Genomic DNA, 72,089 nt, shown 5'->3' on the forward strand with positions numbered 1-72,089 from the left:
CAAATACATCCAAAAATAATATTCAAACGATATTATTTCTAGCAGACTATCTCTATATATATAAAATTCTCGTGTCACAATGTTCGCTCCCATACTCCTCCGAAACGGCTCCACCGATTCTTATGAATTTTTTTATGCATATTCATTAAGTCTGAGAATCGGCTACTATCTATTTTTCAAACCCCTAAGTGATAAGGGGTGTCCACCCCAATTTTTTGTTTTAATTATCAGATTTCTTTTTGTTTTAATTTTTTTATGATACAGCACACAGAAATACATACAACCGCTAATTTTCACCACTCTACGATCAACCCCTATTTTTTATTGTTGTAAATAGTTATTTTTATTGAATTATAAAAATGTTTCCTAGCAATATTATACATGGCAAAACAATGTTTTCCGGGTCAGCTAGTAATTCTGTAAAATTTAGAAATGTCAAACTTAAGGTATATTTCGAATTCAATCAGTGTCCGTAGTGACGTTAGTATCAGCCAGTAATATTTCAGTCGTGAACGCAATACCAGAGCAGCGGGCCGCTTCTGAAGCTCGCTACGCTCATTTGCCAAACTCTGACAAAGTGCTAATGTATTTGCTATTTTAAGTTTAGTGACTTGTGATCAACTTTTAGTGAAAAGGTATGTGGTGTGTTGTTATGTTTTGTAAACTTATAATATCATTAAACTGTATAGTAAAAGCATAACTATATAATTTAATACACAATTATTATATTTATGTTCAGGCTTTACACATGCACTTTGAATATTTTTAAATCTAAATATTTAGTTACCAATACAGTTAGACGAATTTTCGTCGCTTATTGTACGTATTTCATATGTTCTTAGAAATAAATGTCGATTTAGACGTATTTGTTAAGATTTTTTTTATTCAATAAAAATTGATCTAACGCTAGTGTCCACACTAGCGACCCTGTGTTGTGTATGTGTGTATTATTCCGTGGTACATGGTGCAAGTTTAAAACAATTTTTATGGGTAAAAGTAGTTAGTGTTCGTTACTGAATAATGAAGTTATTCCATAATAGCCGTTATATTATAAATAAGAAATACGAGAGTTATAAATGTACACCTTTTATATTGTGAATACAGACCCCTCCCTGAGTTTTATGAAAGACTATTATTACACAAATAGCTTAATGCTTTGAACGATTTAAAGGAGCAGATTCTTTGAATTATATTGTTAGTTTTATTTTAACTGCTTATACGTACACTACTATGTATAATGTGCGCTATATACGTTCATTATACATAGTATGACTCGTATTTCAAACTTATACATAACGAATTACTACTTAATTTTAACTTTGTGTATCTTCCCACAATTTGCCCTTCTCAATCTATAAATATTTATTATTTCACCGGGAATCGAATACAGAATCACCTGGTAATACACAAGCAACTAAGCTACAAGGGCAGCATATTGATCGACAGTCTTATTCATCAAACTTCCTCGCTTGTAACTTTTTATTTCTTTGTACCATGTTTCATTGGTTGGAAATTCAACTTTCGCGGCTGTACTTAAAATATATTCAGCATCTTTAAAAAAATATTTGTCTATGGGGTAGCATATACATATATCTATGTGTAAGTAATAATAATAAAAAGTTCATGCTCCACTACACATTAATAGTATCTTGTTTACCAAGGAAGAGCTCCGCTATGAATTGTAGGTGGAGTGAGGGGTACAAAATTCATCGCAAGAGTAAAATAGTGTCAGTCCCGAGTTGGTCACTTTAGTTTTCACGATCTCTATGAAATATAAGTGTAACTCATGCAGTAGAATTACGTTTTCTTTTTTAATTATCACTGCTTGAGGCAAACATTTTTATGATTCAAAATCCGAATTTGTTCAAATTTTTTTTTAATGGCTCTGGCACATTTTGTGCATTAGCCAGCGTCAAGTATAGGATTTTTTATAATTCGTGCTTGTCTTTAGAAATTCGACCGTGTCCTCCATGTACGGTTTAAGTCACTCGCCCGGTACCGCACAACCCTCCCAAAGGCTGAGAACAAATTTAAATTAAATTAAAACTTGCCCTATAACCGGGAATCGAACCCGGTACCCCTCACCTAGCTGCCACTTAATAAGACCGCTAGGCTATGAGGCCCCCTCAAATAATGTTACCCTTTTTCAAAGATTTACTTTTACAGAACTTCTTTGTTTTAAATATAGCCTGTGTGTTTTGACGGCCAGTAACGTGTTCACGATGTCCTTGACGGATCTTTTTGGTGATTGAACTATTTACAAACAATATCCAAATTCTAAATTCAAATATCTTTTAATCTCAAAGGATAAAATATATGTATAGTCCTTGTTTGCAGAAAGCCAACTAGGTCTATTTGAATAATAGTGATTAAAAAGTTAATTAGTAGAATATGATGTCGGATGGTTGATTCTGTCCCCATGATCGCCTTACTAGTATATAAAATGTTAACCCAAATCATAATAATACAGGAGGGATACTCTTTTTGAGTCCTAGAGTTCAGCATTTATTTCTTTATAAGCAATGTATATAAAGCTTTTTGTGTTTGATAACATTTCAAAGTCAGAGGTCGTCACAACCTTAGACTAGAGTTCATCCGCTTAACCACTAAGCTAGCACTACTTTTATGAGTAAATACTTCTCATAATAGTTACAAAGATATTCTAAGATCTCATATAAACTCTGCAGTTCCAGTAAACAATTTCATCTTATATAAACTCGGTGTAATTTATGTTGTTTCTTCACCGCATCAAGATCCGTTTCATTGAAAATCAAAAGTGTATTTATTTTGTGAAGTAATTATTTACCAATGATCTCACTAAAACAATTAATACAAATGATTGAGTTTATATACTGTCTTTATATAAATGCTTAATGTTTATTAAATAGATCTTACTCATTTGTTTTTGTCTCCTTTTCACGGTTACAAGAGCAGCCCTGCGATTCTGTAACTCACCGCTGTGTGAGTTCGAAAAGTGAGTTACAGAATCGCAGGGCAGTGTTGGCCTAGTGACTAGTATATGCGCCTCTCAATTTCTCTGATTGAATCAAATCAAATCAAAAATCATCTTTTCATGTAGATAACACAATGTACACTTATGAACGTCAAAAAAAAAAATACATTAAATGCTTCTAATATTACATTTACTGCCAATACTTAAATCAAGGGCGTAGAACGGAAAAGAAGAACTGGAAATAAACTCTCCGCCACTCTTTTTAATCGCCAAGTTTTTGTTTTACACAACGTTTGTAAGGAGCTGCAACCATTACACCATGTTCCACATGACATCTTAAGTAATAAAGAATAATAAAATAAATTAAAAACAAAGTGTTGTCCTCTATCAGCAGGAGGCATGGTGAAATAGCAGCACGCACTTACATTCTCGTTACAGTCTAAACAACTAACATCACCGCATACACGAATCCAAGTACGACCAGTCACCACAAGTAGCACTCGTTCACGAGTATGACGCATGGCCAGCCATCTTCCCCCTCGCCATATTTTAGGAAGAGAGACAACCCGACGCATGGACGCCGCCACGCTTACTTGATTTGAGAACTGGCAGTAAATGCAAAATTTAAAGTTTTAATGTATATTTCTTTTTTGACGTTCATAAATGTACATTGTGTTACCTTTATGAATTAATGAATTTCAGTGAGTGATTGATTGAATGGATTTATCTTTCCGTGTGCGCGTTTAACACTACCTTGGGGGCTTCATAGCCTAGCAGTCTTATTAAGTGGCAGCTAGGTGAGGGGTACCAGGTTCGATTCCCGGTTCGAGGGCAAGTTTTAATTTAATTTAAAATTTGTTCTCGGCCTTTGGGAAGGTTGTGCGATACCGGGCGAGTACTTAAACCGTACATGGAGGACACGGTCGAATTTCTAAAGGCAAGCACGAATTATAAAAAAAACTTATACTTGACGCTGGCTAATGCACAAACCGTGCCAGAGCCATAAAAAAAATACACTACCTTGTACGGTGAAGGAGACATCTTGGGGAAACTTGTTACATGCCTTTTACCTAAATATCAACTGCGTATTGGGCACAGAAGGCTGATCATCTTACCAATTAAGAAAGATAAGTTGCGAGACAAATACAGAAATCTGAGGCCTAGGTGTTGTAGCGCCACTGTGTCTAATCTCGGTTAGAAGGGAAGTTATTTATTTCTCTTTTATTCTCCATTCTTATAAACATTAAAACATAATTAATACATACTTTTATATTAAACTGGATTGCATTTAGACAAACATAAAACTGTTACGTAATATCAAAGTGAAATGTGATATTGTGCAATATAGCATTTCTTTCAAGATGAGGTTGGCTCACGTTCAATGCTATTTCATATAAAAATCAATTCACGGTTATTAACAAGGGTTTAAATGTTGACGAAGTTATTAAATTGGTGTTAATAATACATTTATAAGAAGAACTTTACACGGCCCTAGTAGTCTTTGAATTATCTGTAATGATGTAATGTAGCAAACAACTAACAATGTAACGAAAATCTCAAAAACTATTGGACTGATTTCAAAGTATTTATATAAAATATAATTTTCAAAAAAAAAAACCAGACGTATGACGCTGGACATAGAAAGTTTCTTAGTCACCCTCTGATCAGCTATCCTCTTCTGTCAATTTGACTTAATAAAAAGAAAACCAAAATATCATTTATTCATATAGGTAACACTATGTACACTTATGAACAACATTGTAATTAACTTAATTATTTTAATTCAATATGTATGAGGTATATAATTTATGAGTAAACTGTATTGTTGAGGATAATTTTAAAAAAAATCCTTCCTATGGTTTGTCGATCGAATGTTTATGGCATTGGTATAAACCACAGAAGAGTACCAGTAAATCATACCTATTGTCACTAACACTTTGGAGAGGTTGTAAGGCTATATATAGGATGTAATAATAAATTATCCGCTGGGGTTGTCGTCTTCGGCCGTTTTTTTCTTTTTTAGATCACTATTTTAATAGAATACACTTTCATAGAATTGTTAGAATCTGCGTTTATGTCTTGTGAACAAAGTCTTCCAAAGAGTTAATGGTTACTTATGTTTTTAGTATAGAGTTCAATTTATTTATTTATACGTACTATACTAACGTGTGTGCATAAAATTTAAAAGAAAATATGACATCACAAATTTTACACACATACACATCAATTATATTAGAACATAAGTAGGCTAACCAAGGGATAATTAAACAAGAAAAAGCAAAAAAAAAATTAAAAACTAAAGAGAAACTTAAACCTCATTAATAGCATGATAAAAAAAGTTACGGTAAGTAGGAAGATCGTTGGAAAATATATTAATATTATCGTCAATGTTAGTAATTAAATTGTAAGAGCGAGCCTATTCACTGGATATTAAAAGTAGCAAATAAGCGAGTCGTAGGTACGTATAGAATACTTTTAGTTCTAGTAACTCTAGGATTACAAAAAAACTAACATTTAGCAAGATGGTAGGTAATTTAGCAGTATAAGAATTATAGTTAAATTTTTTATACCAATAAATAAGGTTAATGACGTCATGTCGGAGTTTTATTGTTTCCATCTTGAATAGTCCAAACGAGCTTCGTACTTTAGCAATAGACCACGAACGTGTATACGATTGCAAAAATAAGTTAATGAAGATCGAAAAAATATTCTTTGGCGATTTTTAAGTCGGTTAAAAGCTGCTTCCATCAATAATATCAAATTATAATTAAATCTTGACTGTAGGACATTTACTAATAAAAGCTTCCAAATATTTTAGGCGTTTAGATTATTCTTAAAACAAATTTCACCGCGTGAATTATGATGTAGGGGGTATAATGAAGACGTGTTTATGTATAAATACCCATTTGCCCGGAAAAATTCGAGGGAAGTTCTCGTCGGGAATAAATATTTTGTGACATATTTACACCTACAACAGCTTTGGCAAGGAATAAGGTAAAGTAATTTCGGAATTACATTCAAATTATAGATTGCAAATAAAATAATGAAATATTTTGTATTACGAGTATATTGGAGTCAGTGCTAGATAAGTTATTGTTATGTTTTCCTTTAACCACACATATAGCGTAATATGTTATACAATAAAATAATGTATTATTTAATAAGAAAATTTTAAATGGTGAAAACTATGAATTTATTGTTACTGATGTCTAAAAAGTCAAAATCATTCAGTTAGGTAAACAATATACACTTATGAACGTCAATAAACAAATACATATTAAATGCTAAAAGGTCGATTCACACATATCAGTGAACCCACAGTTCCGGCACAGTACCGCATCAGTTCAGTATCAGTGATACAGTATTGCGTCAGTCATTCAATTCACACATATCAGTATTCAGTTTACGGAGCTTCAGTGAAAACGTGTCTGTCGTCAAGTAACGTGATTATGGCTCTGTTCAATACTACGGAGCTAGCAATGATAGCTGTTGCTTTAGACGAAGAAGAAGAGCAGCATCAAGGAAAAAAAAAGAAAATGGATGCATAAAGCATGGCAATTAAGAAATACGGAAGGAGAATTCATCACATTATACAAAGAATTAGTTAAAGATGAAAGAAAATATTTTAAAATGTCAAAGAGCTGCTTCAATATGCATCTGCAATAAACAAAATGTAACAAATAATAACGCGGCATCAGTGATCTGACAAAAATATCGTTGTCAACGAATTCGTCCGTGATTGCCGGTGTCGGCACTGACACTGAGAGCACTGTGTCGTCACTGACACTGACAAGTGGGGATGTATGAAAGAATATTTCGCACTGTACCGGTACTGTGCCGGAACTGTGGGCTCACTGATATACGTGTGAATCGACCTTAATGCTTCTAATTTTACATTTACTGCCAGTTCTCAATTCAAGGGCGTAGAACGGACGAGAACAATTATCAATAAACTCTTTGCCTCTCTTTTTAATCGTTAAGTTTTTTGTTTTACAAATGTTTGTAAGGAGCTGCAACCATTACAATATGTTCCACATGACATCTTTAATAGTTAATTAATAAAAAAAACAAAGATTTGTCCTTTATCATCAGTAGGCATGGTGAAATAGGAGCACGCACTTACATTCTCGTGGGAACAACACGCAATGTTTGTGTCTGTTCTTTCCTTTCCCCTTATTTTATTTATACATATATAACATTATATAATGTATAATGTTTAATGCGTGTATTTTTTCTAATGTGACTTGACTTAGATTAATGAGCCCCAAATGGGGCACTGGGTAGTTCAGAAAGCCTCCATTGCGTACAGTCTTGTGCATTTTACCTCGTTCCAAGTCTTTCCGCCTCATCTACAACGTCGTCTGTTTGCAAAGGTCTTATGACGCTTTCCACTTTGTCCAAAAAAAATTCAATAAATCAATTATATTAAAGCTCTTATAATTCAGATGTGTCTGACACGCTTTTTGTTGCTCGTAATATTTGTCAATTGTCAAGTGAGTTTCCTATTCATATATCGTATCGGTAAAAGGGTCGTTTAGAGAGATATTTGTATATAATATTTTGTTACACGTTTATTTCTGAACGAGACATGAAAGTACAAAACATTCCTTGCTATTGGAAACTAAGCGTGTTATAATACGACGATCAAACAAAATTCTAGTATCAAGAGATGTCGAATGTTTGTCGATATTAAATTTGTCAGTACGATATTTCTATTTGAATTCTATTTTTAGGCATATTAAAATTATCGTAAAAGGTTTTGTTCTTGCAAAGTAAATGTAACATTTACAAATGTATAAAATATACTATTATTAAAAATCGACTTCAAAAGGAGCAGCTGAGTTTTGTGTCAATTGAATACGATGAGAATTAGCAATTAACTATACGAATAAAAAATAGCGGCCCTACAACCCTTGACTAAGGACTAATTCACATTTGTGTAATTTTTATGTATATACACAACTAGCTGTTTCCCGCCCGCTTTGCTGGGCGAATTAAAAAAGGAAATAAATAAAATTTTATGTTTCATTATTTTTATTTTTTTTTCATATTTTTATTATTCTTCTTTGTAACTTCCCGCTAAGAAAATTGAAAATTTTCGAAAATCGAGTTTTTAACAGATGTTGACGGTTCGAGGTTCTAGGAAGCCTCCCCGAATGTTTCCGCGATGAAGTCCGTATGTATAAATTTTCATAAAAGTAAAACAGCAATAAAAAAATGGAATTTAAAAAATGAATAGCCATAAACCATCTAGGAAAAATTTCGCATCGAATGGCAGTAGTTTAATGTCGATACAATCAGTGGTTTAGGCGTGAAGGAGCCTCAAACGAAGACCATCTTTCTTAAAAAAAATGCGCAGTTCATACCGTTTACAAAATGGTATAATACATCATTTTATCTAATACCACTACGAAGTTATTGCTATTGAAATGCAAAAAGAGTAAATACGATTTAAGACAGAAAATTGTAAAATGATATTTTATCTTGTCTTAAACGGTAACATTGACAATAGCGTTCCAAAAAAGGGTCCCTTTTAAATAGCTGGCCACTTACGTTTTCATACTTTTTTTTTACATGAAACACTCTCAAACTATGCCAAAATTATTTTTTTATCAAATTTCATGTCAAAAACTCAAGTTCTTATTTTGTTTTTGAAAAAAGTATCATAGATACTTATATTATTTAATGTATTTCTAGTAGTATAGTTTATCAGGTATAAGATGACACCAAAAACGCCACAAATTTCATTACTTTGTGGCCGTTGTGCACATGAATGTGAAGTAAAGTAAAAATAACGTATGTTTTTCTAAAAAAAAACATATTTTGGGTATCACTTGGAAATTTTTTTTTTGATATTTTTTTCTGAGCGCTGGAGAGCTGTTCCGTGCGGGGTTCAAGGATTATCCATTCTTTCTGGGACACCCTGTATATATAGACTAGCCGTTTCGCGCCCGCTTTGCTGGACGAATTAAAATAAATTTTATGTTTCATTATTTTATTTTTTTTCATATTTTTATTATTCTTCTTTTTAACTTCCCGCTAAGAAAATTGAAATATTTCGAAAATCGAGTTTTTAACAGATGTTGACGTTTTGCGGTTCTAGGAAGCCTCTTTTGTTTTTATTAGCGGGAAAAATTTTCATAAAAGTAAAACAGAAATAAAAAAATGAAGGAACGTTGGAATTTAAACCATCTAGGAAAAATTTCGCATCGAATGGTGGTAGTTTCATGTCGATACGATCAGTGGTTTAGGCGTGATTGAGCCTCAAACGAAGACCATTTTCATTATATATATATAGATTATACATTTAAGTAGCCGTGTGTATTTGAAGCTTGCCATCGTTTTCAGAGTGTAAAACGTGCTGGGACTCGACACCATATTATATTAAAGTTAATATATATGCTGTCTGTATGTGATCATAATAAGATCAAGTAAGTAACGTCCACAGCCCGGGTGTGAGCCCAGAACCTCAGGTTTGAGAGTCGCGCTCTAGGCTTTGGGCTAACACTGCTATTCTGCTGTCTCGTAGTACAATATTCAAAATTCTTAAAAAAGAAACAAAAATATTGTTTAATAAAAAAATAAAATAAATTTCAAACCAACACCTTGCCTTTTTAATAGCAAAAATCTAAAAATTACATTGTCGAGCCACGTAACAAAATAATGTGAAGCTATAAGAATGATATTCAAATAAACTCTTTGAAGCGAATAAACTCAATAGAATATTTTCCAAGCCAATTCTTCGTAAACAAGTGTACGAGACAGTTTACCGAGGATTCTGTTTCAAGGATTATTAATTTATTATATTCCTTTAATGATGGCCTGCCATTGATTTACTGACAATTGCTGAAAGTATTATTTAAAAATGGTAGATGTGACAGTGTGACGGATGAATTTAAATTTTGTGTGATTAAATCTGAAATTATAATTTTACCAAATTTTCTGGTAGTTTTGAGAATTAGTACTTTGAATTATTATATATATATAATATTGTCGCTTGTTCGATTGGATATATGTTGCATGATGCAATGCATCGTCCCAGTTTCTTGACAATATGTTTCTTTCGTTTAACCTACCCTTTCTCGTTAAACCCCATAAAAGGCACATCAAAATTTAAAAACAAAAATATCCATAAAAATACCAAGTGTCTTTAATGCTCTGCGAATCAATAAACATCTATCTATCTAATGATTCTTTCTATTCTTTTTTATAGACAACAAATTATGTTTATAATTATTACCCAAAATTCACTCACCTGGTTACTTTAGTAGTATTAGTAATAATAACTGCAAAATAAGTTCGGTTCGCCGGATTAAAATGTGAAAATAATCCTGTTGTTACATCCCATAATGTCACCCAAGTTTAATAAAGTTGATGAAAATGTTAATCAGTTATCATATTCTTTATTCACTATTGATATATCGCGTCATTGCGGCCAGAAGCGTGACAATAAAAATTCGTGTTGCGCTTAACGACATTGCAACTCAATAGTACTCGAGTCGTTTTCAATTAATAAAATGCAAATTTATATTTTTAATGATTTGTTATAAAATAATTCTTAAGAGATTTTAACTACATTATATAGGTTGTATATATATAGCAACAGCGTTACTTTCAGATGCCATTTTTTTTAATTGAGGGCGGGCTCATCTGATGTTATGTGATACCCGCCGCCCGTGGACGCTCACATTTCCAAGCTCGCAAGTGCACGGCCTTTTAATTGGTACGCTCCTTTCTTGAAAAACCCAAGTTGAATTGGTTCGGAAATACTTCAGCGGTCAGCTGGTTCCTCAGTGCTACGTGACAAAAACTGCTTTAAAAAAAGGCTCAGAAATGGTTTTAATCCAGCTCGTCTGAACACTCATGAGAGTAAATGCGGTAGAAGGTGCAAAGAGGCCCCACGTCTCTACGCAACGCCAAGGTTGATAGCCGCTCGGAATAACTTTAAAATTAATAATAAATCCTTTATTTGCCATGATAGTGGTACATAATACAAAAATCGAACAACAAGAAAACTGTTACAAGTCAAGTCACAAATCAAATTAAATATGGATTCCGATGGAATTAATTACCAATTGAAAGAAAAGGTAAAAAAAATGAGAAGAATGGTAAAATGAGAAAGAGGGTTTCCCTTCTTTACTGTTTTTTTTTAATTTTTGTTCTAGATAATATTTTTTTATAGAAAAGAGATTTTCTCCCTAAATGGGTCTGAGGCTTACCTGTTGTTTAGTGATACCTCTGCGCTTGGACACTTTCAATACCAGAGGATTCGCAAGTTCGTTGCCGGCCTTTTAAGAATGGAATGTATACGTAGTATATGTGAAAACAGTGCGAAAGTTTACAATTTCTCTGAACCAAGACTTGAAATGTAGATGTAACATCTTTATGAATGTTTTTGAAAAGATTTTCAGTCGCAATAATAAAATTGTAGTATGTGAGCTCCAAGGCCAAAATCTTTTACACAATATGAAATATTTGCTCGTATTTGTGTACACATTTTTGAACAAGTGATTTGTCTGGTCTAAGTTTAGACGGCCACCAAGTTTAGAAATTACAGTGGCGATAAATATCGGATCCTAAATTGAAAATGTGCACCATCGAAAAGAGCTTTTCAATGTTCAGACTGGACGTGACCCTGTACCTGCTCATAAGTATTTGAAAGCGCTTTTGCCGAATATTAGCTTAGACGAGGTTTGAAAAGGGTAGAAAGACCTTATTTTACCTACCTCTTTCCTATTAAGGCAAAAATAAGTGAATACTCATTTTTTTATTTCGTTCTCATTTTCGTTTATATGCAACTGCATATATTGTTTTTCAATTCGATTAGTTATTCTATCCTAAGGGTATTTTTTGTTAAAATACTAATAGGTATGAGGGGATGGGTAAAGAAAAATAGGAAAGTATAAAAACGCATTTTTATGGAAAATCTCAATGTAAATCTCAACTTATGTTAGAAGATGTTCTAGACGTGTAACATAAACATGTTTTGAATTACTTTTTTATAACCTGAATCAATTTGGATTACACAAAAATATTCATCTTTTTTAAATATGTTTGAAACCCAAATGAAGTAAGTATATTCTTGCGTGCGTCTGTTTCAGTATATTTTTTCAGACAAGCTCATATTCTTTGTATAGTTAATATTAACAATAACAACCTGGCCTTTATTCTGCCAAGTATAAACGAAAAATATTATATATATTCATAAATACTACAGCCATCTAAATATTTTAACTTATGTCAACTTTCTTCTCTTTCAATCAAATTTCTGCAAATAGAAATAGATTACTTTAGTTTAAAATATAGTAATGGTGACCCCAGAGCTGGTGTTTTCCTCGCTCAACGAATAAGTATCGCTATACTGCGAGGAAACTCTGCCAGCTTTAAAGGTACACTGCCACAGGAATCAAATTTTTAAATTTTCTTATTATGTTTTATTGTTATGTTTAGGTTTTAATAAACGATTACCAGTCAATCGAGAAAACAAACTATTATACGTTTAAATAGTATATACGTATATGTATCCATAAACACACGATATGTTGAGGGTTGCTCGTATCAGATAATATCAGCTAGTACTTCTGCGATTGGGTCGTAATATCCGTTTCAATCATTACTTATTTGTACACAACCGTACCAAAACGTTTTCTTGTCCACAAAGAGTATATTGTTTATTGGATTTTTTATTTCAATGAACAATGTTTTGTTTAAAGCATTTTCTGGAAACCCGAATGACATTTAAAATTAATTTATAATTGTAAATTAGAATTCAGTATATTTCCCGATAGTGATTCTTAGCCTCTTTTTTTAACATTATATTTCTTAATAGGCAGGTCTGGTCTTCTGTGCCTGACAGTTGCCATCGATTTAAAGTCTAAGCTTAGGTTTCCTAGAAAAGCGGTGCCGTTAACTAACGGCCGTCATTTTACGGTTAAAAAGCTTAGGTTTAATAGAAAAGCGCATCTTTACTTATTAACAAAATGCAAAAAATCATCTTAAGCTCGTCCAAGTCTCGTTTCCACTCATTGTATTAATTAAATATGCCCAACGCTACACGCGAAAAACGTTGAACTACTGTCTACCGCAATGACGGCCGTCATGCAAGTGACAGCACCACTATTTGACATTACGGTGACACTCAACGTTCTCTAGAAAACCTACTCCGATGTTATTTATAGACAACGTTACGGCCGTTGCATAACGGCACCGCTTTTCTAGGAAACCTAAGCTTAAGGCGTGACGGCGTGTGTCTTCCTTCACTGCACTCTTCTTCTTTGTAGTCTTCATTACTGAAGGTTGGGCTTGTCTTGCAATAACCTTGCAATAACCTAACTAACCTAACCTAACCGATCGACTTGCTGCCACCACACCGCTCTATCCTCAGCTTATCGTAATTTGATCAGACCAACATCCTCCTTACCATTACTAGTTTGTCGAGACCATACGGTTTTCTCCTGACAATATGGCCGAAGTATCTGTAAAAGATAGTTGACAGTCTTGTGGTTATCTTTAGTTGGTTGAGAATAGGTTATTGATTATTTTTTCAGTCAATGGGATTAGCAACATTCTCCTTACTAAACGAGCGCGTGTTAATTGCCATTGGTGTATAGCCGTGATTCGAAGACGTATTGAAAGGCGCGATCAAGCCACTAAGCCACTGCTCTTTATATCTTAATTATATATTAAAAAAACAGGAGAAGAATAGGTTACTTTGATATTAAATTAACATTTGAAAGGGTCTCTCAAACACAGGCTCAGTATTTTCAAGAACTGTCAAACCATTTCTCCTGTACGAAGTTTGACAGATTTGACAGCACTCAAGACGATATTATGAGATATAAATACGAGGTGACATTCCATAAATAGCTCTGATCATTCATGCAAAGTTTCTTTGGAAATTTTGTATTTTGTAATTAAATGTGCCTTCATTAATTTCGTACACCAAACGGGTTTGCGACGAGGGTTAATCGTTGTTGAACTTTTGGAAAATTGATAGTTACTCATTCAATTGTTTGGGTGTTGGTTTGTGGGGTTTTAAATTAATCGTTCACCAGGAATAAACAAACCAAAACCATATAATATAATTACCGGGTGTGGCTTTTGAAGTGAAACTTCCTTAGGCGCATAAGGGTAAAATTTTTACGGATGAACCGCAATAATAATAATATTAGCGTCTCGAAGATGTGCAGCGTTTTTGATGAAGGAAAGGGAGAGAGCAATTGAGACCGATTGAGAGAGAGTGAGAAGGGCGATTTGCCTTATAGAAATTGTATTTTATAATTAAAATTTCGTAAAGAGAATTTATGAATTATTAGTATTTTATGCAAAATAATTTATTTACATCTCAAATTACGAAGTGTAAATTAAAATGCCACGTGTTTTTACTATCGAAGAAATAAATGGACAATCTCAATGCCATAGGGCTCGCGAGTGCGTTGCCGGCCTTTTAAGAATTGGAACGTCCTTTTCTTAAAGGACCCTAACCCAAATTTCTTCGGAACTACTTCAGTGGGCAGCTGGTGCCACATAGTGGTGATGCGCGGCAAAAACTGCCTTAAGAACCGCGACGGACGTCGAGGTGATACGGATGGTATTTAGTTTTCTGTCTTGGCGTCCGATGCTGAAACTCAGCAAGGGGTATTAAACCGAAAAACTCCTCTGAACACTCTCTGTAAATGCCGTATAAGATTTTCCCCCAAAGTATATCTGAAAAACAAGTTAATATACGATATTAAAACATAAAAACCCATCAACGTATTGAGAATTTATAGACGCAAGTGAAATTGATGGTTCATAAATATAATTTATGATTTTCGTCATCGAATGATTGATGCATTCTGAAACTTGAATTACGGACGCTTGACGCATTTACCGTACGACGGGAATAATGATTAAATTACTTATTCATAGGGTATCCGAAATTAAACATGAATGTGTTGAAAGTATCGAAATACCTTTTACCGTTTTGCATAAAACTAAAATTATATTTATTAATTTGGCCAGTTCTTCTGGGTAGAAGCCAATTAAATTTAAAAAAAACAGTTTAAAAGTACGTTGTAAAAGGCTCTAAGGGTGAGATTCAAAAACGAGAGTTTGAGCTAAGTATGACTCTTGTACGTCAAAAATCTATTGGTATGTGACATGCGGGAGTTATAGTTCGCGCTGACATCACAGGAGACCGAAGATCTGGCAGCTACCTCGGACAAAGAATTAGTCTAGCGATTCAAAGGGGGAACGCTGCCAGTATCTTCGGAACCTTGTCTAAAGGGACTCTTTTTAATAATATATTTTAGTTTATGTTAAGGTTAGTTATTTATTTCAACGTATAATGTATAGAATTTATTAAATATAATTTGTATCGTTCGCGCTTCTTGTTTCTGAATCTCATACTGTATTTCCAAAAATATCTCCTACATATTATAGATATATCCTCATCATCAAAGATTATAGAAATATAATCCTTATAGCACTGTAGTGTCTTTCTGAAATATTGTGTACAAATTGTAAAAAAGAAATTACTGTTTTAGTTAGAATAGTGTCGCCGATGAGAATATTCAGTTATTTTTATAAAAAACATCAAAATCTGAATCTTGGCCAGATACTTTTAACTTCTCTTGGATTTAATTTTGCGAAATCTCGAGTAGTTTATATTTAAGGCTTCCTATACTAATAAGTAAAATGTAAACTGAAACTTTGCCTTGGCCGTGTGCCCATAGATAACATGTAAGTGATGCCAGTTTTGTTGTTAAAAGCCTTTGTGTAATTAAGTTTCAGTTATTATAAGGTTACTTACGTAATTATAGTTGCAAGCACATTATATAGAACTCGATTGCCTAATACATTTGGACTTGTTTTTAATTCTTTTTTTTTTTAAATATAATACGAGCTTGCGGGACGACCAAAAAGGGCAGTCTTCGCAGCCCATAGACACCCATTTTTTAGTGGGTGCGTTTCCGGCCTTTGAGGGAGGAGTACACTCGCTTTTTAAACATTTGGAGGTCGTATCTCTGAGGGTAGACCCTAACCGGAAGTCGATTCCACAGTTCGCTAGTTCGCAAAAGAAAATGCCTTGTGAAACGGACTGTGGAAGACCTCCAACCATCAAGATGATGTTGGTGAAATTTAGAGGTCGTACGGCTCGTACGGTGTTGAAAAGAGGCAGGAGAGATCAACCCAAACAATTCTTCCAAACACTCTGCGTAGCGAGAGAGAATTAAGCCGATCAGTAAGACATTGGAGACTACCGGTGAACTTCGTATTACCTACATAATATATGTCTGACAAAACTTAAACAGACCTTAGAGATCGAAACTACTGTATACTGCAGCTTTGAAACACAAGTTTCTGAAGGCATCTATAGATATATGACAACCAGGGGGTCTAGCCATATTGGTGTCGAAAAGTATTCTACATACACTACCGCTTTTGCGTAATTGTACTGTCGAAAACGCTTCGTTCGTAGCCAAGAGGCATGTCGATACATTACCGCAAAGTCGACAGCGTAGATGCGAGCTGCTGTTCGTAGCACCTTATTCCGTCATATTGTCTCTGGATTAAATGTATTCCTAATGTCACTTTTATAAACAAATAAAAGTTAAAACTTTACAATATTATTGTAAATTTGCAATTGGAAGCTGCAAAAGGGACATTAGAATGTTAGCAAGGTCGGAACAATTTTCGATTTAAGTGGAATTTACGGAAGGTGCAAAGTGAATAGGTATATAAATTTAATTGCATGTTTAAATTAATTATGGTTTGTTTCATGTTTTGTCAAAAATTTAAGGTTTTAACAAATAAATACAATATTTTGAAATTGCATAATCGCGATATATAATTAGTAGTACTCATACTTTGATATTTTTAGGATTTGACCTCACAACTAATCTGTAAAATGAAGAAGCAACATATTTTGTTACCGGTTAGAAGAAACAATAGAAATAGTACTGTGGATTGATAAATAAAGATTAAAAAACAATAGAAAAAAAAACGTAGACTAGTGTGAACACTGAAATTAGAGTTTGATTTAAGCTTTAATTAGGTTTGGTGTTTGTGCTTGAACATTTTTAATGTCAATTTGAAAGCAGTTTTGTATATAAGTGTAGATTTTATTAGTGATCTGCTACTAGTTGGAATTATCTCTGTTTATGTCCAACAAACAATTTCAGTTTAAGTTGGAGTCATAAAGGTTGATTGTTTATAATAAATTTATACTTTTAGAAAGTGAGAATTGAAAAGCAGCAAGTACTCAATGAAATGAAAAGAGGGATTAATAAAAATTATAAAATATAAACTTAGTCTGGTATGAAATTATAACCCTTAATCAACATTTGACTCCATATTGATGCTCCAACATCTTTGATATAAATTAAAGTTTGATGCTGATTTTAAGTTAAATTTTTGTCAATTAACTCAGTGATTTCCTACTAGTTAATATGTAAATGCAAAATCTTTATAAGTAAGAAATGAATAAACATTGTATGTTATGTATTTGTCAGTTTTATTTTTGGTAATTTATTTACCTATGTCTTCTTTAGTAGGACAAGCCATTAAAGTGGTTCACAATATTAGTTTATTTTACAAGAATATACAGATAATGCATATATGAATGACCCGTACCTACTAATAGTTAGGAATATTAAACAAACGGGTAGCAAAATAAAAATGTTTCAGTTATGGTTATTTTTTATTAAAATAAGGCACCAAATATCTTCCTTAACATAATGCAGTCTACATAGAAAAATAAGCATATGTAACAACTTATTAAACAATACAGACATTACTACTGAACACACACAGGTGCACCAAATTAAATGCATTACTACCTAATGTACATGTATTCATATTTATATAATATGTAGATAATTAACTAATAAAAAACTAAAAATAGTGATTGTTTCCTTAACACAACAATTGTAAATAATAATAGTTATTGTATAATTCTTCCCAAAATCTACAAATGCAGTTTGTTTATAATAATATCTCATTAACATTCAAACAGCTGAACTTATTAAGATTAAATGTGGAAGAACATAGTTTCAGTTACTGTTTCCTGTTCTTGAGGTAATGTTACTTAACCAACCATTATTTCATACTCCACTTGTCTTATTTTTTACATTATTCATAAAGTGTTTCATTCCCCATTATCAAATTCATTTTCAGGTACATAATATAACACTTAAATTAATTAAAAGATAAAACTTGTCCATTTGTGGTTTTTTTAATACTTTTAGTTGTCTTATTAGCTTCTCTATTTCTGAAAAGAAAATATTTTAGTTAGTACTTTGATCAAATAGAAAACTGACAAACTAAACTGTAAGATCGGTCCAAGGTTTGTTCAATAGGTAACTTTAATATTAAAACTCTTTACTTAATTCTAAACTTAAAAATATACTCAATTTGTCACTTTGCTGCTTATTTTCAATTAAAGTTTTTAATAACCAAACAATGTCAGTAACTCCCAAGGGACTTGAATTCAAACTTCTCATTCATTAACAATATTATAATAACTTCTCTAGTATATTAACTTAGTAAATAATTAAAGAAAATATCTGTTTACCATTACTTAGTATTGCTCACTAGATTTTATATTTCCAAAGTTCATAAAGTATAAATCCACTTTATTTGATTAATTTAAATCAATATTATATCATTAGCTTATATTATAATTACAATAAAATATATTTAGAACTACAAATTATGTTCATTAGTGTTAAAAAAAGACAGATAACAAATTAAAACCATTTCGTTAAAACGTCCAAAATATGACCATGTTTTTAAAACGGTAGCCATTAAAGATGGCAATAGTTGTACTGAATTATTGCAAACAGCAGCTTTTGAGATCACGCTAAAACATGGCGGAAAAACGCCGTTTTTTCTACACTGCCGAAACATAAATTGGCCGTTGGCTACCGAATAGCGTAAGCGTTAATGTGTGTCTTTTCGTAGCACTGTCATGGCGTCGCTTATTGTATCCCGACTCACGCTTATAAGGCCTAGGCTACCGACTGTCGACACGAGCTGTCATTTTCATACAAATTTAGTTTTCGACTTTCTACATACACTACTGTTAAGCCATCTTGGCTAGACCCCCAGATGACAATTTTTATTTCTGAAAAGACAAAAGACATCAAATATTTCCTAGCTAGGCACAGTTTTAATTGGAAAATTCAATTGTACTTAGTACTTATTTCTCTTTTTATTAAATGTATTTTATTATATTAGTAATAATAATGAAACAAATAATAAACAGAAAATTAAAACAAATTTAAAACATTTGGTCCCCGTGGGTGTGTCCCCAAGGTAGGGGGCACACGGTTCATGGGGGCAGCTAGTTTATCTATAAAAGGGAAACCCAAAACCCAACGCTAAACTTTATCATATATGTCGGAGCGACGATATTCCTATTGTTCATTGTTAGTTACCTTCCCCGTCTTTTTCTACCTTCCTTTCTCCACGCGTAATCCTATCCTCATTTCTCGCTCTTTGTCTCTTTGATCTCACTCCGTCATATATGTTTCTGTTTTATGAAAAGCCATAATTCAATTCTTTTTATTATCAAGTATTTAGTGGTTAATTATCCTTTGTCATCGTTTAATACTCTCTCTATAAATTCAATATTTTAAAAGATTGGATATTAATACTAAGCTTTTAATCAACATTTTCAATTATGAGAATCATAACAGATGCAAAAATATTTCACTCATTTTTATTAAATAAATTTAATGAGATTTTATTGAATATTATAGTCTCTGTTTGGGATTTCGATAACAGACTGATATACGAGTATGGTCTTCTAGAACTATTTAAATACGTACCTAACGTATTTAAAGAGTTCTAGAAGACTCTCTCTCTCTCTTATAGCCTTTTCTCAACAAACTCCCGTCTACAAAACGGGTGTGTTCAAGCAAGCTGATCTTTGTAATATTGTAAACCGGAGATTTGTATTATTGCGTGTTGCAAAAAGTGAAATACTACTAGACCGATTTGAAAAGTTCTTCGACCAATATAATGTAAAGGTACATCCTAAGTAACAAAGGCTATTATTTCTTCTTCTTCAGATGCCGCTTTACTACTAAAGTTTGGCTGTTAAGAGCTTAAATGGCAGGGTTTATTGTACTAAACAGCTCCTCGGCAGATGTGATGCCGGTTCTTTTCCGTACGTTCCGCAGCCCGTCTCTTAAGGCCGATTTACATTATCTTAGTGTTTAGGAGAGTGCTTTAGTACAACTTGAAAGGCAAGTTCTTGAGCGTAGCGTTTACATGTTTCAACTAAAGTACTATCCTAAAGCACTCTCCTAAACACTAAGATAATGTAAATCGGCCTTAATTTGAATAAGTTGCAACAAGTTCAATCGACTTTCCGTATTTTAACAGTCTACATACTTTCGTGTCGTCCCGAGTCGTATTGTTTATTAACAAAGCATTAAAAATGTGTTAAAGTAAAAGTTACATCCGTTTGAGGGTAATAGTTTTGAATTTCGTTACACGCATTTGATGATACTGATTACGCAGGAGTCTTAAGGGACTTTCATTGGAAAACTACAAGTGATTTTTGCTGCCGGAAACGCGTCTAAGTATTAAAAAAAAAAAGTTTTGCGCAATGTATTGAAATTTGTAAACAATCAGCCATTTTCTACTTTTCTATTGGTTATAAGAGATATGACATTCACTTAAAAATCATTTTTTTTAATTAAACAATTGTTAATAATCGTGTTTTTTATTTATTGATTATTTCCTAATTTTTTTAAGACACAACAACAATATTAATGGGGTGGAGTCATTTTTACGTTATAGAGAGGTTTTCGTTGTAACGAATAACGTTATGAAGACTTTGTATTTCTTTTTGGACGTTCACAAGTGTATATTGTGTCCTATATGAATAAATGAATTTGATTTGATTTGACTTCACCTATTTTATCTGGACTTTTGAATAGATAAGAATATTTTTTATACATACAAACAATCAAATATACACTAATGGAGACACAGTTTTAATCCAGACCAAAAAATAAATATTTGACGATTAGTTGAAAACTTAAAACACCTTTTGTGATGAAAACATAGTATCTTATGTCAATTGGGTTGACCTTTATTAGTCCCAAGTTTGTAATCTATTCTAAAAATACACTTTCTTAAATATTTTATAAGTTTTATTGTTTCTTTCTTCTCTCCTGTTTTTTTGTTGAAAGAAAGAAAGAGCGAAAAATCTTTATTATACATACTGGATATTAAGGTTAAATTGCACAGGACTCCCTGTGTTGTGGACAGCCAGTCTCTTCCTATACATAAATAAATAAACTTTAAGTTGGCTGTCTTAAAATTACTTCTACCGCTCGGCGAAGTAGCTTCATGTATTTTAAACACCTCCGCAAAACTCCGTCACAGTGGCGTAGCTACCTAGGGGCTAGGCGGGGCAGTGCCCCGGGGCCCTCAAGCTCAGGGGGGCCTCAAATCCTTACCAGAAATCTCGATCGAATTGAAATTTTGGAAATTTCTCCCATTTTCAAAATAAATATGACAGGTTGCAAACCCACTTTAATCATGACAACTCAGTTGAGAGAAATTCAAAAGTTATGCTTAGGGAATTCCCCTAAATTCTTTCTGTAGGTTGGCAGTGTCGTCAATTTCACGGATAGTGATATGTGCATTTCGGAATTCGAGATTGGAAGCATTTATAAGAAAGAATTAAACAACACAGTTGTTCGAGTGCCCTGCAGTGCACAAAATAGCTTAAGTAGCTTAGCATTCTTAAAGTATTTGCATATTCATATTTATATTTGATAAAACCGAATCAGTTTACACAGCAGCGGGCCCCAAATTTCAATTTGCCCCAGGGCCCTTGGTTGCCTAGCTACGCCACTAACCGCCGAACTTAACTTTTGGTTGTAAAATTTGTATGAATTAACTTCACCTCGACCTCAAACTCTTTTCCTATGAAAATAGAATTTATAACGTTGAAAGTGTTAAATATTGCTTTTTGTCTTCACGTGCGCCGAACTAGAGAGTATTATGGTTCTCGTTTAATCCAATAAAAAGTGTTTAAATGCTCTGCAACAGTAAGAATGAAGAGGAAGCTTTTGAACAAAAAGTATATCTTCCTCCGTGAAGATTTCTTCATGTAGAAAATATCTAGCTTTAGTTCGAATCAGATAAAAGTACGTGACCTTGATTGATTAAGTCTAGAAGTGACTCATAAATAACAATGTTGTTGTGTTGAATAACAACTCAAATGCGATCTAATTCGTTTCATACATTCACATGTTCTATGCCTGACTTCACAATTTTTGGGTAAGAGATATTCGGTTTTTTGAATAGGTCTTTTGGTATACAGATCAACAATTACAGCTCAATTTACCATACCAGAATAGACTAAAAATTAAATTTAGGTATTTAATAGGTTCCATAGAACTTGCCGTGACTCTGCTCATTTAGTTTTTTACTTGACTGGTTTTAGTAGACGAAGTACTTCGATACTTGGCGAAAAAAGAAAAAGAATAGTTAAAGAAAACAGACATTAATATTACTATAATTAAGCATTTTAAACCTAATATAAAGTTAAAATCTAATATAAAAACGAAAGTCTTTCACTTAATTTAAAGTCTATTTCGTATTTACTTTTAAAAGCTTAAGCTTTTGTTTAAAAACACAAGTTTGTGTGTTTATCACATTAAATTAATTTATAGTAAAAACGTTTCTTATTAGATGCTATCGTAAACACCTTATCACCCGTTTTACTTAGACTACTTAGAATAGTTTTTATTTAGGTTTTATTTGTTTTTTAATTAAATTAAACCAATCCGCCTAAATTGGGCAAACCATTGTATTCACATTAAATTAACAGAAATATTTGTTACAGTTTGACTCGCCGCATGTCTTCATCAAAATGGCGAACAACTCGCAGACTCTAGTCGACATATTCAATGAGATACTCGCTGCGTCTGGGAACTCATCGGACATAACTATCAATCAGACAAAAATAATATCTGCACTTAAGGAACAAGCGTCTAAAGATAGTATAAAAGAGAATATTGGCTCTGTGTTGGCCAAAGTCGTGAATGATGCTAAATTTAACCTGCCGAAGAAGCCGGAGTCCTGTGGTTACTGTGATGGTGACTTCAGAGATGTTTTGGAAGCTTACAATGGCATTCATGGATATGTCAGCTTAATAGTGAGTAATCTTAATATATATAAATTACGTGTCACGTTGTTTGTCCGCTATGGCCTCCTAAATTACCGAACCGATATCAATCAAATTTGCACACCGTGTGAAGTTTGATCCAACTTAAAAGATAGGATAGCTTATATCTCAATTTATACCCGCAATATTATTTTATTGCAAAATATCTGTTTATTATTTGATAATCACAATTCTAACAGATGGCGCTGTGTTGAAAGTACCAACGTTTCACATAAGCTACAATATAATGGCATAACCACCAAAAAAGCATGGTCCCTATGACGGGTGTTCTCCTACCGTTTCCCTTGAATAGTTTGCTACTATGTAATATAACAAAAACCTTAGCCACAGCAACGCTTGGCCGGTCTGCTAGTATTTAATAATTGTTTAATAAGTTGCCTCTGCACTTATCAGCTCTGAGGCATAGTTGAACATGGCATAGAGCAGAGGACCGACCAGCGAACAATAATTGTTTTTTTAGATAGCTAAAAGATTTTCCCGTCTTAAAAAGTGACAAAGAAGTAGACAAGAATAATCTATCAACCACGGGGTTCTCGGAGTTCCACAGAATAAATAACATTAAAGCTATATTAAAAAACGTTTCTGTAAATGAGTTCATATACATTTTAGATATGCAATATCATCGTGGAAGTGATAAGTTATCTAATGAATGTTGAACTTAATTGTTTGCATAGTTTGATACTGATTCGTTATAATCTAGATAGTTAATCAGCCTTGGAACTTCTGGTTTAGCTAACGTACCTTCAAAGTTCGTGTTCGTGCCTTCAAAGGAAGTTTTAATAAAAAATATCTATAAAACTGAAGAACATTTTTTTTGAATTCTCTAGAAATTTAATTTTAATGTTTCTGCTACGCTGCTTAAGCTACTTAATGTTTCGTCCTTGTCACTCTGCAAATAAATAAAGGTGACAAAGTATTTATTTTGCAAGACTTTTCATTTGTCGTATAATAATTATTGACTATGTGTAATGACATTGTCACAGCGTTCACTAGCACTGAAACTTTAACATCAGCTAGGTGAGGGGTAACGGGTTCGATTCCCAGTTCGAGGGCAAGTTTTAATTTAATTTTAATTTGTTCTCGGCCTTTGGGAGGGTAGTGCGGTACCGTACATGGAGGACACGGTCGAATTTCTAAAAAAGATAAGCACGAATTATAAAAAATTCTATACTTGACGCTGGCTAATGCACAAATCGTGCCAGAGCCATTAAAAAAAAAAAACTTTAACATCTATTTTGCATCAAATTCATGCAGAGAAAGCTTTTAAAAATAAGAACGGGATTTCTTGACTAAACGTACGCACGTTGTTACATATTTAATTTTGCATTTTTAAATGCTGGTTATTCTATTCCACAACTAATCTTAAAACCTTTAATAATAATGATCAGTGGGTCGACTCAGCCACAGCTTATCTCTAATGAGAATATTCCCGAAGGTATTTTAGTGTCCAAAGGCTCTCTCTACTCCATAACTCTCATACTGCGATGGGATCTTTTTCTTTAAAGAAAAATCTACGTTGCGATTTTTTTATTCAGGCCCATTCGAATCAAGTATTTCGAAGTAAGCGAACCCGAGACTTCATGATCTGCAGTCCAACGTGCTAGATGAGTCGTAAATTAAACTAAATCTTATAAAAGCTACACAACAAAGATGGCATTTTAAATATTTTCCACCCACAACGTTTAAGCCGCCTTCGTATTGACCCATTTGCTAGTTTCACAGGATTTTTATGCAATATAGAATGACTCAATTCTAAAAATAATTTATGAACTGGAAATTTTCTAGTTCCATTAGTAAGAAACTTGAATAAAATGAACTCACAAATATAACAATAAAAACTGATTTTACGTAATGCATGCTTTATACTTAATAAATATTATTAACTAACAGATTTCCTTCAAACCATAAATATTTGAACTAAAAAGCGAATAATATAGGTGAAAAAAAAATAAAACAAAAGGATCAGTTCCAGGGATTAACTCTAAGTTACCTAATAAGGTAAAAGTTAAAGTTAGACCCTAACGCCCGTCCCCAATAACCTATCTCAATCCATAATCCACCACCTGAGGCAGTAATCTTAATCCAAATGTTGTAACAAGTGTGCTAATAACCAATCGATGGATTGTAAAAGCCATCTGTCGATACACGCTATCCATGGGAGGTCGTATCAGTGTCTGCGGATAGACCTTTGTATGAAAATGACAGTTGACGAAAGCTCCATTTTAACAGTTAATTATTTTAACAGATTTTAATTTACACCAGTTTTTGTAAATAATTAAAAAAACTGTTTGTTATGTTTTAACATACACATGTATATTTCAATGTTATTTCTACGGTTTTATTTACTTTATTTGGGTTACATTGATTATCAAATGTGAGTGAAAACTCGGTAAAATGGAACGACAAAGAGCATTTTATCCGTCGCCAAAAATGGATTGTCTTCGTACGGTTTGTTTATTGGGATGCATATAGGAGATCGATCGACTGCCACGGTCTGATCTCAGATTGTTTTCAATCTGAGATTGTGGATTAATTATTGGGTTCGGGCGTTAGACGGACTACTATACTTATATATCTTTTGACATGTCAGTCGTTTTGTCGCTGTGACTGAAATTGGTTGCATAATTTGTGCATACGCAGGTGCCGATCCCTTATGTTGTGAGTAAAGAAGTTGTGATTTGTAAAAACCCAATATAAATTAATAAGTCATGAAATACCTACTAGTGGTAATAGCTTAAGAAACTAGGGGTAAAAACACCAATAAACTATACGTACAATAAATGGGAAATAATGTTTGCTAACAGCAAATAGAATTTTCTTAGACATCACTAAAAGCTAACCGTTATAGTCAAGTGCCGCAAAAAGGAGTAAAAACCTTCTCGGAAGTTTTTTACTAAAACCTTAATATTTAGAGTGCATTTTATTCTAAAGACGTTTAAAATTTCGTTTTATTTAACAAAATAATCGTCGTACATGCAACATAAAGTAGATCGAATCATTTGTTACAATAGGTTGTAACAAACGTACGTGTGTACGATTATATCGTATTATTAAAAGGCCGGCAACACACTCGCGAGCCCTCTGGCATTGAGAGTGTCCATGGGCGGCGGTATCACTTAACATATTTTGCCTTTTGCATTTTTTGCATCGTTCTATATAGAAAAAAAATATTTAAAAATCAGTAAAGAAGGGAAACCGTCTTTCTTATTTTACCACTCTTCCCATTTTTGTTTTACTTTTTCGCTTACGATTGCATATGATTAGTATCCCATCGGCCATCGGATAATACCCTCAGATAATCTTAGGAAGAAAATGACGGTAAAAGTTGCTTCCATTTTAATACGAATACTGCTTCTAATTTTCAGCTCCGAATATCTGTACTTCAATATTTGCATACCTGCCCACCGTATCTAATACGACATGACGGTACACTAAATCGTGTTTATAAATCTTTCTTATTGCCGCCATTACCCAACTTTATTGAGACAATAATGGAGAAATGTAATTTATAAAAGACCTGTATGTTGCACAATCTAATGATATGTTTTTTTCTTAATAAACAAAAATATTTGTTTGTAATACCAGTGTATGATATTACAAATATTTTTGTGTTTTTCAAAATGTGGTTATGAGGTGATTAAAAATGTTTTTTTTTAATTACCATTGTTATATTTGACCATAAATATGAAATAACTTTCTATATACGCAACACTGCTGACCATGAAACTTCAATAGCATTTGCCATTTCAATAACTAAATTCCTGCGTTACAGCTATTTAAATAACTAAAATGAGTTTTAGGGAGTGAAATTTCTTGCCAATTGTTATCAAAACTTTTGATTGAAATCACTATAGAGGTTACGTTGAGCAGTCTTGGTCTAGTGCAGTGGTGGGCAAACTTTTTTAATGGCGGGCCACAAATTTTAAGAAATTCTAGAGGAGGGCCAGAATCATAGAAAATGCATTGTGTGTTAAAGCTTTTAATCATAATATTATTAAAACATTACAAGTAGAATCTACTTTTTCTTCTGAACCGTCAAAACGTAATTATAACGCGCCGTATACTATCTATGTCGATGGACCCTCGGCGGGCCGGATTAAATACTTTCGTGGGCCTGAGTTGGCCCGCGGGCCGTACTTTGCCCATCACTGGTCTAGTGGCTTCAGCGTGCGTCACTCATCCATGAGGGCGTAGGTTCGATCCCCGGCTGTGCCCCAATGGAATTTATTTATATGTGCGCATTGAATATTCGCTCGAACGCAGAAGGAAAACATCGTGAGGAAATCGGCTTGCCTTAGACCCAAAAGTAGACGGTAGAAACAGATACAGAAATCTGAGTCCAATACCTAAAAAGCTTGTAGCACCACTTATTTATTTATTTTAGTGAAGTTACGTGGTAAGCATGATAGAGCCTGTTGTTCTTTGTATATTTGTTGATTTGGCACTCATTTTAACTTGTCTAAATCAAAACATTATTTATAAAAGGTAAAAAAAACTTAAGCAAATATTATAATAATTCATAATTTTACTCCTAAAATTATATGTTGTTTCCAATAATTTTAATTATAATAATATCTACTAACAAAGCTCTGGGTTTGTTAACTACGTTCTAATTTTGTTTAATAAAGTATTTATCGCCGTGTAGAATATTAATTTGCTAAAAAAATATCTCATTAAAGTTTGTTGATTGAATAGAAAGTTAAAATGAAACAAGTTTTTACAAAGATTTATGCTACGAAATCTCTGAGTTCCTGAAAATTCTGTAAGCGGGTACAAAACCGCACAAACAATCGTGCGTTATTTTTCAATTTAAAAGGCTGGTACTACTCGATAACGTTCAAGATACATTTCATTATATTAATTGCCAAAATTATCATTCCTTGAGTTTTATTTTGTTGTGTTTCCTCTGCGTGGTTTTCTAGGTTTTTATTGAAAAGACGATCAAAAAAATCTGTTTGCAAATGGTATCTTTTTTAAAGATGCAAAGGATGAATTTCAGCCAAACATAATTTGCTGCAGTTTCGGTTATCTTTCGATTTACAAACCTGATCTTTTCGTCTATCAGTGAGTGTACACAATAAACTCTCTCTCAAAGAAAAAATACTACACTAAAAATATAGAGCATGCACACGAGAAAAAAATACCATAAAAAAACAAACATTTAAAGATGTAAAAATAATGACAATTACTAATACATTTGATAAAAACAATATTTTTTGGATGAAAACGTATTTATCGGCCAATCTGATAAGAATTTTACCCTCGTAAAATCTTGCAGTATCTTCTTAAAAACGCAAAACGTCTAGCATGTCCTCAAAGCATTGTTAATTGTTATGATATCTGTTGATGGAGGAGCGTTGGAACCAATTTTAGTTCTCCCAGACGTAAGTTTTGTGTCCTAAAGTTTTAATTCGATATAAGAGACTACACAAGAACTGTTTTTCCTGTTTAAAGGTACTATTGGCACATTGTACGTAACATGTGGACTTTAGCTTTTTTTCATACATGCACGATTCATATATCACCAATTTTATTTGTTCTACGAGTTTCCATAATAGCGTAGCACGTATTGTACCACTACAACCCTCAGATGCCGAGACGTAGCGCTAAGTGTAAAAAAATGTAGTCAACATTTTTCAATATTGGATTTTGATATACAGCCGTGCGATTCTGTTAATCCGTGAGTTCACGTCGCTCTAGCAACGCTCCCTTCGTCACTCACGTCATTTTTGGAATCTCATGGTATTCTGTTAAGCAATTTCACATTACGTCTTGACAAGCAGGGAGCTTGTAGTTTATTGTTTATCAGAATGCCAAATCGTAAAATGACTGCTTCACGACTGATTTGAGCGCGACCGCCGCTGCGAAAACCGCTGTGAGAGTTCGAAAAGTGAGTTACAGAATCGCAATGCAGGAGTCTCTGTTTCTGATTCTCACCTTAAATCTGTATGAGCGTGCGCTTGTTAATCTTAAAGGCCATGGACCAATGGATACTTTATTTATGCGCAATTAACGTCCGTAAGGTGAACCACGCTGTGACATAGTGTTTAGATAGTAGGTCAACACATGTCCCTTGCTTCTACTTGCCTATAAAAATACTAACAGACACAGAAATGTGGTTCATAAATATACCGTTGATCAAGATATAAATATAAATAATAATAAATAGTTTATTTGCAACGAAAGTGGCACCATTAATGGAAACCTACCATATCAAAATAGGCATGCAAATGTCATATTAATTATCATGATGTCATAATAATAACGGGTAAGTTATTTATAATTGGTGTCAAAACTTATGGTCTAAATACTCTCCCACGCTATAAAGGCATCATGTCGTTATCTATACAAGACAGGTTTCCTTTTATGACTACCAATTTTACTCTTAATGTTAGGGATTTTAAAGATGAAAGACTTGTACGCTCCATTGAAAACCGGTTTTATCCCAACGGATTGAGTTTTGAGTAATTGGATGTTTTTACACTTAAAAATATTTATAATTTTGGAGGTTGATGAAAGCTTTTCATTACGGTATTACATATAAAATAAGTACTAAAGTACATTAAAGTATTAAGGGCTGTATGCTATAAAGGTTTATTATCTTTTAGTCTTAGTCTTCATTACTGAAGGTCGTGCCTGTCTTGGAAAGCCCTTACCGATCTTATCTCAGGAGGAGATCCATAATTGTCTTTATTTGGTCAGACCAACGGGAAGGCGATCTAGCCGGACATCTCCTGCCATCACTCCTTTCTACCATTACCAGATTTGTCGAGACTATTCGGCTCTCTCCTGGCAATAAGGCCAAAGTAGCTAAGCACCCGATAGTTGACAGTGTGGTGATCTTTAGTCGGTTAAGAAAAGACGTAATACTTCTTTAAGTACAAAAAATAACTCCTAAGACTTTAGCTGAAATCTAAAAATAATAATGAACGTTTTCTTCAGATATTTTTGTATTTGTTAAACCGTTATTCCCGTAACAAAGTACTTTTATTTTCTTTATCTATAAATAGTCGCCCTTTGGAATAAGTAGGTGGACAAGATGTTGGTTTTATTAGATACAATTTTTCACGCCAGTGGTTATTTTAATTAAGTCCTTTAATTTATTTAGTTGCGGCATTTAATATACTGTTATGGTGAAGCACATCGTAATATCGTATGTCCTAACTATTACGGCGAGGTATGAATTCTAATTACAATGCTTCTAGATTTAATAAATAGTACTAGTTTCAATATAATAAAGTTTTTGACAGCTCGAAAGTATCAGCTTTCCATATAAATAGTATAGTAGGTACTACACGTGTTGTATGCATGTTCGTTCTTCCCTTTGTTTCTTATTTGCCTACGGAATGTATATGTATTTTGTAGTTATTTAGCATAATTTTTTTTATTGCTGTACCTATAACGTAACATTTCCGCCATCACACATCTCTCTTTTCATCACAGCGTAAACAGAATTCGGCAGGACGGCAGAGTTCTTTACTTTAACCGTGCTATTTGACAATAAGATATATGAGAGTAATCCATATTAAGCAAGCATGATAGAATAAAATTACTGGAAAACGAACATTAACTTATCGAAATATAATAAAAATGTTGCTTTTCATATATCTGTCACGTGACACAAAATGGTCACAGATTAGTTTAATCGACATGTCTTAACATTCTTGTATATAATATTCGCTACCCTAATACAGTCTTGGAGTTTATTTTTGTTAGCGACTGATTTTGATCGAAAAATAATATATGTGTAATTTATTAAGGATACGTAAAAAAAAAATCTACGTTTTCACAGACATGATACATCATAGGGCTGGTGCGACGCTATCTTGACTAGAGAATGTTTATTGTAAAAAGGCAATCATTACAAAAATTACAATGACAATAATAAATAATCTGAAAAGTTTTAAAATCTAAGTCAATTGCCCATTGGACGGACACAATTTGCATTTACACGAATAATAACTTGTGTGTCTACTGTTTTTCTGATAATTTGTAACTTTTTCATTTATGGAAATTTGTATTTCCAATTTTCTTAACCTACGAAGTAATAATAAAAATTATTAAACAAAAAATTAAAACAAAGTTTGGTCCCTGTGGCAGCATTTCCTCGCTGTATTGCGATTATTCGTTGAGCCAGGAAAGCACCAGGTCTGGGGTCACCAGTACTATCTACCAGGCGCCAACTTAAATTTTAATAAGCGTCTATGCATTTGAACCCCACGGCCCAAGGATCTCTACAAAGGGAACAAAATCGAAGTTGGACTACTACTACTACTACTACTCTACTACTGCTTAGTTCTAATTACGCCCACTGAGCGCTTCGCGTAGCATCCATAACATGGTACTCTTCTATTATTTATTTATTTTATTATATTACTCTTCTATTAGATAATCAATTTCGCATATTATTCGTGATGAGGATACTGATAGCTTTTGTGGTTAAAGCACGTATTGAAATCTACTAATTTACATATGACAATGTATATATGTCCTAATGACTTACGTGATATACATATTCAGGCATTTTATAACTTTTATGAAACTGCAAATTTGTAATGAAGCATTGATCATATGATTAACAGTGTTATTTATACTATACAATTTAACAATGCGGTTTATTAAGAGACTTCCGGAGTCACATCAATACAATACGAAGATAAAGGTGGAATATTACTTAAATCATAATATGTTCACTTTAGTTTTTTATAAAATGACAATTGTGCAATTAGTTAGTGGATACGTTGTATTGTCTTTTATTAACATAACTTTTACACATTTAAAGAAAACACTTTTTTAACGGTATGATTGAATTATAAACTTTTAATTATTTTACATAATTTTAAATTTTTCCCGACGTTTCGCGTGCTTTACAGCGTGCGTGGTCACGGTGACTGAAGACAAAGGGTGTTGAATATTGATATCGACTAAAAGATGAAGGGTTTTTGCAGAAATTACTCACGGTATCCTCTATTTTCGTGAGATTTGACAGTGGATACGTTGTCGGCCTTTGAGGCAGAGTTAAGCTCTTTTTGTGTCTTCCTGCAGGTCCATCCTCCTGGATCTAGGGAGACTTCTACTTGGAGCCGATTTCACAGTTCTCAAAAGAAAAGTATAGCGAACAGTGGAACTGCCATGTCTCTGCGTACTTATAGGAATTTGATATATGTTTTTATAATATCAAAGTTCGTACGATTTTCAGTTTGAAAAAAAAAACATTCCTTTCATAATCAGTCGTGACTATCGCATTTTTTCTCAAGAATAAAAATTCTGAAAACTGCTGCGAATTGGCCGCTAATAAAACTTAGTAAAATTAATGTATTTCCGTTATAATTATATTTAAAGTGTAAATACGATTTTGTATCTACTACGACTATATTTGCTTTCAAAACGTTAGATTGACAACAAAGTTAAAACGTACTTTTAAGGTTTAATTTTGCTGCATAAAATTCTGATGATGCGCGCTCAACACAATGTCACAAACTAGATTAAAAAGTCTTTTCTAGATTAAAAACCGCGATAAACATTTCATTATAGGCTTTAATATAAACAGTTTAATCCCAGGATTTTCTTTGCGGAAAATTCAACGTTGAATAAATTGCATATAACCAGTGAAAGAGAACAGAACTTGTAGCAAAATCAAGAATCTTGAAAATTGAATAAAATTTCCAAGTTTTCCAGATATAAAATTTAATATTTCCTACAATATATTTACTGTATTACTAAAAATTGCCTATTTTGAGATATATGTTTAACTTCATATATGTGAACATTTTACCTGCTTGCTAAATTTTTTTAATCTATTTTTTTTATTTTTTGGCTCTGGCACGATGTGCATTAGCCAGCGTCAAGTATAGGATTTTTTTATAATTCGTGCTTGTCTTTAGAAATTCGACCGTGTCCTTCATGTATGGTTTAGGCACTCGCCCGGTACCGCACAACCCTCCCAAAGGCCGAGAACAAATTTAAATTAAATTAAAACTTGCCCTCGAACCGGGAATCGAACGCGGTACCCCTCACCTAGCTGCCACTTAATAAGACCGCTAGGCTATGAGGCCCCTATTTTTATCTATTGTTTAATAATATATAATAATATTTTTTGTTGTCAGGTTTCTTTACGCATATTTATAGTGTGAAAGTATCAGTAAGATCAAGAATTCAATCTATTTAGTGTAATTTTCTAAGCATAATTTTACCTACGAGTACGAGTATTAAATGGGTTTTTGATCAAATACTAATAAAACAAAAATGCATTCTATAAATTAATTTACTCGTAAAATAATGTAATCCATATATTTAAACAATATTATCATATATTCAGTTACGCGCCAACATTATTTTGTATACATGGCGTGATCTTTGTCGCGTCTCATTTGTCATTTTTATATCTACCGTTTTATTCTGTGTTCGCTTGTACGCATCACGTGTTACAGAATAGTATTTAAATATTAATAAACGAACATATAATATTTCTTTTGTTTTTAATATTAAACAACTTCGTTACCTGAATCTGAAGGATATTTGTCCTTCATCACTAGGTAATGCAATGTCTACTATGTTATATGTTTCAGCATTATAGTTTTTATCATATATTATTTCATCTATACAAACAATGACAAACCTAGTATTTTACTAATGTGTCATTCCCCTTTACATTTTGTAAAATAAAAAGTTATTGGATTTTTTAATTGCGGTTGTGAATGCGGTAGATTTATGTTTTATTAAATCATTCAATTTCCATACAACCAACAAAAGCTCTACTACCGCAGCGTCTAGTCGTATTGGCGTCTCGCATATGCAATGTTTAAGAATAATGTTTGATAATTATTGAGTACAATATATTGTTGGTGCAATAAAGTTTTCGGGGTTCGACTGACTGTAAATAATGATTTAATTGGTAGAGCGCTAATAGTAATATAACTATTGTATGTTTTATAAAATATTTGAAAAACTGATGACATAAATTTCCAAACTTTGAATTAAGTTTCAATTTAGGACGTATTTCAATACTTTTTTAAGTAATCTAATCTACAGAAGCCTAGGAACATCTTGTCTGAATCATTGTCTCGGTATATTATTAAGATTTTTATATTCAATATTTTTGATGTTATACTTCTTTAGGCGCGTTATGAAAAATTTATGAGAGTGAAATTTTACGATGCGCGCGCCGTTACACAAAATTAAGAGAATGAAGTTAGTTCTAGGTGGCATGAAAATCGATAATAACTATGTTCAAGTTGTATATTCTAGTATTTTTATATTTAGAACACGTGTTTCGTAACAGTACAATTAAACAGTGTGAATGAATAAATATTATTTTGGTGTTTTTATTAAATCAATTTCATATACGACGGTGGTAGTATTTACTAATAATAATTTTAATATTTATCGTTAATCACAACTGCATTTTACTTATTTTTTTCCATACGCCAAAGAAGTATAACTTCTAACGCGAGTACATAAGTACACACACTCTTTTTTTTAAGTAATTTAATGTAGTAAGTAATTACAACCAAAAACAGAAGACTCTGTCTCTGTGAATCCTTGTCTCGTTTCCTTATTAAGAAAGGGATTTATATAATATAAATATAAATGAGTATATAATTGAATAGCACTATGTAATCAATTATAATTTAGTTCTGTAAGGTGTTTGTGATGGCGCGTGGAAGCCTACGCAACGTTTTCATTGTTTATATCTGTTCGAAGAGGAAAATGTCTCAAAAGCCTAAGAACGTAATTAAAATTAATGAGAATTGACAGAGAGTCAACAATTTTTGCCAACAGCATTTTCTTAAATAAAATCAAGGATTTATCTCCGATTTCCTGAATAACAATACTTTTGGTAGTCCCATGCTAAGCTGGTGAAGCTTGTGTTATGGGTACTAGGCAACGGATATACATACATATTATAGATAGATATACATATTTAAACAACCAAGACCTAAGAACAACACCAAATGCTCATCACATCGATGTTCGCCTCAGCCGGGGATCGAACCCGGGACCCATGGATTCGCAGTCAGGGGCACTAACCACTAGACCAATGAGTCGTCGATTTCTGCATTTCTCCTTCTTCGGACCTTAATGATTGTTCCAAAATTCTGTTTCCAATCAGAACTAAACTTATTATTAATTATTATTCGCAATATATTATTAGGTTTAGCAGTAAGAATGTTTTTTAAAACTCCAATAAATATCCAACAAATTTTATTACAATAAATTCTTTACTATTCATATTAGCTAAATAATATATATACGTTACACAATAGCCGAGGCAGCATAGTCGATGAATAAACCAAATACAATTTATTACAAGAACCGAATGTGTGTTATTGGCAAGTATATATATATATATATATTTTTTAAACCTTTACATATTACCACTTGATATATCTCTTTATTTTGTACTAGCGTCCTGCCTGGGCAAGCACGGGCATCCATGACTCGTAAACCTTAAAAAATTATAGACCTAAAGCTTCCATATGAATAGTTGTGAAAACCGCAATCAAATCCGTGCAGCAGCTTTTGAATTCTGAACAGACAGATCGACACATCGGAGGACTTATTTTATTTATTTTTTGTAAGCTCAAGCTCTATAAAGCTCAATCTTTCATTGTAAAAGCAGTGTTCGTGAGAAACGTTTACGTTCGACAATTTTATCTCTGACTTCCAAATCTGACTATCACGGGAAAAAGTATTTTCACTTGTCAGGTTTATAAGTAACGTGGCTTTCTATTGGTAAAATAATTTTCTAAATCGGTTCAGTAGATCCAGAGATTATTTCCCTCTAAAAACTCATCAACTTTTCCTTTTATAATATTAGTATAGATAATGTGCCGATAATCCCGTGAAATAACCAATAAAATAGGCTTAGTTACGAATTTAAATGAAAAATCCGTCGTATGTTTTCTAAAATGAAATTTTCTTTTAAAGCACGTTTCACTTTAACCTTGTTTTATCGAGCTTACCTAGAGCTTACTGTATTTATTTTTAGAACCACTAATAAATATTTATACTCAAAGCCTTGGTTTCGTCTTATAGTATCAGAGCGACTTATCCCTGAGGCTCAATCCCTCAATTTTTTATAGAACAGGGGGCAAACGGGCAGGAGGCTCACCTGATGTTAAGTGATACCGCCCCGCCGCCCATGGCAACTCTCTATGTCAGAGGGCTCGAGAGTGCGTTGCTGTCCTTTTAAATATTTGTACGGTATTTTCTTAAAGGACCCTAAAAATTGGTTCGGAAATACATTGGTGGGTTGCTGGTTCCACATAGGACGTCGAGGTGATACGTGTGGAATTCCGTATTCTGCCTCCACGTCCGATGATGAAACTCAGCTACAGGTAAAAATCTGTGGTAATTGCTGTAGAAGAAGCAGAGTAACACATCTCTACGCAACGCCAAAGTCGAATAAAAAAGCGGCAAGCGGTGGCGACCCCCTTTAACTTCGTTGTGGATAAAATTAGACAATTCTATGTATTCATTTAAAACAAGTTTTGTAATATTGATATAGTCAGTATAAGATGTTGTTAGGTTAGCTTATCACGTAATACCTTAAGAAAGGAGGTCCCTAAAGTAGGGACTGAATAAATTGACTTTTTACACGGAATTCTAATGCTGTATGTGTATGACATATGTTTTCTTCTTGTAATATAACCTTCCTAGTTGGCAGTGGTTAAAAGAGCTTTACATAACGTAGATGAGGTACAATGAAACACGCAATTTAAATCAGATATTCATGGAAAAGCGTATTACATTATTGGTATTATTTTATCAATGGATTATAATGTTATAGCATTTTGAAGTAGGATTATGAGAGCCAATAAGCCTGGTTAATTACATACTGTATATTGGTTTGCATTTATTGCGATGTTAGAAAGTTTCCAAAGGGCTTATAATAAAGCCTGTTTATTTCGTCGTACTCCTTCTGTACCAGAACTCTATCTCGGGTAAAGGCCTCTTCAGCTCTTTCCAAACCTCTCTATCCATCCTCTTTGTCCATTCATTTCTTGTGATCGTTTCTATAACCTTCTACCCAACTTTTCTGTCACCCTCTTCTTCTTCTACCCCTTGGTCCTTTCCATATAGTTGTTTTTAAAGACCAACTTTTACCTGTGCGTCTTGCTATACGTCTCGCCCATGGCCACTTTTGTTGTATGCCGTAAATGACATCTATAACTTTTGTTTAGTCTTATTTTAAAACAGATTAATTATATTTAATAATTACCTAATACGCATAATTTTACACGAGCTTCGACACGAAATGACACGAAATCCAAAAATCGATGACGTGTCAGACACAAAAGGATCACATACTTGTCTATAAAATAAATATTATCAAGGAATTGAAGCTAATCTGATGCTATAATCTATTTTGTAGCGCCACTGCATTGTCATGATACGGAAATTATGTTTTTGTTTATATGAATAAAATTAATTATTTTTATAGGTTTGTACAATTGGCGTGCTGGCAAACACTATGAACGTAGCAGTTCTTACCCGACGCGATATGGCCGCAGCGCCTATCAACCGTCTATTGAAGTGGCTGGCAGTAGCTGACGTATTTGTGATGCTGGAATACGTCCCGTTCTCCATATATAAATACCTGGTAATTAGATGTTGAAGTTCTCGTAACTTTTATAAGGGAGAGTTGTGTCTATTTCATTGATTCTGATAACGAAACAATAATTATCATGGCGTGGTGGATTTTAGATTCGATAATAATGTAGGTAAATTATAAAATCATTATCATTTATTTTTAACACACAAATATACAGTACTTATAATATTCTTAACCTACATAGTAATAATAATAAAAAAATAAAATGGATAAATAGAAAATGAAAACAAATTTAAAGTTTCCTCCCTGTGGCAGTATACTTTTATTAGCAGCATTTCCTCGCTATATTGCCATACTTATTCGTAGAAGGAAAGCACCAGCCTTGCGATTCTGTAACTCACTTTTCGAACTCTCACAGCGGTTTTCGCAGCGGCGGTCGCGCTCAAATCAATCGTGAAGCAGTCATTTTATGATTTGGCATTCTGATAAACGCTGTGAAAACCGCTGTGTGAGTTCGAAGAGTGAGTAACAGAATAGCAAGGCAGCTCTGCGGTCACCGGTACTATCTACTACGTGCCAATTTAAATCTTTAATTAACAATGTACATTATTGTTTCGAAATTAGAATTTTCTTGTTCTTATCTTGTTCGTGTGTGTTGTGTGATTTTATTAACTGAATTCTTTTTGCGTAAAAATGTATTTTAGAATAAGAAGTCACGTGGAAACTCGTTAAATAATCGTAAATTCTTTCAGCTACTTCCGGAAACACTGGACTTTTCATATTCCTGGGCGATGTATCTGCTGTTCCATATGCATTTTGCGCAGATATTGCATACAGCCTCGATTTGCCTCACGTTGTCGTTAGCGATATGGAGATATATTGCGATAAAGTAAGTGCCGGGGCTACCATTAATAGACATTAATGAGATTAAACACCTATAACCTATGGTTATTTAAACGTAGATAAAACGTTTAAGAGAACTAAATGTAAATGAAACAAGTAACAAACTGGGTATCTTTATTACATAAAAAACTATAAAAATTATTATTTTAATACGCAGAAATATGTCTGCCCCATTAATAATTACCAGCATTTCAAATTCGCTTAATAATAAATACCCTAACAAAAGAACAAAAAAACATAATCTGAAAACAATTGAACAAGAGTAATAAACTTTACATAAACATAATTGATGTAAAAAATCTCAACTATAATGACTTTTTTTTCTAGATACTCAGATCGAAGTCACATCCTATGCACCGAGAGGCGCTGCAGTATCGCAATACTGAGCAGTTTCATTCTCCCACCAATATTATGCATACCGACATTCATGGTGAGCCTCCATCTTCATTTCTTTGATCTAGGCCAGCTGAAGCGAGAAAGTTTTAATTAAAATAGCTGCAATTAAGATGATAAAGTTCCTGTTTACTCAAGGGCTCTTGTTCTAAATTAATAACTAACGTTGCATAGTTGTATTATGATAGATAGATTTATGATTTATATCCCTTTCAAAAAATGAAAAGAAACAATGTACTTTTGTGCAATTTGGCGACCAGATTGGTCCTTAAAGTATACGGCGTATAATCAGGAGGTATGAGTTTTAATTACACCTCTATCAATGTCCGTCGTTCCGCAACTGAGCGTTTTTAAGGCACTGTTTGCCGCGCACCACCTCTGTGAGGAACCCCCCCAGCATTCGCGATCCTTCTGGCATTGAACGTGTCCACAGGCAGCGGTACCACTTAATATCAGGTGCCTCCAGCTAATTGGCCACCTGTTCTATTAAAAAAGTCTAGGGTTTGATTCTTAGCGAATCAAATAAAAACACGTCGCCATCTGATGTTGTTCAAACCTTCCTATAACATAAAATTTGATATTATTTATAAGATCCGTCACACATGAGCTCCCCAGTTCATAAGACACTTGGTCTGTTTAATACGCTGACCAAGGTTAATGCAAGGAAAAAAATTAATATTCAAATTATTTTTTTATTATTTTCATAAAGTTATATAATATTAACCAAGCACGTAACTATTGATTGCGCAAAAACTATATAAATATTAAAACACATGATTTTATGTTGAATAAATAATGGTAGTTTTAAAAGTTGCGAGGAAATAGATGGCAAAAAGTAAATGTTTAAGTGCTTTATTTGAACTTTCTGGAGTCGTATTGAGGAACGAACTTATATAGGCGCCTTCCGAGTACTTGAGCAATCTCATTTTAAGATGGGCGACCGTGCAGTGAACCGCAAAAGGCTCTTATTTTGTTTGTTTTTACTTATATTTATACAATTTTGTTTATAAAACACGACCTAAAGAACGTAAAGCGAAAAACGAAACGAATTTTGCGTTCCGTTATTTTGTGATTGAGCTGTTGACAGCATATTTAGTCTAATACGGGTTGACATGCGACATGATATTACGTTTGTTTTACTAATCAAAATCGATCCCAAACTTTTATCTGGTGTAGTATGTTTTACTTCTACCACATTGATGTGTGTTTTTTTCTATTTCCTCACCTTCATCGTACGTGCATTTTTAATTACCTTAAAGAAAAAACAAATACTGTACAAAATCTCGTCTTAGAGTGGTACTCTTGTTCAAATATCAAAATATATTATTTCTCTATATTGGCGGCGTATGCAGAAATCATATTAATGACTCATTTGGAATAATTAAGCTTATAAACTACAATTGCATGGTATCATTTACACAAAATGCTCGCCTGTTTTGAATACAATGTACATTCTTTGTTACAGGTATTTGACATTCATACACAAAATGTTAGTGACACTCGGGGACGCCCTGAATTAGCATATCACGTAGATTCGAACAGCCAAGGAATCCTTTACCAATTAAACTTCTGGGTTCACTCCGTGTTAATCAAACTGTTACCTTGTTCGATTCTAACAATTATAAGCCTATGGCTTATTCGGGCCTTGTATAGTGCGAATCAACATCAAAAGAATTTGAGAAACTATAGCTCATGTCCCGCCGCCGAGAAAATGGTAAAGCGGCAACATAAAGCTGACAAAAGGACTGATAGAACTACGAAGATGCTGCTCGCTGTCCTACTTCTGTTCCTAGTGACGGAGCTTCCGCAAGGGATTCTGGGGCTGATGAGCGGCTTGCTGGGGTCATGTTTCTTTAAACGTTGCTATGGACTGTTTGGAGAGTTAATGGATTTCCTGGCATTACTGAATGGAGCGATAAACTTCATCTTGTATTGCTCGATGTCGCGTCAGTTCAGACAGACGTTTCGACAGCTACTGTTGCAGAAACACTTTGCAAGATTCCTGCCAGCCACCGGCTCGCATTCGGATTCGCATAACCAGAACACGTATGTATTTTCACCATTTTTTTGTTATTACGAATTTAAAGAAACCATATTAATCCGTTTGAATAACACGTTTATTGCGTATTTATGTATATAATATATAATAAAAGTCAGGTCAATTTCGGTGGTAAAATATTTTAAGTCGTACTATATATTGAGTTATGAAACATACTATGCATTCTATAAATCACATTTTAAAGAAATTTAATTAGCTCTTCTTTGAATAACATCTTCATTAACCTTTGAATGATTCATAATTTCATTTTTGAATGAAGCAGAACTTAATAGGATATAATTAGGAACTTAATGCGAAGTAATAAAAACACGTTACATGGGTCTTTTAAAATTTGCAATTTAAATTATAACAATGCGTTTAATTATACCTGTTTTAAGATAATTTAAAATTGAATGTAAATGAGCTTTTACAACAAAACTAAGCTGTTTACATAGTATAAGATCCCGATATACAACGACCATCACCGAGATGCTTATTTAATGAAACGTATTTTATATTTAACTAGCGGACCCGACAGACGTTGTCCTGTCTTAACTATGAATATTGATTTCAAATTGGTATAATGAATTAAAAAATATTTCAGAAACAAAGTGTTTATTATTCTAATGCTTTATGTTATACAACATTCTTTGTTTGTTTTTCTGGCTCGCATATTATTATATTATCAATATAATAACTCCGATCGAAGCATTTATTTTGAACGATATTCATTTTTCTTACATCCTCTGACGATATTTGCAGCACGCATTCTGTCAATGTTGTGTTATGTCAAACGCCATAAGGTTACACCAAAAAGTTCGAATTGTATGGTGGTTAAGTATTCTTGAATTTTCTAATTTTCCGCGACAAATCGGTCGAGCCGTTTTCATGTGATGTCGTGACAACGGAAAACGGGTTTCATTTTTAAATATATAGATTTAATATGTCAATAAATATAATCCATATGGGTTGCCTAGCAAATTTCAGTCCAGAGTATGTTTAATTAATATTTAAAAAATTTTTTTTTATAATTTGCATGTAGTACATTTTTTTATTTTTTTTCAATCAATATTTTTAATCAGAGTAGTATTATAATATATGTATCACTATAACTTTCTTTTTTACTAAAGATGTATATATACACTTTAGTGTCACATAAAAAATATACACATAAATAATTAATTGATTAAAAACCACCTAACGTTTGCATATTCTATGGGCTTCATACTATCGATTGGTATAGAATTTATCTAATAATCATACCGGTGAAATGTTTAAAAAAAAAATTTTTTTAAATATTTATTAAAATACTCTGCACTGAAATTTGCTAGGCAACCCATATGGATTATATTTATTGACATATTAAATTAAATACAAAATACGTTTCATTAAATAAGCATCTCGGTGAAGGTCGTTGTATATCGGGATCTTAGACCAACAGTATATATGTATATCAGGAAAATGTATCTCCTAGCAACATTCACTTAATGATTACGATGTAACATTTCCTTTCCGTTAAAAACGTGTCACAGTGCAGCGTCAACGCAATTTGTCAGAATCGTTAGCTGTGGTACTCTGTAGCTGTCAAACGCGATTCCGATTCCGTGCTCATTTACAATTTCAGTTTTAATGTTGTTCCATATTGCAAATATCAAATAATATTTCTTTGGAAATAATAATATAACTTCTTAATATAGTAAACAATAGCTATTCTCTAAAAATAATACGGCATGGAGATCCCATGAGGCTCTTTGGGAGAGTTTTTCAATTATAATTATTGAACCCATTCTGACGGCTACACAGAAAATCAATACACGTCAAAACTTTCAAGGAATTATATCTATTGGTGACGTCATATTTATTCGAATTCGTTTTGATATTGATTTTGAATTTAGAGGGCTTCCTAATGATAAACTCAATGTTAATTATTGAGAATCTGAATCGCTTTTACAGATAGCTCTGCGGTTATATGTTTTGTCATATTAAGCTAAAATTGTGGTATTTTATTAAAATCTGTTAAAATTTTGATAATCAATACATTAGAAATCAGTTTTGTTTTAATCATATAGAGCAGGTGTTGGGTGTAGGTAGTTTTGAGATATTTTTTCTCTCAACAGGTACACAGTAAAGATAAAAAGGTAACTACAGCCGAGCAACACTAATATTGAGTAACTATGTGAGTAAATTTTAAGTCCCATTTACCAAGATAGACACACCATTCCAAATAAATTTCATCTAGTTTAACCACGGGCCTTGGTGTGTTACAGACGATAGAACGATTACTAATTGTTTACTAATTGCTTGAACGTTTCCACACCTGCTGCCCTGTGATATCAATACGCCACAGATAGTTAGAAGCTTAATCTGTTAGTTTGAATAGTAATACAAACTTTTTGGTAAAGAAAATGTTCACTAATTAAATAAAATATATTCGGAAAATAATAACTAATAATAAATGTAAGCTAACTAATAAAAGGTATAGAATTTTTATTAACCTAACCTAACCTAACTATTATATTAATTAAAATTATATTATATTTCTTTTTCCAAATAGTAGAATGCACTGTTTCTTTAATACAAAGGCGTGTCTATCTTGGTTTATGGTCCAAATTATTTAGAAGCTTGTAAACTTGCCTAGTTGTTTTCGTGTTTCACAAAGTAGATAATATTATTACGTAGTTTCTCGAGCTTTATTAAGATTGAATTAGTATAATACATTAGCACCGAGTTCTGTTAGAACAACTGTGTTCAACATTACTCGTAAAAATATACGCAACTGACTTTTGTAAGGATCTAAGGATCTTTAAAAAACCATTATATTGTTATTATATATTATGTATTCTTGAAGTTATAAAATTAGTAGTTAGTTATAAAGTATCTGAAATAATAAAATTTATTAATATCGTTTTATATTTTTACAATTATTATTCGTCTTATGAGCTTGGCTAAAACAATACATATATACAATATAAAATAGTATAAAACATATAATTAATGCATAGTATGTATGTTGTATACTAATATTATAAAGTTAATTGTTTATTAAAGCTAACCGTAATTTAAGTATGTTTTCTCGTGTAAGTGAAATTTATTTCTAATGGGAAATAAACATCTTCTACAACTAACAACAATCTAAGGTTGTGAACTTTTATAGGGTTATCTGGGAGACCACTGAATCGATTATGAACAAATTGTAGTAAAGATTATGAAACTAAATATAAAATTCTCGTGTCACAATGTTCGTTCCCATACTCCTCCGAAATGGCTAGACCGATTCTTATGAAATTATGTATGCATAATGTATGCATTGCATGACACACCATACAAAAATACATACATCCCTTAATTTTAACCCCTCTACGTGAAACCCCTATTTTTATTGTAGTAGATAGATAGAAAATGTTTCCTAGAAATATTATACATGGCAAAACAACGTTTGCCGGGTCAGCCAGTAATAATATAATACTATATCTGTTTTATCTTTCCATGGAAAACCGCTAGAAGCATAACAGTTTCTAGCTTATGTTGTAATAACTACCATAAGAATAGAAGGATAAATCATTAAATCTAATTTATGAGAAAGGATCCAAATTGCGCAGCTCAAACAGCCATTTGTTTATGGGTCCCTTTTGTTACGTTATGAAATTTCTAACAAAGAAAGTAGGAATAAGATGCCGAAAGTGGCCGAATAACGTGTTTAACTAACATCATTAGGGGGATGTACAGTATTACTTTTCTCGAAGCCTTCTGGACAGTTTTGATATAATATGATTAATGTCGACTTTTTCTATGCTCTTGATTGAAAATGATTTATCAATGAGAGAGAGAGACGATGAGAGGTTATGGGTAACGATGAAAAGATTTATGTTCCCCTACATTAGTTAAATAATACTAATAAAAACTTTTCCGCTACTCAACTTCAAAATTGTTCAACGAAACAAAGCTTTTAACGTTAGACAATTATACTAAAAAATCCAAAAGTGCACGCCTCATAGCGGTCATTCACATTTTAAAAAAAATTCTTAACAAAACTCAAGTTTTTTAAAACAAAATAATAAAAAAAAAATAAAAAAAAATGAAAATGAATGATTGAAAAAAAACAATAATATAATAAAAAATATATAGTGGCGCCATAACTCTAAGGTGAGGAAAAAAATATACTAAAATAAATGTATATATAGATATACAAATACACAGTCGTATTTTAGTTTTTTACAAATTATAATTAAACGACAGTACTTAGAACGCTAATATTAACTAGGAATCAGCCCAGGGTATAACTTTATATAATAAGAAAAAAAGTTGGTACGATAAATTTTTCGACCAATTTCTCTGCCACGTACATGGATCCATAGACACAGACTGACGGACGTCCAAGAATGATTGATTTTATTGTTATTATTTACTATGTTAAACAAAATAATTGTTCATAAAAAATACTATATGTGCTTGATAGATTATTTAACTCGATTTTAGTGCACTCATATTATCCTGTAAGTGTTATATTAGTGAGAAAAAAGTCATTCAAGTTTCGAAAGACTGGGTTTTTTGACATGTCGAGAGTAGAGCACTGCGAGGCGTGCAATAGCAAATGCAGACTTTTTTGGAAACAAACACCCGCCACTAGCAATTAAGCAACTCAAAAAACGCGAACCGAGGCCCTTTAATTTTTAACCACTTCCCTAAAAACAAAATTATCACTAACATTTCAAACTCACATTACATACACTTACTAAAAATCTCAAACAATATCTTAATACTGGGAATCCCACAACACAGGGAATCCTAGTGTGGGGGCCAGTGCACTTTTACTAAATATCCTGTATATTGTGTATAATAAAGTTTTCTTTCTTTCTAATAATGAAAATAATGTTTTTATTAACAACACAAACATATAAAGAAGCCAGAAGATGTAAAAGGGGGTCCAACTACTAAGACAAGTTTCTTCTAGACAATCCGAAGATTGGCTATAGGAAATGAAACGGAAAGATTACCACTAAAACAAAGCCAAAATATGTCCTGTCCTGTGCCACTTCCAATTTCCTGGCTTTCAGCTGTAGCCGGCTCTCCTCCACTCTGTCAATTGGCACCTAGGCAATAAAAGTAGGATTATTTAATAGAGAAAAACTTGTTAGTATTGAATAAACTACTAGTCTACTAGTTCTGCCCGCCACGGAAAGATCATTCCAAAATAATAATAATAATAATATTTATTTATTTGCTCATAAAACATCGTACATAAACCAGTGACAGTTATATATTATTATAAATAAATAATTTTCTTGCTTCTATTTAGGGCAAAAGCTTGTTTGTGTGAGACTGATGCCTGCTAAAGAGTACCTGTGTTACAGGTCATCAGGCCACCACCACTTCGGATCGACAGAAGGTCTTAAAAAGTAGAGAAAATTTTAGAGTGAATAAATAATCATTATTACATAGGCTGCAACGTGAACCAAAAAAAAATATATAAGGATTTATCTATATATAATATTATAGTATTCGTTAAGATTTTACACGCATTAAATGTATGTGTTTCTATATATATTATAATTAACAGGCTCTGTTTTCAAAAGGATGTTTTCCTTTTATAAAATTAACTTCTATCTTGTTTCAGTATCAAGACATCCGTGCCTTGAGGGCGGGCGGCACAAGGTAATGTTCCCTTAGTTTGTGAACATTACCTGTGAGTTGGGATCAAATACTCGGACAAGGTGAAATGTGAAATTATTTGAGAACATAATATAAGTTTTGTGCATTTATTTTTCATATATTTTATATGTAAGATAGTTTTTCAGTGTACAGATAATATTGAGCTTTGTGTAATCTTTGAGATTTAAACATTACAATTTAAAATTGACTTTGGAACACGCTATTGTATATCTAAAATGTTTTTATGGCATAATAAAATTTTAATACGCCATATTGAGGGCGCTAGATAAATTTTTAAATGTGTAGAATAGAACTAGTATACGAAAAGCTATTAAAACCTAGACTTTATGATACAATGAATTAAGTCGCGTATCTGGAATGTTTCTTGATGTATAAGTTGACTAGTATATACACACTTATAGTGTAAATAAGCACGTAATCGGTCGACGATTTAAACTAATTATATATTGAAATATCAAGTAAAAATAAAAAGGGCAAATGTATACGCGCGTTACTATTGTAAACATTTGACCGCGAACCAAAAATATACCACTATATATGTACATCATTTCCACTTCTTAAATTAAAAGCCTAGAACGGACGAGAAGTGGAAAAATTCTCGCCAATCATTTTAATCGTTAACTATATTATTATAAGTTACATAAGTCTTTGTGACTTGACTATGATCTCGCAATTATGTGTACCTTACCCTACCATAAACTTTTCATTTACGACCTACCAATGTTTTGTAATACCTAAGATTCGGAGACAATTTTGCCTATAGGTAGGACTAAGCCTTTTCAAGGGAGAAATTCGTTATCACCGGTAATAACTTCAATAAGTATTGTCTTTGATTGACATAACTTTTATTCATTTAATAAAACACAATTTTGACCGGATTGAAGTTATGTATTATTATAAATTTACAACTATTTGACATAATTTTAAATTTATCCGACGTTTCGCGTGCTTTACAGCGTGCGTGGTCACGGTGTAAAGACGACTCCATCTTTTAGTCGATACCAACTCCGGGGAAATAAATACAGATAATTCAACTTTCTCTGCAGCTGTGATACTTTTTGACATTCAACATCTTTTGTCTTCAGTCACCGTGACCACGCACGCTGTAAAGCACGCAGCAGTTAAACTTCAATAAGTCTGCGATACTCTGTAACTTCTGTATGGTCATTGAATGCAATTTCAATATACATTCAATATCTGTAGCGTGAGTGTCGCCTTTAGATTGCGCGCTACAAACACTCAACAATGGAGACGGTATAGCTATCGCAATTGGGTGTTACAGAATACTGGTAATATAATCAAGCCCGCGTTGACTACGATGAATCGTATTGATCATCTTAAAGGAAAGCTTTTGTTCTATAAAATAGACGGGTAATAATTAATACTTATCCTTCCCCTCGGACCGCGAAAGCGTTAAGACGTGTAAGCTTACGTAAAATATTTTATAAAAATTAAATATAATATCTTGTCCGCAAATTTGGTGAAGTACCAGGCGCCCATAACGCGCAAGAAGTCAATTAACTACGGGTGAGAAGGACAACAACAGTGAACGAAACAGTTTCGTGAGCTACGCTTTACTTTGCGTACGCGCCGATGCGACGCTAGAATAAAGCTGTGCGTGAGTCATATTAATTAATCGCTTAGTGCAATTTAAAGGCGAAAGCGGTAGCGGAGCAAAAAATAAGGGTCTGGCCCAAGTATAAATTCATATTCAATTTTGTGTTTTCCCAATTAGTGAATTTATAAGATGCCAAAAGTTCAACGCTCTCCTATGGCCAATAAATCACAAAGTGTTTCTGAGCCAAACGTCGACAAAATGGAAACTTTTCACACAGACCTTTACGGTGACAATGAACCACCGAGCTATGTTCAACAACGTCAAAAAAGGGCTAGAGAGCATGGATTTGAGGATGAATTATTAAGTTTTAAAAAAGAGATGAAAGATATGATTAAGTCATTGTTTGCGGAACAACAAAAAGAGCTTAAAAAAATAACGTCTGCCCAAGTAGAGATCAGAGAGAGTAATACCAACATAGAAAGTAGCCTTGCATTCCTCTCATCGCAACATGAAGACCTTAGGAAGAAAATAGAACAGCTTGAAGTACGTTTAAAGCAAGACAGAGAACAAATTATAATTTTAGAGGACAAGCTTGAGGAATTGCAGCGGGAACAACGTAAGGCTAATATTGAAATAAAAAATATGCCAAAACTACCCACAGAATCAAAGGAAGACTTAATAAACATGGTTGTAAGCTTATCAAAATCCCTGAATAGCGGTATTAAAAAAGATGATATCAAAGACATATACAGGCTAAAAGGGAAAAGAGATTCTAATAAAACGAATACTCCAATAATTGTTGAGTTATCATCCTCGATTCTTAAATCAGATTTACTAAAATCTTGTAAAACCTACAACATCAAAAATAAAGAAAAGCTACGAGCGAAGCATCTGGGAGCTACTAAAAATGAAGAAACTGCAGTGTTTATCTCCGAGCAGCTCACTGCGAAAGGCGCTAGACTACACTTTCTCGCTCGCGATCTAGCTAAATCAAAAGACTACAAGTTCTGTTGGACTTCTTACGGACGTGTTTACCTAAGAAAGAATGAAAACACCCCGGTAATTAAGGTCAAAAACGAATCACAGGTACACAGCCTCATGCAGGCATGACTCTTTAACTATTGTCCTTTTTTTGTAAAAATTTTTTCTTGTTATACCATTATTAAACAGTTTTTTCTAAAAAACAATAGTCACAAACCTTTACACTACATATACTATTTACACTCACGCACTGATACACTCACATATATTAAACACTATTCTAGTGCGATCTCACTTTATCTCATGGCTCATGGCTACAAACACGTCACAAGTGATTATAAACATTTATTCAATCTCGGCTTTACTGCGAATTTCTTATCCCAAGTAAATTATAATTTCTCGAAGTGTACGGAAAGTATCTGGTTACTCATTTATGGATAGTCAGACTACAATCATGTACGAATTAGATAACATACAAATAGCCCAATCTAATGTCCATACTATAAATGACTTTTCAAGGCAGACAACCATACAAAAATCTGATTTCACGATAATATCACAAAATATAAGAAGCATTTACAATAATTTTGATGATCTTTTAATAACTTTATCTGAGTTCAAATTTCAAGCTGATGTAATAACACTGACCGAGGGATGGATCGATCCACACAAGCCTATACCCCAAATGGATAACTACACTCACTTCGTTACAAGCCGCCATCTAAATCGTAGTGATGGCGTAGTTGTCTACATAAAATGCAACCATAAAACTATCGTTCAAGAAATAAATTTAAAACATGCATCTTGCTTACAAGTCAAAGTAGGTAACTATACCATGTTGTGTATTTATCGCTCCCCGTCTAACCTTAACGCTGAAAATTTTATAGATTCATTAAATAGTCACTTAGTAACTTTACAAACTCAGAATAACATTATAATAACAGGAGACATCAACATAAATCTAATACAAAAATCCAGTGAAACATCTCAGGAGCGCTCGAACCGATTACATTACCTCAATATGCTAGCCATGCATGGCCTGCTCCCGGGTCATACACTGCCTACTCGAGATAGCAATTGCATAGATCATTTCATACTAAAACTTGATAGGTGCATAGGTACGTGTGCGTCTATTACCGTTATTGATTCTACAGTTACTGATCACAAAATGTTATTCTTAAAACTATCCTACCTCGCTAAGTCGAATTACAATACCTCGAAAATTAAATCTTCAATCAACATGGAAGGCGCTTTAAGTTATTTAAAAAACAGCAACATAAATGATCTAATTTACTATAATAACCCTATAATCTTAACTAATAAATTAATATCTATTTTAAAGCAGTGTATTCAATCCAATACTATCACTAGAGCTATCCCGAATAAGGAACGCCTTATTAAACCATGGATTACCTTAGGAATTGTTAGATGTATTCGTAATAGAAATGCTATGCAAGCAAAACTCCGAGCTGATCCTCATAATGAAATTCTTAAAATTACATACAGGAGATATAGGAATTTCTGCAATAGTTTAATAAAGAAAGTCAAACGTAAATATGAAAATGAAGACCTTGCTAAGAGTATAAAAAACCCGAAAACTTTGTGGAAGAAAATAAATACCCTCACTTATCGTAACCAACCTAAAACGCAAAATCTAGAATTACTAAATTTAAATGTTTCTCCTCAAAATTCGGTTAATTTGGTAAACGATTATTTTTCAAACATTGGTAAAAACTTAGCTAAAGAGATAATTCCAGTTACGACGTTACATAATAGAACAGATGTGATTAGACCCAACTGTTCCCAGGTCTCGTCTTTTGTGCTTCTAGAAACTGACCCTCATGAAGTATACCTGACTATTGTGAGTCTCAAAACTGACAGTGCTCCTGGCTGGGATGGTATAAGCACCAAGTTTCTTAAATATACTAGGGAGCTAGTTGTGCCCATAATTACTCATTTGGTTAATCTCTGCTTCCGACAGGGAGTGTTTCCACCTGCGCTAAAACAAGCAATTATTACACCTGTGTACAAGAATGGGAACAGAGAAGATGTTTCAAATTATCGCCCAATCTCCGTTCTCACTGCCATATCAAAAGTACTTGAAAAATTAATTAATAAAAGACTAATTACCTACCTCCAGAAGTATAGTCTACTTTCAGACTCACAATTCGGTTTTAGACAGGGTCTGTCAACCGAAGATGCAGTTACCTCACTATCTTGTCATATTGTTAATGAAGTTGATAAAGGTAATAAATGTATCACAGTTTTTATCGACTTAAAAAAGGCATTTGATACGGTTTCTGTCCCTATTCTGGTGCAGAGACTAGAGAACATTGGTATTAGGGGTATTCCACTCACATTGTTCGCTAATTACCTCAGTGAACGAAAGCAAGCAGTTAAAATAGGTCAATACATCAGCGAACAATCTGACGTCACATATGGGGTCCCACAAGGTAGTGTTCTGGGGCCGACCTTATTCTTAATCTACATAAACAGCTTATGCGATTTAAGAATTGATAGTGGGAAAGTCTACTCCTACGCGGATGACACTGCTGTTGTCTTCACTGGGAAAACTATTGACTCGGTGCGTCGACATACAGAAATAGGGCTTTCCAAAATAGATAACTGGTTAAGAGAAAACTTATTATCATTAAACGTAAGTAAAACTAACTACATTTTCTTCACTAAATACAATAGCGCCCAACCTCAAACAGATCTAGAAATAAAAATACATAACTGTAGCACCAGAGTAAACTGTACATGTAAAACTATAAATAAAGTTCATCACACTAAATATCTAGGAGTGGTAGTTGATCAAAGAATGTCATGGCATGAGCACCTAGAACAAGTTATAAGTAGGATTCGAAAGCTTATTTGGACATTTAAAACTCTAAGGCACATCGCTGACAAACATCTACTAATACAGATATACACATCGCTGGCTCAGTCAATTTTAGTGTACTGTATCCCAGTTTGGGGGGGTGCTACAAAGATGAAGTTCCTGGAACTGGAGAGGGCACAAAGAATTTTACTAAAAGTAATGATGTTTAAGCCTTATAGATTTTCCACCTCTGATCTTTATGCCTCTTGTGGTGTCTTATCGGTCAGGCAACTGTACATTTTTTGCACTACCTTAAGATTGCACAAGTCTCTTAAATATGATGGTCGCAAACTGAGCAAAAGACGCAAATATACTGTTGCTCCTGTTGAGAGATCTAAATCAGTTTTTGCTATGAGACAATTTCAATGCCAAGCTGCTAAACTTTATAATAAATTAAATAAAATATTAAATATATACACATTGAATAAACATGAATGTAAAACGTCGCTACTTAACATCCTAGAAACATTTAGCTATGAAGACACTGAAGCCTTTGTAGGTAATCATGAATCATAATACACTAGTAAATAGTCAACTTCTACAATCAGTCATGAAAATTCATTCTCATAAACACACAAACACACACACACACATACACATACACACATATATCATTATTCACATTTTAACCTTAGATTATGTTTAGTAAATTGTAAAATTGTAATACTTAGCTTAGCTATACGTGTTAAATTAAATTATAATTAGTTAGTACACCTATGTAATGGAAGAGCGGGTTCTCCTAACACAAGTGCTTATGCGCTTAAAAGGAGGTCCCAATCACTTATCAGCTATTGTAAAATCTTTGAGATAACGAATAAAGATTTTTATTATTTTTTTATTTATTATTACTTATATAATCCCCGAATTTTGACATTGACGTCATGGCTAGGTGTAATGGACATCTAGATTTTGCACAAAAGAATGTTACCGTGGCGAATGACGAATCACCGTTAAAACCGTAGTAGTTCTCTCAATATCCGTAACTTTGATGTCGTACAAAACTTCATTAATGAAATCGATGTCACCGGACATAAACCCATAGCACAAATAATACTTGAATATAATGTATACGATAGAATTAGAAGCGTAAAACAAAAAGATGAACTAACAAAGTTTTTAAAAATTAATGCTTCAATTAACGATAATTTGACAAAAATATAGGGAAGTTTCTGTTAGCAGATACCTAGATTTTATGATACACTTGCGCATAGAGAAAAAGCAAGAAAACTACATTTATAAAACATTATTTACACCAGTGGTTCCTAAAATAACTTTATTAAGACGGGACATACATAATTCCAGTATACCGTCAAAACCGTTTACGACATCGTTTAGAACAACATACCGGTTATATTGACCAAAATCAAAGGTCCCGGCTGAATTCTTTATTATTATTAGTATTAGGAAGCTTATAACAACGTCATCGGCTGTTACGACCAAATAAGAATAGTCCCTTCAATGTCGTTATAACAGATTTTTACTGTATATTTACAATAATAATTACGGCAAAACACTAAGGCTATGTTCACATGTAACGCGCGTTAACGCGCGTCAACGCGCGATCAAATTTGAAGAGCGTTCAGATGATGAGCGCTAACGCGCGTTGCGAGAGTACTCGTCAGTCTAGTTCGGTAGAACGTAGAAAATGAACGTGGCAGAGGCTATTATTTTGTGGTTATATTATAAAGAAAAATATAGAAAAAGAAAACGTACACATTGGGTTCATCCAATTTTGAAAAAAAAAATACAAATTATATTATATTTTTTATACAAATTTGCTATATTCCAACTTGCTGGCCTTTTTTCTGCTTCATCGATTAGTAAGTCGATGTCAATATCTTCAATTTCACTCATTTTAAATGCGAGAACAAAATATAATTACGAAAATTACATGCGATCGCGATGAAAGCGCGCGCTCATCTGAACAGCAAACGGACATTACATTAATATCAAAGCGCGCGTCAACGCGCGATCACCTGCGTCTAGAGACTTTTTCTCTGAGCGCCGCGTTGACGCGCGTTAACGCGCGCTCATGTGAACAGTTGTATGAAAATACCACAATGTCTAGTCGCGCGATTTGAAAACGCGCGTCAAGTTTTTTCCATCTGAACATAGCCTAAAAGACAGCTCATAGCGACGTCACCGCACCGCCGAACCACGGCATTTGGAAGGTTTGTCAATCGTTTATAAATGTTGCACTTTGTATACGTTATATGGTATTTAGCTTAATCTTAAATTCTGTTTTATAAATTCAGACTCAAACTTGAATAGTTGCGACGTATTATTAACACGTTCACTGCGGCAAGTAAAATCATAATTCTTAATCAGGTGCGGCGGCGGGCCAAAATGCGCCCCCAATGATATTTCTGCCGGTGCGTGGCAGGTCTTTCTAGACCCAACAGCACTAGGATAGATTAAATTGCTATAACCTTGTGGAAACATAATGTATAATATATTTTTTTATATTGTTAGAATGACCTTGAACCCAACTTCCTTAGGTTTGATTCGCCCCGGGATCTGGCAAACAGGAAATGAGCAATAAAGCAGGAAAAGCGGCAGGCCGATGTCGACCTGAACCGCACTTGATTATATTTTTAGTAGTGATGGGACAGAGAAATAAGGGGATATCGAAAATAAAACAGAATTGTCGTAAAAGAACTGAAAATGTATTTTTTTACTTATGTATGCCTGTCTTGGAAACAGAAATACTTTTTATTTTTCTTAGTGGAAAATATTTCTTCACTGCTGTCACTATCACTGTCAATAACTGCAAGGAGAATTACTCTATTTTCCAAAATTTGTATTTTTATTATATTGCTTGCCATCGTTGATTTTATCGAATGCTACGTTAGATCAGTTAGATAGCACGACACTAATTGGCCGGGCGCGCGCTCTGTGCGGTATCGGGTCGCCAGCTGCCTGTTGGGTGGGCGGGCTGAAATAGGCCCACTGCCGCACTCAGCGGATGCAAAGCAGCGTCAGTGCGTGGTAGGTCGATAAAAGCCTGCCGTTATGTTTTGATGGGGAAAACCTACAATTTTGACCGCAAGATGAAATATATATTTGTCCCTGTCGAATTTTTACAAACACCTGAGATAATCGTTACGCACCAGCGAGAGGGACATAGATTTCTTCGTCCGCACCAGCGGAAATACCGCGGCAGGCTGATATCGGCCTGTTACGCAGTGAACGTGTTAAGAGCCTGTTAATTAATTTAAGATTCTATTGTCTATTGTCTAACAAATTGTATATTCTCGAATATCATAACTATGATTTCTACAAAGGCGTCACAGATTACATAAAGTTTTGAAATGTGAAATTGAGAATTGTTAAACTAATCACATAATAAGCAATCATGTACTTGCTTATTACTCATATTAAATCTAGTCTTTGTATATAATAGCATAAGTACATAAGGAATATTCAGACAACTGTAACAGAACTTAAGTACCTATTTGTTTTTTCCAACAAAGTTGAATTCATAAAAATATAAAGGTACTTTGTTGTCTTTGATAAAAGATGTTAGAAAATTAAGGTAATAAAGTCATATTGTAAAGTATGCTTTACGTGTAATCTTATATAAATAATTTTATACGTATAGAATTTGGGTAAAATTTTTGCTTGATAATGTTCTAGTCAACATTATTTATAAGTTTATGTATATTTATTATGCAACGAATACGTAATTTATTGTATAAATTATTTAATAAATGTATTTCAATAAAGGTTTTTTAATTGGCTTTTGTAACAATGATTAGTAATAATTTAATTACATTTGACTAAATTATTCTAAAATAATTCTTCATTTAGGCGATTCTAACTAAATTATATCTCAATATGATCAAGAGTAATATGAAAAGAAAATGTGATTTATTACAATTTACCTAAATCAATTTTACATGTAAGATAATTGGTTCATAATATAACTACTATTATGTTAAAAACTTTCCTAATTAACAAAATAAAAATATAGTCAAATAAAAACAAATCTCTACACTTTATAAGCATACTTAAAATAACATATACAATATACTTACGATATAATATACTTATGAGGTGTTCATTTATTTTGTTTTTTGCATTTTATTTTGTACTATTATGCTTCTAGATGAAAAAATCCACATGTTGAAACACTCTTTGATGTCAAAGTGAAAAAAATAGCCACCCCGTTATGCTAATTCGTCAGAAGCGTATTTTATTTCGTTACTTTTGATCATAACCCATCCGCTCTGAAACTGTAATAAATATTCATGAATCTCGTAGTTAAATTCATTTGAATGAATTCTTCAGTCATGAACAATGTATAATGAAGTGCATTGACCTCATCAACTCATAAACATTAAGAAAATACTTGGATGGATATTATTAAGTTGTTATTATGTTAAGTTATTATGTCTTGTTGTCATGGGTTCTACGGCTCGTAGCATCTTGTTAAAAGTTTAGCTGCTACGACGTAGAGAGCTTTTGCAAGAATGATTTTTATTCAATCATTGAAGTATAGAAAAAAATATATTTACAGCTGCAACCACTAGACTGCTCGCCAACATTGTCAAAGTTACATATGCCTTTTTTTCCTCATAAAAAATATATGAGTCACATGAAATTTGGTGAAATGTAAAAGTTTCTCAGGGATGTCGCTATGGTAATATAAGATGGAGGCGCGTAGGCCCGGTCTCCGGATCTGTATCGATCAATTTCTGAAGGTAAGTTGTAGGGAATCTTGTTTGAAAATTAAAATACGTGTTTACAAATTGTTCAACAGTATATTTATTGTTTTAACGCAGAAAGATTATATAAAGTTTGCACTTTTGTTCCTGGAGCTATCAACAGTTTATGCCGAGCATTGTAATAACAATACAGTAGAACATTGCATTACCATTTTACAGTTGCCGTGCGACCGCAATCACGTAGAAATTGCCCTAACAGCGGGGTCAATTAAAGAAATTGTCCGAATGCACTTAGCAATTGTTTAGAGTTGGCGACGCGCCCACCGCTATTGACCTTCAGGCTTGATCGTTGTAAAACTTCCAAAGCTTGCAACTTCGACTTTGGGATTATATCGAGGTAAGCTCTGGTTGAAAGCTCGCGCTTTTTCTTTTATGAGGACGCCTTATTGTTTCAAAATAGATGATGCGTGGGTTGCATAAATCAATAAGTTTATTTTAGTTTATAAAGTAACTTAATACTAAAGGAAACCATTTTTTATCGGATTGAAGTTATGTATTATTATAAATTTACAATTATTTAACATAATTTTAAATTTAACCTACGTTTCGCGTGCTTTACAGCGTGCGTGGTCACGATGACTGAAGACAAAAGGTGTTGAATGTCAAAAAGTATCACAGCTGTAGAAAAAGTTGTATTATCTGTATTTATTTCCCCGGAGTTGGTATCGACTAAAAGATGGATGGTTTTGGCAGAAATGGAAGAAATAGAGGACACCGTGTTCCTTTAAATGTTGTGTAAAAGTTATGGCAATAAAAGACAATACAACTTAATAGTTAATACTAATACAATAGAAAACTTATAAAAATAAAAATTTAACTAAAAACATAAAACCTAAACATTTTTATAACTAATTATAAATAATGACATTGTGAATTCAGCCAGTGTGCAAATAGATCCGTCTCACATGCGATAATATTCAGGGTGCGGTACGCGCCCGAGGCACTGCATGCAATTGCGACCGCTTACCACACCGAGTGTGATTATTTGGCACACACAGCTCCAGTCTCTCAAACATTTTAGCATTATACTACCTCTAAGGACCTTATAAAAATAAGTTAGAATAGTTTAGGTGTTTGAAAATAATATTCTAGATAATACCGTATTTGGTCTTCGCAGGAACAAATTTAAATTATATTCTGTAACGGATGAAAATAATCTTAGTAATGCAAATTCTTTACATTACTAAGATTACTTCGTTTCGAGTGCTTTTCAGCAAGCGTGGTCAATGAGAGACTGCCACGTCATGTTGACAGAACTATTTAATATTATGATTTATTAGGGAGCGTTCAAGTATTACGCAACGAATTTTGGGAGGGGGGGTCTTTTGCAAATCGTTACGATGCGGGGCGGGGATTGAATAACGCGTTATTGTTAATATTATTTTCTACTTACACCACATAATAGTAACTAAAGAGTCACTAGGTGGTCACGAAACGTTTTACTAGACTTGGGTACAGTACTGTACTTGGGTACTGAAAAACGTTACGGCGAGTTCATGGGGGGGGGAGTGTCAATAATCTCCAAAAATTGCGTTACGTAATACTTGAACGCTTTCTTAGATAAAATTGTCTATTTAAACTTATTAGTGTTTTCACAGCCACACGACGACGGGACGGGAATATCAGTATACGAATAGGGTTCAAATTATTATTGGTAACATTCTTTGTTACCAATAGCAATGTAAACCTGTTAACCATGTTAGCGTACATGGCGTGTTAACCGGGTTTCATAGTTCGATTTACCGTGAATCGATAAATCACAGACCCTACCTACTTAAAAAACCAGAACAGCGAAAAGGTGTCTTCCCTCATGCTCCATTATAGGGTTTAGAACTTGAATAAATACATTTTATTTATTAAGTAAATAAACATAGGCTAGCAAACTATCTATTAATTCCGTAGTAGTGAAGTTGAAAACTTGAACAAGCGGCTAGTTCTAGATCTATTTAATAAGTATAAGATCTTAAAGCTTGCCCCACAATAGCGCGATTATGTATATGTATATTAAGAATAAATATCTTAGGAGTTTCAAGCGATTTCTACCTTAGCAGTAGATATGCAATGATTTGTTTGCGAGCTGTGAATTTCCCCAAAGACGAATAAATAAGTAGTGTCTGTGAGAATGCGTAATTTATTGAAGTTCGCATCATATCTGTATATTGTATCTCTCTTATGACGATTAGAATTTCAACTTGCAAATGAGTCTAAATTCAAACATGACATCGGGAAAGTCTGTAATATTCCGTGTCAGTAAAGCCGCATTTACATTTATCTGACGTGTTGTGTTGTGATGCATCAGAACGGTATCAGTTTCATACATTTAATATGGAAGCGTTCACATTTATTCAATGCGGTGTGTTATGACGGCTTCTGATGTGTCGTGTCACAGGCGATCCCGGTCCGCGTCAGAAAGGGTGAGGTGCGGGGGGCGGTGCCGAGAGACGTCATACCGCATCAGACTAGTGTGCACGCGCCAGTGTTGTGTTATTACGCGTCAGAAATGGACGAAGAGCAACTAATTGAATACATAAGACAATTTAAAGTGATTTATAATCCAAAATGTAAAGAATATAAAGATCAAGTTATGAGAGCAGCTATTTGGGAAGAGATAGATAGGATCTGAATCGGATGATTCTTGAAAAAACATTGCAAATGTGTGAACTCTCTGGGAGTCAAGACGGAACTGATACAAAAAACCGTCATAATGCATCATAACACGTCATATCAATGTGAACAGTAGCCATCACGACAGAGAGCATCACAACACAACACGTCAGATAAATATAAATGCGGCTTAAGTGTCAACTGGCCGGGGTCATTATGGCGCAATGATTTGATTTGACTAGTATTGCAAAGAGGAAAGATTTGTAGTTTTGTATTTAAAAATCTTTTAACATTTGATTACTACTACTGACTAACGTTACATACATAATACATATGAATATATATATATATATATATATATAATATATGTAATATATATATTAGTTAATGATAAAAAGCGCAAACGAAATTTTAAAGATCATCTTACACTTGTAGCCAATAATTTGTAAAATGTCAGTTTTGGTTGTGATAATTTAGTCTAGCTTTTCGTACATTCATAAATTGTAATATAACATTCTCGATTCTGAAAATGTACAAAGGGTAAATGTAACAGATGCGACACTTTGTTTTAAGAACCTATAAATAAGTTACAGTTTTTGATAGTTCAGCGTCGCAACCCCACTTCCCCTAATAATAATTTATAAGTCCTTGTTTTAAACGATTAAAGCCTGTTGGCCTTAACTTAGACCATATTTGAACATCCCGCTAACAACTGCCAACAAACTTAATTTGTTCTAAGCCGAACATGCATTAGCAGATTACCTATATTTAGATTCTTAAGCAATGTGTGTTATGGGTGTTGGTAAGTTCTGCCCAAGGATGATAACATACCATGAAAGGTTGGGAATTCAGATTGGGGAAGGGGGGTTTTTGTGCCAGAAATTATTACTACTACTGAAGGATTAGGCTTAGCTTAGGGTATATTTACTTTTAATAAATGTTCGCAATCTATTATATCTGCCCGGAAAGCGGTGTGTTCAATTACTAATGCTTTTCCATAATTCACCGATTTATACGACTTAAGACTATTATTTATACTAACAATATTCCACGAGACGTTACCATGAGCTGGAGCTTAATCGTAGGCTAATATTGCGTAATTATGTATTTCTAATACATTAATCTAATATATAAAATTCTAGTGTCGCGGTGTTTGTGGTTAAACTCCTCCGAAACGGCTCGACCGATTCTCATGAAATTTTGTGTGCATATTGGGTATGTCTGAGAATCGGAAAACATCTATTTTTCATCCCCCTAAATGTTAAGGGTAGTCCACCCCTAAATATATATTTTTTTTTAGATATTTTTTATTATTTTATGATATAGAATTAAAAAATACATACAACCCCTAACTTTCACCCCTCTACGATCAACCCCTATTTTTTATTATAAATGATATACATGGCAAAACGGCGCTTGCCCGGTCAGCTAGTATTATTATATTATTTATAAGAACACTAACTGTAAAAATATATTAAAGACTACACAATCAATCTGGGAATTAATAATATTTAATGGAATTTAATAATTAATATAGATGATGACCAGACTTATAAAAACGTGTTTGTTATATTATGTGTGTCTTAATTATCTATCAACCTTTTGGAACTATTTCGACGAACAATTCAATTGTTCCTAGTGAAGGAAAGGAAATCGTTTTTAGGTTCGAAATTTGAATTTAAATTAAACTTGACAAAAGCTCACGAAAAAATAATTAAAATGGACGTTTGAATTTTAGATGGATCGGAATGGTTTAAGTGCCGATCATGTACGTTGCTATCTAGTCTGAATTATAAAGGAGTACGTAGGAAGGAAGGTCGTCTCTGAATTCAATGCCTGAGTTTGTATGCAATAAAAGAAACAATTTAGTTTAACTTAAGACTTACCTACAGGTCGTTATCAAATTTTACGCTGATTATATAAAAATAATATTTCATAGATTACAAAAGTGAGCAGTGTTGGCCTAGTGGCTTCAGCGTGCGACTCTCATACCTGAGGTTGTAGGTTCGATCCCCGGCTGTGCACCAATGGACTTTCTTTCTATGTGCGCATTTAACATTTGCTCGAACGGTGAAGGAAAACATTGTGAGGAAACCGACATGTCTCAGATCCAAAAAGTCGACGGCGTGTGTCAGGCACAGGAGGCTGATCACCTACTTGCCTATTACATTTAACTTTATTTAGTTGTTCCACTAACTTGTGGAACAACTTTTTATTTGAATTTGATAAAATCATGTTTTTATTTAGTGCGTAAGTTTCTTTAGGTACGCAAGTTATTAATACTGCAAAACAAATTGTAATATTCGACTTTAGTCTATTTAAGATTTTGGCCAATAAAACCATAAAAAAAACATTACAATGTCTAAGTAACGCTGAGTCACAATTTTGAGAAAAATTCTCAGACAAACTTTACAGGCATTAAATATTAATCCGTGACCACTAGGTTAAAATACTCTGCAAAGGGTCTGGACATTTTTATAATATTTCTATAAAAGATCGTGGGAATTAATAATTATAAGAATAATATTTTTATACTGGCAACATTATTGTTGTAGTTAAACAATTCCTTATTGTAATCCAAGGATTCAGTTCTTTGATCCAAATTTGCTTGACTTGTATTTCAAAGATCTATAAATAGATTTTATAATTAAATCGTAAATTGTGTTACGAAATTCTCTAATAAATAATAAAATGTGTAACCATTTACATTTTCATTCTTACATACGACCCTATGAGAGTTAAAAGAACGACAAATAAATTAAATAAAACTTCATTAGCATATTTACAGATTAGGTAAAAAGATGCCATTATACGTGCTAGATGCCGAAGGAGACTGTACACAACGTTATGACATAAATGCTTGACTAGTGATGCCTATGTTTTTTTCTAGAACCTTCTACAAGCACGTTTATATAATATAGCCTTAGGGGAAATTTACGGAAATTTGAAGACGGAACATTGGCGTGCAGAATAGGTCGCCTACTGTCATTCTGGCGGGTCGAGATTTTGTCTGCTGAATACCATACATGCTTTATTTTCCATTCGGACGCGCCGGACTTCTGATAGATAATCTTGTATTAATTTTTCATGCAAATTAAATACCCTTCTGATCGTCACGAATAGTAAAGCAAATAAGTAGTACAATAAGATATTTAAATTTAAAAAAAAGACGAAACGCGCGTTCGATTTGATTATGATGGTCAAATGCAAACTTATTAGCTCTGGTCTGTGGTATGTTTATGGTACATCTCGTGTTTGAGGTAAATCTCGTTATTTATTAACACGTGAACCAATGTTTTACCAAAGCGCATACATTCTTAAGTGTACCTACTTACTGTACTTAATTGAAACTCGTGCTTTTATTTTGCGATTTAGGATTAGCCGGTAGCTTTCAATAAGTATTTTATTTGTCTTTGCTCTGTTTGTATTTGAAATTAGTACGTTGATAATATATCCTTTTGCTTCGTTAATATAGCAACCTATTATCGTAATATCTGTATATTCAGCATAAATTTTCTCTACTTTTAAAGAACTTCTGTCGATCGCAAGTGGTGGTGACCTGTGACACAGGTACTCTTACCTTTAGGAGGCATCAGTCTCACACAAACAAGCATTTCCCTCAATAGAAGATAGACAATTATTTATTTATAATAATAAATAACTGTTACTTGTTTATGTATATTGTATGAAATTGAATGAATACAAGCAAATAAACATGCTGAGACATTTTTCATGGAAATCACATTCCTAATTTTACTGTCTCCGATTTTCTTTATGTATATAATTTCTTTTTGTAGTCCTAATATCCAGTCTAGGTATCGCGAATAAAAATAAGAGATATATAACGAGAATAACCCGTTACTTGATAAATTAATATGCTATGTTCATTTGCTCTAATTTGTACGCTCGTGTGACTTCTATTAAATGCTGGAGATGAAAGATTACGGCCTCGTCAGTGGTGTTTTCAAACCTCATATTAATACAAGTAATAACTCAGTTCTTGTTATAATTTGTTATTTTTAGAAAGTCATTTATCTCTTAATAACTGCTTTGCAGATATTAAACGACGGCTTTATACTCTTATATGAGTAATTATATGTATGTATATGATTGCATTAGAGGATGGGGTATTTGGGGGTCAACACGAATTTGTTTTATTAATGTACAATATTAAAGGGTTATGATAAAACCGCACGTTAGGTGAGTAATCTGGGAATAGATAACAATTTCATTATACTACTTCTAAGACAGAAACAAATAGTCCTTACAGCTGAACACTTTGTTCTTGTTGAATATTTCTAGCGTTTAAGGAAACGTAAAAGAAAAATTGAAATTATCTGATTACAAGCCGTGCCCTCAAGAGGCTCGACCGAGAGTGAAGTGCGACGTCATCAAGTTTGACAAGTACCTCGGTTCGTTTCCAAGACGCCATTCAGTATCAGGCTATGTTCAAAAGTAAGCTCAGAATTATTTTTTGATCACGCCCAGGCATAATTAATTCTACCGTCGTTGTGCTATGAAAAGGCACTTGATAAGTTATTCTTATAATGACGTTATTCAACGGTGTTATGAATTAAAATTAAGTTGGCTGTAGCATTATTGTATAAAATTAATTTTAGAGATAAATGAAGACTCAATATTTTATACACGCCTGTACCTTTACAGTGACTATAAAACCATTTAACTTATGAATGATTTAGACTCAGATGGCGCTAACTCTTTTGCCCGCCATCCACTGCGAGCGGAACTGCCGCTATACTCGTAACTATGATTTTCATACATTTTCATTTCCGTGGGAAACTCGCTCAACTCGCTAACCTCATATGTGACTCTTTCAACTCGCTCACTCCGCTCCGCTCGTCTCCGCTTTGGTGGAAGCACATGTATGAAAATCATAAATCAATCATAGCGGAATCCGTAATGGGTCCGTTCCGCTCGCAGTGGAAGGCGGGCATTTAGTATTGAGATGGTTGTGAAATGAACTTTTTGGAGGTGGGGACAGTGGTACAATTAAATCCTTAATATTTATGATATCAAAGTGTGTTTTTACCCTCGAAATGGAGTAGAGTGGGGTTGTTATTACACCTAAACGTAAGGGAAGTAGCTGTATATAACATTAATAAGTGTTTGTAATTTTTGTTCTATTTCAGTAAAGTAGAGAAAGCATTGCATAATTCATTTCCACAAGATATGTTTTTTCTTTAAAAACAATTTGTTATAGCGAACAATGCTCTTGGTTGTACTTAACCCAGTTGCAAGACAATTAAATATGCTTTTTGGTTGCATTTTTGATACAGTTATACATTTATGGTTTAATCAGCATTTTCCAATTTTATTATATCATTATCCTCGCCTTCCTTAAAGTTCTGGCATCAATCATTTGGCTGACATGGCACCTTTATTGGTTTAAATCTCAATGTATGAGATTTAGTTTTTAAAATACATACACAACATGAAACTGTGTATAACTAAGAATTTAAACATGGATTCATAATTACTTTCAAAATATTTTATCTTTGTAACTCACTAATTTTAAAGGCAAAAATCTTGTTAGCAAAACTGTAGTTTGGTTTCTAAATACCAAAAAGGTACGATTGTATATGGTTTCTGAATATGACAAGACGTAAAAAATTCCGTATTTTTGCACGGATGTGTTGAGCCGGTTGCAGACCGAAAACTAAGCTATGCCAAGGCTAAACTAAGCTATGCCAAGCAAGCTAGGCTAAGCTAAGCTAGAAATAAATAGCGTGCACACCAACAGCTAAGCCAAAGCTCAGTCAGTGTGACGAAGCATGTGCAAATGGTGTGCGGGTAAGCTAAACTAACTTAGCTTAGCTCTTGGTCTGCAACCCGTATTGTTCTATGACAAATTTCTTTGGAATTTGAAAAAATCCATGCATTTTCTCTGACATTTTATCTGTCAAATTATTATAGGTCGAGTCAGCGTTTCGCGAGTAGTACAAAAACAAAAGCTTTTTAGAAATCTAAATTTATTTTACAAGAAACTATGAAGAAATCAAAGTTCAAACGTGGTTTATTGGAGGTGTTCTCCAATGAACTGTTTCAGTACGTCTTCATGGGTATGCTCTGGGTCATATTTGTTCTTAAGCTTCTCCCAGCCCTCAGCATGGTCGTCCATCATGGTCTTGATCATTTTGGCAACGAGAACTTTTTGCTTGTCCGAACAGTTTTTACAAGTATTGTTGATTGCATCTGGAATCCATGCTGAAAAAAACACATACAATATTATTTACGTTGCCTTATAACAATTATCTTGAGTAGTGAAGTTAAAAAGATATAGTGGCTGGAGATACTTGGTTCAAGTCGGCTAGGTTGGAAATAATTAGGAAATAACTGGGTTGGAAAAGGTAATGGAAGGTAACATACATTTTCCGTACACTGTAAAACACACCGTATGTTAAGGACATAATTACAATTTACTCTTTTTAAAGTAATAAATATTAAATCAGTGGTCACGTATAGACTGATCCTTCTTATTTGAAATAAGTTCATCAGTCTCTTTTCATTGCGAAAATATAATTTGTCAAATACAATGTGTGTGAAAGAGATAATGTACTTCAATTAAAAGAGGGCAATTAGATTATTTTTTTATATATTTGAATAATTTACCAAAATAGTGATAATTTATTTCAAATGCACATTCGGTAGAAATAAATTGATTCCTAAATGAAAATAGATACTTTTATCGCTTCTGTTAATTAAAGTAGATAAAATATTTCTTTCACGCTACATAATTTGGACAAATATTATTTTAATCCTGCGCAGACGAAGTCGCGGGCCCCAGCTAGTAATTCTATAAAGAATAGATCTTCACGTATACCACATACAGCTAGTTTAGAATTAAGGAATTATTTTTATGTTGGATAGTCCATTTATAGAAGAATATATACATGAGCAGAGTTGGCCTAGTGGCTCCAGCGTGCGACTCTCATCCCTGAGGTCGTAGGTTCGATCCCCCCGGCGCGCATCAATGGACTTTCTTTCTATGTGCGCATTTAACATTCGCTCAAACGGTGAAGGAAAACATCGTGAGAAAACCGGATTGCCTTAGACCCAAAAAGTCAACGGCGTGCGTCAGGCACAGAAGGCTGATCACCTACTTGCCTATTAGATTACCAAATGATCATGAAACAGATACAGAAATCTGAGGCCCAGACCTAAAAAGGTTGTATTTTTTATATAGGAACATCGCGTTAAGAAAAAAGAGAGACATACTGCTAATTTCATTTCCTTCTGGTGTGCACTTTCCCTCTCCAAGGAAACACATTATATAAGCATTCATTAGTCTAGGATTTTCCTTCAGCTGGTCTACGTCAAAGTCGTCATATCGGCTGCTGTATTGCTCATCTGGACGGGCTGTCGCCACCGCGACCACGACCAAAAGAATTAACAGCTTCATCTGTAACTAAAATACAACTTTAAAACCACGTAAAAAGTACTGTATCATAAGAGCTATGTAGAATAAGACAATTTTGTTATTACTTGATACCACTTACACAAACAAACCCAAAGTATAAAGGACCTTCATCATTTTAAATCTCATGACCTGGTAAGTGTTTGTCTATCGAATTAGCAATAATAATGCTGTATCTGCATCCGATTTATATGTCTTAAATGAATGAAAAACGTCCGAGCTTTTTATCTTTCGTGATCGCTATGAGCTTGATTATTTCACGTTATCTGTATCAAGCGTAATCAATATTCCTTATAGTGTATATAAAAACTAGAGATATTACTATTATACACCGGGAGATAATTAATTCACAATTCATTGGTTCTTCTGTCGATGAAGAAAAGTTTTTTGATAAAGATAAAAGTCTATTGAAATGTAAAAGAGATGGTATCAATGTGTCAGTTAACCAGTAGAAGTATATTATTCCAATTGATCCATTTGAATAAAAAACGTCTTTATACCTTTCTTCTCCATACAAGCTTTAGCTGTATAATATTTCAATATTAATAATTAATTAAAATGGTGTACAAAGTTTTCGCCTGCATATGTATACATAATATCGTATTCACTCCACCTAAAACCTTAACGCTTTCTCTTTTATCATTTTAATACGTAATTGCTTCGACAGCTACACAAAGTCGCGACTATAAACAATACGCAATTAAATTCTAACAAAACCTATTTTCCAATCTGTTTGCGTTTGATCACCAAGTACATTTAAGTTGTAGTCTGTGAAATATTATTCTTAGAAATTGTTTTTGGCACTGCAGTAATCAATACTAGTCGTACATCATTCTAAAGCTAAACAGCGCTTTTCTTTTTGTTTGCGTATAATAAATCAGTACAAAGAAAAATAAATAAGACTACAAAAGATGTATTTTTGTGTTAGTCTGCATTGGTAATCTCCAGCAGCCATAATTGGCTTTGTGTCATTGTCATCTGATTGGTTCAAGATAATTTTAAATAAGCAAAAATCCTGTTGAAAAAGCATTTTAAATTGTCACTGAAAGTGCCTTTTCAAATGCTTCCCGTAGTAGGAAGTATCTCTCTAAGTTGTTATTAAAAATATTTATGTACTTATTATTACTAGAAGCAACTGAAATGTTTTCGCGTAATTAAAGGGAATTCTCGACGAAATCACGAATTATTATTATATCATGTATATGTCACCGTAAAATTGTAAAAACCGTTAGATTGTAATCTATCTCGCGAGATTGTAAACTGTCGAAAGATTGTGATCCTCAACGAGCTGCTTACAAATTAACGTATTATTATTCGGTAGTTATATGAAATTGTTGGGAAGTAAAATTAATCTGCAATTGACCAAAGAAGGTTGAATGATAACTAAGTTAGTGTAGTACAATCTACCGAATAATAATACGTTAAATTGTAAGCAGTACGCTGAGGTTCACAATCTTTCGACAGTTTATAATCTCGCGAGATAGATTACAATCTAACGGTGTTTACAATTTTACATTAACATATACATTATAGATACCGCGGTCACTATTACGATTGGTATTTTGCGGCCGGGGAATTTCGGAAATGGAAAATAAGTAATTTCTTGGATTGTAACTCTATCTTATTTATCGATTTATTTATCTCGTTTTCAGTCTGTTATCAGCATATGTCGGAATGCCACGTAAATGACAAAATAAATCATTTTATTAGTCAAAACATACCAAATTTGCCAATACTATTTTGCCGAAAATACATTTTTTTCATCTTAAACGGCCATTGTGAATTTACTATGACAATTTGTATTAAAACACTTATCGAAACATTTTAGAAGCTTTTATGTATTCCCATTATTAAGAAGCAAAATATCTTTTATCTAATAAATAACAAAGACACATTTCTCTGAATAGGATAGCTTTTAAAAACAATTTAAACGTGAGTTTTTGTAAAAAAGACCTTTGAAGCTTATCACATTAACTTTTATGAAAGTTTTATTGAAATTATGTATATACGAGTATGTTCGTATGTTCGAATGTATTTTCTATACATGCCTTTCAACAGCGTTAATTCGCTTGTGCATTATACACTATACAGCCTTTCTCAATGGATTATATCACTATTTTGTGAGGCTCGTTTTTTTTTACTTGAACAAAAAAATAGCAGCGTGGTGACGACTTACGGCGGTTGACAGTTTTACATTACTTAGACTTCGAAGTGGATTTGAATTTGTTACTAATTGCAAATTGGCTATGTACTCGTATTATTTGCATATGAACTTGATCGATGAATTATGAATTAGAACGTTTCTGTTGATTTAGGTTTAATAGATATGTAAATCTGAACCTCGATTGACTCTGCCTTATAATAATAATGGAAGACTTAATTATTTAAAAAGTCACTTATTTAACATATTATTGGAAAATAATTAAACAGCTTTAGCCCTATTGGCTCAAATGGTAATATTTACCCTTTTCAGAATGTGAAACTGATTCTATAAATATTAAAATCAATTATATCTTAATAATATAGTAGTATCTGGTAGACATTATCCAGATGAATATGTTAATTGAAATTATTAAAATGTTATCCTAAGGAAATGACTAACATAAGGGAGCACGAATTAACTCGAAGCAAATGAATGAATTATATAAAAATACTAGCTGACCTGGCAAACGTCGTTTTGCCATGTATATCATTTATTAAAAAAAAATTGGGGTTGATCGTAGAGGGGTGAAAGTTAGGGGTTGTATGTATTTTTTAATGCTGTATCATAAAAAAATAAAAACAGAAAAAAATCTAAAAATAAAAAACTTTAGGGGTGGACTACCCTTAACATTTAGGGGGGTGAAAAATAGATGTTTTCCGATTCTCAGACATACCCAATATGCACACAAAATTTCATGAGAATCGGTCGTGCCGTTTCGGAGGAGTTTAACCACAAACACCGCGACACGAGAATTTTATATATTAGATATTTCGTGAGTAATTGATATATATAATTATAGTACGTAATTTCTGGAAGGCGTCAAAGAAATATGTTGATTGAAATTATTAAAATGTTATTCCAGGGAAATAAATTTTCTTGTAGGAAATTAATTAGTAATAAAAAACTCACAAATCATATTGATTGTTAAAATTACTCCCATATATTAGTCTTGCTTGTTTTGTCTTTCACAAAGAACAGGCCTTCCCGCAAACATTTAAATTTGGGAACTTATTTTATTACCTTATTGGGTCTTATTTAGTCAAGGGTAGAAACTGTTACGCAAAAGTAGTGATAAAAGCACAATAGAACCTTTTCGTATACGCAAAACAAAATATATTACTCAAAAGGGGACATAAAAACTTTATTGAAATATATCAAGAGATTAGATTATATTATAATAAAAATACCTACTTGTTATAATAGCACACACTACACTGATGTTACTCTAAGCAAAGATTATTTGCATCTATCTGACGTTAGCGCTATTCAGCCTTTTATACTTAAATGTTTAGCCACACATTCACGAAAAACCTTTTTTTTCTACTCGTTTACGTGGATCCGCTAATTAATTATTTCTAGATTTAACTTTAAAATTTGTTTTCATACTTTTTGTATTATGAAGGACTTTTCGACAATTATACCGACCACGTAATGTACCCAGTCATAATTATGTGAGTATGTTAATTACATAATGATATTAAGGTGCTAGATAAGATCTTTATTAATTATCAACGTATAACAATGAAATTCTAATGATTCTGCGAATGTCTATATTAAATTATGTTATAATAAAAATAAATTAATGTTTTTTTTTCTTAGATTATTGAGTGTGTGAAGAAAAAGAAACCAATAGCCTTTGAGGTCTGTTCCGTGATCATTTGTTTTTTCTAAAAGGCAAGTAGGTGCCTTCTGTATCTGACACAGTACGTCGAGTTTTTGGGTTTAAGCATGCCGGTCTCCTCACGATGTTTACCGTAACCGTTCGAGCAATAATAATTGTCTGATTGAATAAATAAATTATTAACTATTATTATTTTACTTTGTTGTGTGATATATGATTGTTTTTAATAAAGATTCAACAGCCTTTTTGTGTCTGAAACACGACGCGATGTTTGCGAAATAATTATTCTCTCAAGTCTCAGGAGGAAAATGTATAATTTTAGATTCGAATTTAAATCTTGCATCTCCGAGTAATTTGTTTTTCCATGGAATTAAAAATAAGTGACCATAACGTGTAATCTTTTACGTAACGTGTATCTGTTGATAATATTTCTTTCGTGATCTTTTGTACATTTTTATATATCCAATAATCAAAACCAGGATCTTTGCTGTTTTATATTATGTATATAAATCGTTTTGCTTTCTTGATAAAAGTGAAAAACCTGAAAAACAGTTCATGGAAACATTCTTAGATATATTAAATTATATCTTAGCTTTAACGAATACAAATTATACCCTCTGGACCAAACCTTCTAAACCGCAAATAATTCTACGAATATCTACTTAACAAAAAATATCAAATTGTCATAACCCTTCTCGAATCCACCTGATCACTCATCAAAATTAGTCCAGCCCTTTAGGAGGTTTTATTCCAAGCACATAAAATTTATATATCTATTTAAGTAAAAGCATCAGATGTTTGAAGCAACGAATTGTATTGGAAAATTAAATTATTTATGGTTACGTTTTTTTTTTTTAATTTTTTTTATACATACTTCGCACAGTTTAATCCTTCCCTGAACTAAATATTTCAAGATCAAAATTAGCCAAATCGGTGGAACCATTCTCGAGTTTAAGCGAGACAAACAGCAATTCATTAGGTAACTTTTTAATTTATTAAAATTTCCCAAATATCACATATTTGCAACACGGCAAAAATATCAAATTTTTGTACAATCAGTTTCATACACATGCGAATATTTTCCATAATCAAAAGAGATTTATTTAAATATATTCAATGTATATGCAATTTAAACACAATATTGAAATAGAATTGCTATAAAACCAATTTGCTGGACCTCTTTGATATTCATGACACGAAGGTTTCGGATCCTTATCTTGTGTAGTTTCAGTGTAAGACTCTATTTAAAATAACCAAAAGTGACTACTGTCAGGCGTTAATAGTAATTGTATATATATTAGTTAATATAATTGATATTCTGAATGTAGGCCATTTTTGTTATTCACTAAAGAGACTCTCCGCTATCTT

The 72,089-nt window shown here is 33.1% G+C and overlaps 2 protein-coding genes across 3 annotated transcripts; one reads left to right on the forward strand and one right to left on the reverse strand.

The window, feature by feature from the left end:
• The first annotated feature begins 518 nt into the window (after positions 1 to 518).
• Positions 519 to 47,235, forward strand: LOC125059747 (G-protein coupled receptor dmsr-1-like). Of its 2 annotated transcripts, XM_047664298.1 has the most exons (8): positions 519 to 635; positions 22,809 to 23,120; positions 37,597 to 37,755; positions 38,460 to 38,596; positions 38,938 to 39,040; positions 40,469 to 41,049; positions 43,159 to 43,217; positions 46,656 to 47,235. In XM_047664298.1, the coding sequence occupies exons 2-7, from the start codon at positions 22,836 to 22,838 to the stop codon at positions 43,181 to 43,183; spliced, it is 1,290 nt and encodes a 429-aa protein (XP_047520254.1). In that variant the 5' UTR covers positions 519 to 635; positions 22,809 to 22,835; the 3' UTR covers positions 43,184 to 43,217; positions 46,656 to 47,235. The 2 variants fall into 2 exon arrangements, with proteins under 2 accessions (XP_047520254.1, XP_047520259.1); XM_047664303.1 differs by lacking the exon at positions 43,159 to 43,217.
• An 18,199-nt stretch (positions 47,236 to 65,434) lies between these two features.
• On the reverse strand, positions 65,435 to 70,415 carry LOC125062324 (allergen Tha p 1-like). The gene is made up of 3 exons (XM_047668162.1): positions 70,292 to 70,415; positions 66,699 to 66,888; positions 65,435 to 65,687 (listed from the first exon to the last, which is right to left on the reverse strand). Exons 2-3 carry the CDS (start codon positions 66,880 to 66,882, stop codon positions 65,497 to 65,499), a joined length of 375 nt encoding a protein of 124 aa, XP_047524118.1. The 5' UTR covers positions 66,883 to 66,888; positions 70,292 to 70,415; the 3' UTR covers positions 65,435 to 65,496.
• Positions 70,416 to 72,089: the final 1,674 nt, after the last annotated feature.

Source organism: Pieris napi, chromosome 2 (genome assembly GCF_905475465.1).
Source record: "Pieris napi chromosome 2, ilPieNapi1.2, whole genome shotgun sequence".
Taxonomy (NCBI): Eukaryota; Metazoa; Arthropoda; class Insecta; order Lepidoptera; family Pieridae; genus Pieris; species Pieris napi.

Coding starts and splice junctions, on each gene's coding strand:
- LOC125059747 (XM_047664298.1), top strand. CDS start 22,836: ATGGCGAACAACTCGCAGACTCTAGTCGACATATTCAATGAGATACTC. Junction 38,597..38,937: donor TGGAGATATATTGCGATAAA/GTAAGTGCCGGG, acceptor TTTTTTTTCTAG/ATACTCAGATCGAAGTCACA. Junction 41,050..43,158: donor GATTCGCATAACCAGAACAC/GTATGTATTTTC, acceptor TTCTCTCAACAG/GTACACAGTAAAGATAAAAA.
- LOC125062324 (XM_047668162.1), bottom strand. CDS start 66,882: ATGAAGCTGTTAATTCTTTTGGTCGTGGTCGCGGTGGCGACAGCCCGT. Junction 65,688..66,698: donor AGAAGGAAATGAAATTAGCA/GTATGTCTCTCT, acceptor TGTTTTTTTCAG/CATGGATTCCAGATGCAATC.